Here is a 66,801-nt window from a genome sequence, read left to right on the forward strand (position 1 = left end):
GTTGTGTTTTGTCTTTTGCTTTTTCTGCAGCGAGCCTTTTTGCTTTTTCTGCTGTGAGCCTTTTTGCTGTGCTTTCCATTGTCTTTGTTTCATATTTGTTAGTTGTCTTTCCTGCTCCTTTCTTTGCATGACGTTGTTTTTTGCTGAAAGCATTCCTTTACTTTTCAGAGTGTGTTTCTTGGCTTTGCTTTGAGTTTCTCCTTTTGCTTTTCATTCTTTGCCTTGCCTTGCTTTGCCATCTTTGTTCCCATGCCCACGCCCTTCCTCTTCCCTTGCCTTCACTTACCTGATGCTCTCTTTCTCCCTTGTTTGTTGTGTTTTTTCCTTGCCAGGCTTCTGGAACTCCAGCCTGCCCTCTAGGCTTTCCTGCTGTGCTTGATGCATTTGCAGCTCCTTCTCGGTTTCCCAGGTGGGTCCACGCCTCGTGGGCATCCTTGCCTCCTCCCTTGTGGTGGACTGGCTGTTTTTCCTCTGCTGTCTGGCTAGATCCATGCCCGGTAGCTACCCTTACCTCGTCCTTGGCATGAGCGCAGGTGCTTTGCCTTCCTGCAGAGAGATGCTTTGTTCTACCCGGCAGCCGCAGACTCCTTCTGGGCTGGCGACCCTGAAGGCTCATCTCCGGTGGAGGTAGCAGCATGCCCAGCAGCTACCCCTTCCTCCTCCCAGGTACGGATGGGAAGATTTTGGCCTCCTGCAGGCTCGGTCGTCATCTCTGCTTTGCCATGACCGTGTATTCATTTCCTTTGCTTTTTTGTGTTGCTGCTGCTGCTTCTGGATGAGTTGATGTTGGTTTGCTCTGTTTGTTTTCCTGGTTGTTTTTCTGTTGTTTCTGCCTTGGTGTCCTGCTTCTTCTGCATTGCAGTGCATTGGTTTCTTTTCAGTTTTGTTGATTTTCATTCCCCCTCTGTTCCTGTTCTTTGAAATACTTTTTCTGTCCTAAGCGTATTCCCCTGTGTTTGTGAGGGTTTCAAGGGATTTAGCTTTGCTTTCCTTGGCTTCCCAGTCCTTCGTCTTTCTTTTATTTTTCCTGGTTTTGCTTGGCTTTGGTTTTGCTCTGTGGTTTTTTGTTCGTATCGTGGCCTTGCATTGCTTTTCAGTTTTCATTCTTTCTTTCCATTGCTAAGCACTGGTCAGCGTTTTTATCTGTTTCCATTGTTTGGATCCTTTGCTTTGCCATGATAGTATATTAAATTCATTTGCTTTCCTCTTGTATTTCTCAACCTTGTTTTGCTTTGGTTTGTTTTCCTTCTTTGTTGTGTTTTGTCTTTTGCTTTTTCTGCAGCGAGCCTTTTTGCTTTTTCTGCTGTGAGCCTTTTTGCTGTGCTTTCCATTGTCTTTGTTTCATATTTGTTAGTTGTCTTTCCTGCTCCTTTCTTTGCATGACGTTGTTTTTTGCTGAAAGCATTCCTTTACTTTTCAGAGTGTGTTTCTTGGCTTTGCTTTGAGTTTCTCCTTTTGCTTTTCATTCTTTGCCTTGCCTTGCTTTGCCATCTTTGTTCCCATGCCCACGCCCTTCCTCTTCCCTTGCCTTCACTTACCTGATGCTCTCTTTCTCCCTTGTTTGTTGTGTTTTTTCCTTGCCAGGCTTCTGGAACTCCAGCCTGCCCTCTAGGCTTTCCTGCTGTGCTTGATGCATTTGCAGCTCCTTCTCGGTTTCCCAGGTGGGTCCACGCCTCGTGGGCATCCTTGCCTCCTCCCTTGTGGTGGACTGGCTGTTTTTCCTCTGCTGTCTGGCTAGATCCATGCCCGGTAGCTACCCTTACCTCGTCCTTGGCATGAGCGCAGGTGCTTTGCCTTCCTGCAGAGAGATGCTTTGTTCTACCCGGCAGCCGCAGACTCCTTCTGGGCTGGCGACCCTGAAGGCTCATCTCCGGTGGAGGTAGCAGCATGCCCAGCAGCTACCCCTTCCTCCTCCCAGGCACGGATGGGAAGATTTTGGCCTCCTGCAGGCTCGGTCGTCATCTCTGCTTTGCCATGACCGTGTATTCATTTCCTTTGCTTTTTTGTGTTGCTGCTGCTGCTTCTGGATGGGTTGATGTTGGTTTGCTCTGTTTGTTTTCCTGGTTGTTTTTCTGTTGTTTCTGCCTTGGTGTCCTGCTTCTTCTGCATTGCAGTGCATTGGTTTCTTTTCAGTTTTGTTGATTTTCATTCCCCCTCTGTTCCTGTTCTTTGAAATACTTTTTCTGTCCTAAGCGTATTCCCCTGTGTTTGTGAGGGTTTCAAGGGATTTAGCTTTGCTTTCCTTGGCTTCCCAGTCCTTCGTCTTTCTTTTATTTTTCCTGGTTTTGCTTGGCTTTGGTTTTGCTCTGTGGTTTTTTGTTCGTATCGTGGCCTTGCATTGCTTTTCAGTTTTCATTCTTTCTTTCCATTGCTAAGCACTGGTCAGCGTTTTTATCTGTTTCCATTGTTTGGATCCTTTGCTTTGCCATGATAGTATATTAAATTCATTTGCTTTCCTCTTGTATTTCTCAACCTTGTTTTGCTTTGGTTTGTTTTCCTTCTTTGTTGTGTTTTGTCTTTTGCTTTTTCTGCAGCGAGCCTTTTTGCTTTTTCTGCTGTGAGCCTTTTTGCTGTGCTTTCCATTGTCTTTGTTTCATATTTGTTAGTTGTCTTTCCTGCTCCTTTCTTTGCATGACGTTGTTTTTTGCTGAAAGCATTCCTTTACTTTTCGGAGTGTGTTTCTTGGCTTTGCTTTGAGTTTCTCCTTTTGCTTTTCATTCTTTGCCTTGCCTTGCTTTGCCATCTTTGTTCCCATGCCCACGCCCTTCCTCTTCCCTTGCCTTCACTTACCTGATGCTCTCTTTCTCCCTTGTTTGTTGTGTTTTTTCCTTGCCAGGCTTCTGGAACTCCAGCCTGCCCTCTAGGCTTTCCTGCTGTGCTTGATGCATTTGCAGCTCCTTCTCGGTTTCCCAGGTGGGTCCACGCCTCGTGGGCATCCTTGCCTCCTCCCTTGTGGTGGACTGGCTGTTTTTCCTCTGCTGTCTGGCTAGATCCATGCCCGGTAGCTACCCTTACCTCGTCCTTGGCATGAGCGCAGGTGCTTTGCCTTCCTGCAGAGAGATGCTTTGTTCTACCCGGCAGCCGCAGACTCCTTCTGGGCTGGCGACCCTGAAGGCTCATCTCCGGTGGAGGTAGCAGCATGCCCAGCAGCTACCCCTTCCTCCTCCCAGGCACGGATGGGAAGATTTTGGCCTCCTGCAGGCTCGGTCGTCATCTCTGCTTTGCCATGACCGTGTATTCATTTCCTTTGCTTTTTTGTGTTGCTGCTGCTGCTTCTGGATGGGTTGATGTTGGTTTGCTCTGTTTGTTTTCCTGGTTGTTTTTCTGTTGTTTCTGCCTTGGTGTCCTGCTTCTTCTGCATTGCAGTGCATTGGTTTCTTTTCAGTTTTGTTGATTTTCATTCCCCCTCTGTTCCTGTTCTTTGAAATACTTTTTCTGTCCTAAGCGTATTCCCCTGTGTTTGTGAGGGTTTCAAGGGATTTAGCTTTGCTTTCCTTGGCTTCCCAGTCCTTCGTCTTTCTTTTATTTTTCCTGGTTTTGCTTGGCTTTGGTTTTGCTCTGTGGTTTTTTGTTCGTATCGTGGCCTTGCATTGCTTTTCAGTTTTCATTCTTTCTTTCCATTGCTAAGCACTGGTCAGCGTTTTTATCTGTTTCCATTGTTTGGATCCTTTGCTTTGCCATGATAGTATATTAAATTCATTTGCTTTCCTCTTGTATTTCTCAACCTTGTTTTGCTTTGGTTTGTTTTCCTTCTTTGTTGTGTTTTGTCTTTTGCTTTTTCTGCAGCGAGCCTTTTTGCTTTTTCTGCTGTGAGCCTTTTTGCTGTGCTTTCCATTGTCTTTGTTTCATATTTGTTAGTTGTCTTTCCTGCTCCTTTCTTTGCATGACGTTGTTTTTTGCTGAAAGCATTCCTTTACTTTTCGGAGTGTGTTTCTTGGCTTTGCTTTGAGTTTCTCCTTTTGCTTTTCATTCTTTGCCTTGCCTTGCTTTGCCATCTTTGTTCCCATGCCCATGCCCTTCCTCTTCCCTTGCCTTCACTTACCTGATGCTCTCTTTCTCCCTTGTTTGTTGTGTTTTTTCCTTGCCAGGCTTCTGGAACTCCAGCCTGCCCTCTAGGCTTTCCTGCTGTGCTTGATGCATTTGCAGCTCCTTCTCGGTTTCCCAGGTGGGTCCACGCCTCGTGGGCATCCTTGCCTCCTCCCTTGTGGTGGACTGGCTGTTTTTCCTCTGCTGTCTGGCTAGATCCATGCCCGGTAGCTACCCTTACCTCGTCCTTGGCATGAGCGCAGGTGCTTTGCCTTCCTGCAGAGAGATGCTTTGTTCTACCCGGCAGCCGCAGACTCCTTCTGGGCTGGCGACCCTGAAGGCTCATCTCCGGTGGAGGTAGCAGCATGCCCAGCAGCTACCCCTTCCTCCTCCCAGGCACGGATGGGAAGATTTTGGCCTCCTGCAGGCTCGGTCGTCATCTCTGCTTTGCCATGACCGTGTATTCATTTCCTTTGCTTTTTTGTGTTGCTGCTGCTGCTTCTGGATGGGTTGATGTTGGTTTGCTCTGTTTGTTTTCCTGGTTGTTTTTCTGTTGTTTCTGCCTTGGTGTCCTGCTTCTTCTGCATTGCAGTGCATTGGTTTCTTTTCAGTTTTGTTGATTTTCATTCCCCCTCTGTTCCTGTTCTTTGAAATACTTTTTCTGTCCTAAGCGTATTCCCCTGTGTTTGTGAGGGTTTCAAGGGATTTAGCTTTGCTTTCCTTGGCTTCCCAGTCCTTCGTCTTTCTTTTATTTTTCCTGGTTTTGCTTGGCTTTGGTTTTGCTCTGTGGTTTTTTGTTCGTATCGTGGCCTTGCATTGCTTTTCAGTTTTCATTCTTTCTTTCCATTGCTAAGCACTGGTCAGCGTTTTTATCTGTTTCCATTGTTTGGATCCTTTGCTTTGCCATGATAGTATATTAAATTCATTTGCTTTCCTCTTGTATTTCTCAACCTTGTTTTGCTTTGGTTTGTTTTCCTTCTTTGTTGTGTTTTGTCTTTTGCTTTTTCTGCAGCGAGCCTTTTTGCTTTTTCTGCTGTGAGCCTTTTTGCTGTGCTTTCCATTGTCTTTGTTTCATATTTGTTAGTTGTCTTTCCTGCTCCTTTCTTTGCATGACGTTGTTTTTTGCTGAAAGCATTCCTTTACTTTTCGGAGTGTGTTTCTTGGCTTTGCTTTGAGTTTCTCCTTTTGCTTTTCATTCTTTGCCTTGCCTTGCTTTGCCATCTTTGTTCCCATGCCCATGCCCTTCCTCTTCCCTTGCCTTCACTTACCTGATGCTCTCTTTCTCCCTTGTTTGTTGTGTTTTTTCCTTGCCAGGCTTCTGGAACTCCAGCCTGCCCTCTAGGCTTTCCTGCTGTGCTTGATGCATTTGCAGCTCCTTCTCGGTTTCCCAGGTGGGTCCACGCCTCGTGGGCATCCTTGCCTCCTCCCTTGTGGTGGACTGGCTGTTTTTCCTCTGCTGTCTGGCTAGATCCATGCCCGGTAGCTACCCTTACCTCGTCCTTGGCATGAGCGCAGGTGCTTTGCCTTCCTGCAGAGAGATGCTTTGTTCTACCCGGCAGCCGCAGACTCCTTCTGGGCTGGCGACCCTGAAGGCTCATCTCCGGTGGAGGTAGCAGCATGCCCAGCAGCTACCCCTTCCTCCTCCCAGGCACGGATGGGAAGATTTTGGCCTCCTGCAGGCTCGGTCGTCATCTCTGCTTTGCCATGACCGTGTATTCATTTCCTTTGCTTTTTTGTGTTGCTGCTGCTGCTTCTGGATGGGTTGATGTTGGTTTGCTCTGTTTGTTTTCCTGGTTGTTTTTCTGTTGTTTCTGCCTTGGTGTCCTGCTTCTTCTGCATTGCAGTGCATTGGTTTCTTTTCAGTTTTGTTGATTTTCATTCCCCCTCTGTTCCTGTTCTTTGAAATACTTTTTCTGTCCTAAGAGTATGCCCTTTGTTTTTTTTTCCTTTTTCACAAGAGGACGGCTTGCCTCTTAACCAAATGTTGAGCCCTTTGGTCTTAACACTATCCCCTATGTGAAGCTTTTAACCCCGAACCTAAAGAGGAGAGGTTTAACGTGTAATCATGTCTAATATTGTTAACACTTTGCCCTCGTGCTTAATGGGTTTTCTTTAAGCCTGCTAGGAAAATGTAACCCGTAACGAGCAAGTTAACTGTCCCCTCTTATGCCTAGCACTTACTCTGTTGTGTAACTCATATCACTAACTCAAACGCATAAACCTGAAATCTTCACTCTAAAGCAAACAGGTAATATGTAACCTTCACCAAATGGGGAGCACATAACCGTTTACTGTTAATGCAACTGGGAAAGCCTTGACCCTAATCAAAAAAGGTTAACCCTTAATACTAACAAAAGAGGGTAGCCCTTAAGCATACCCCCATGTGGGAATCCTTTAATCTAATCCAATATCGGAACCGTTAACTCTTACTACAAAGGGGAAGCCTTTCATCCTAATCTAATATGGTACCTCTTCATCCTAAACTCTAGCCCAAAACAGTCACCTTTAACCTAAAGGGTTTTCCTTAAACCTTAGCACTAAAAGAAATTGGTAACATTTCACCTTTAAACGTAATCCAAAATAGCGATCCTAAAACCTAATGCCGAAGGGTAACCCTTCACAATTAGCAGTAATGCTGAATAGTAGCACTTCAGCATAATCCAGAGCGGGATGAGGCTGAGTTTGTCTGCTTCCAGGGCTGCTGTGAGGCGCAGGGCTGGGGAGCGGCTGCGGGGCCCGTCGTCATCATGGAAACGCACTGTGACAGCACACAGGTTGCGGGAGCCCGGGTGATGGCTGCTGTGACATCCTGTGGCGGGCCTGGAGCTGCAGCCTCCAAGCTTTTTTGGCCTTGCGCCCTAAGGAGTTAAGCCTGCTGTCCTGCACATGGTCCCACTGCAGAAGCCCTTTGGACGTAGGAAGTTTCTGGCAAGAGGGTAGATGCCTGAAGGCATTATTTTCTTCTTTCCAGAGAGTTTTCTTTTTCTTTGTTCTTTCCAATTGGTTTTTCTTTGCTTTTCCTTTTGCTATTTAATATTTTTTTCTTTCTTTCATACTTCTCTGTTGCTTTGCAATGCTTTTTTTGCTTATTTTTTCTTTTCCTTTTTTCTTTTTCTTCCTTTCAGGCAGAGCCCAGGGGGCTGCTTGGTCAATGCCCTTACTGGGAGGAGGAGGCTGGGTTTTCCTTCTGAGGGCTTCATGCACAAATTGCGAGGAGAACTGGGACACAGGGCAGTCCTCAGGAAAAGCACTACTTTCCTGAGATGCTGTCTCAAGCTGCCTGTGCTCACCCTCCTCTCTTTTCTTGGAAGGTAACTCCCCTGCTTTTTCCATCTCTTCATCTGATTGCTTGCATTTTTGTACAGCTAGGGCTTAGGAGAAAGTTGGGAGATGTGTCCCAGGAAGGAACAAAAAGAAAACCTAGGTAGAAAGACAGTGCATCAAGTCCAGGTGGCTGTTGTGTATCTGTACCTCTTGTTGGTGCCTTCTAAAGTTTTGTCTTCTTCCCCTGCCCTTCCACATGGCTGAGCATCAAGGGAAGGCCACTTGCATCAGCTGCTGTCAGAAACAAAGCAGTACTTGAGGAGCACAAGCTTCATCTCTTCATCTCTTCAATCGTAGTCCCATACGTTTGCCATTCCACTTATACACGTTGTCCCGTTTCAGCCGACTCAGATCTGCAGTGCCTTCTCCTCTCTCCTACATCAAACACATCCTTTCATTCAAAATGTTGGTTCTCACCCACACAGGCTTTCCATTTCCCACTTTCTTAAAAAGATTGAATCGACGCCTAGGCTGCTTCCCTAAAACAAAGTGCAATTTTTCTATTTTGCTGAAACCAGTCACCAACAGAAGTTGTCCTCTCCTTTAATGCTGTCTTGAAACCGGCCTGAGTGCTCCTGCTGGCCGCCGTGCTGCCACAGCCAGCTTTGCCTAGCGCCGATGTTTGTGGCCTGGAACATCCTGGCAGCGCAGCAGCTTCCTCTTTGCGGCTGGGATGCTGCCAGCGTGCTGCTTGTGCCCTTTGCTCTTGTGTTTGGTGGTGGTGCAGGCGGGCATTGTTCACCTGGGTGGCTCGGTGCTGTCCCCGTGGTGCTTGTCTGCCAGCCGGCAGGAGATGCATCCGGGTGGCAGTGCGAGGCGCGTGAGAACCACGCGGGGCTGTTCCTGCTGCGCCTCTTCCAGGAGCCGTCCAGTTTGCGGCAAAGGAGGCACGGGGCGCTTGGCTGTCTCAGTGCCATCCCCCTGGTGTTTGGCCGCCACCCGGCAGGAGATGCATCCGGGGGGCAGTGCGAGGCGGGTGAGAATCACCCGGAGCTGCCTCCGCAGCACCTCTGCCACACTTTTGGAAATGCACTATCCAGCCTCAGTCTGCTCTGGCACAAATTGAGGCCATTCCCTCCAGTCCTATTGCTAGTTAACGATGTTAGTTAGCAATGAGAGAGCGTTAACAATGAAAGTGACTTATGTGTGTGGGGCATCCCTGACTTGGCTGACAGGAGTGGAACATTGTAGACGCCGTAGACGGCGGGAAGCTTGTTCCTGTGAAACGGTCCCTTGTGCTCCAGGAATCTCTCTGACTTTCTATCATGGCCTCTTCCTCCTGGTTTTCAGCGTGCTCAGAGGCATTGGTAATGAAGAGAGAACAGACGTCTTTGTAGGCCCTGGAATGGAAGGTGCTTGAGAAGCAAAGGCAGGCAGGTGTGTGCAAAGCAAAGGCTGGTGTGTGCTTGCAGAGCAAAGGGAAGCATGTGCACGCATCGAAAGCGAAGGCGGGCAGGTGCTTGTGAGGCAAAGGCAGGTATGGGTGTGCTTGCTTGCTTAGGAAAGGCACGCAGGTGCATGCTTGCATAGCAAAGGCAGGCAGGTGCGTATGATGGAACGGCAGGTAGATGGATGCATGCTTGCTTCGAAAAGGCAGGCAGGTGCATGGCTGTGAAGCAAAGGCAGGGAGACGTGTGCTTGCTTGCATAGCAAAGGCAGGCAGATGGGTTCTTGCAAAGCAGTGGCAGGCAGATGGGTTCTTGCAAAGCAGTGGCAGGCAGGCAGGTGATTGCTTGTGAAGCGAAGGCCGGGAGGTGGTTGCTTGGTTAGCAGTGGCAGGCAGGTGTGTGCTTGCAGAGCAGTCTCTAGCCAACTGAGGGGATGTTCTCAGGTTTTGTTGCTGTTTAATGACTCTTTTTTTTTCCCTTTTCTTCTTTACTGCCTTCAGTGTCCCCGTCTCTTCCAGAAGCTGCTCTTCTGGCAGCCGCCGCGTGGGCTCGTTAGATGCCCTGAGTGTTTGGAAGAGAGCAGTTTTGTTGAGGGCTGTTGGTGGAATTTCTGTTGCCAGGAGCGCACGGACAGAGAAAGAAGCGTTGTGCAGGCGGGGCAAAAGGAGTGCTGGGGGTCCTGGGAGCAGCAGCGAGGGAAGGTGTTTGAGCTAGTGCCGTTCCACTGGAACGTCCCTTTGGTTTTCTACTTCTGAGAGTATTGGAACTGGTTGCAAAAGATGTGACTTTAAGCGAGGGTGCAGAGCAGATTTAAGCTTTACAGGCGGCTGTGCCAGAGCGTGAAGCATCATCAGCAGGCATGGGTAGCACCAGCTTGAAACATCAGGGGAAGCAGTTAGCTTCCTCAGAGCCCCCAAATGGAGTGCCAAGGTGATGAGATGAAGCAGCACTGAGGGTGGTTTTCCAGGATCTGTGTCTTCTAGGGCTCGGGGCCAGAGCTGTCACTGGGGTTGCTTTCACTGGACACCCGCCACCCCTCCTCAGGACCCATGGTGAGCGTGTGGGTGACAAACGTGTCACTGAGTGAGAGCATCAGGGTGGGAATGCGTGGAACATAGCGCCCAGGGGAGAGACAGGCAGCACGGGGAGGGGGCGTGGGGGCGGAAGGTCAGCCCCAAGGAGAAAGTCTCCCCCGATGGAAAAAAGGGCTTGTTGAATGCCTTGGGTGAGATGTTGGAGAAGAGGAAATTAGTGAGGTTAGTTAAAATGTGCCACCTGGGTTCTGTTTGAGCCCCCTCCAACCCCACAAGTGCCGTCCAAAGCTCTCCGGTGCCGCCTGGTGCTCTTTGCAGTTCCCCAGTAAGGTCCCATTGCCTCTCGGCGTTGTCTGGACTCTCCTTGTGCAAACTCAGTGCCCCCCAGTGCTGCCTGGAGCCACCCCAGTGCTGTGTGCGGCCCTCACTAGCCTCCCAGTGCCCCGCAGTGGACCTCCCAGTGCCACCAGTACTGCCCAGTGCCCCCAGTTCAACACCCCCATTGCTCAGTACGTGACCATCTCCTTCCCCAGGAACAAAACAAGGCAACAGAGATGATGACAGCAGCGATTGTGCTAGAGATGTTCAGTGTGGAGGAGCTGCAGCTCTTGGCTCCCTGCGGCCACCCCAACATCCCCAGAGGTGGGCACGGAGGCCTGGGGGGGCTTTGGTGCTGCATGAACGACTGCAGGCAGAGCTGTAGCAAAGCGAATGCAAACCATTTAATAGTTAAACGTACAAAAGAGTAAATAAATGACAATATTCCCAACCATTTCCCACCCTAACAATAGTTTCTGATCCCACCCCCTAAAATTCCCACCCTCTAATCAGTTTCCCACCCCCCGATCAATTTCTCACCCCCCCGCTCCCTCCCACCAACAGTTTCCTCCCCCTCCAAAAAACTTCCCAGCCCCCCCAATTCCCACCCCAGTAATTCTTTCCTCCCACTTCCAACGATTTTGGAGTGTAACAATGTAGCAGAGTACAATTTCTCACTCAGAATTGCCACCCCACAAAATTCCCTCCCCCTCCCCACATCCCCAATGCCAGCAGTTACAGAGTACAAGAATTTTTGATGCCAGCCATCTCCCACCGCAGCCAGTTCTCACCCCAGTCATTTCCCACCCCAACAATATCACAGTACAGCCATTTCATTTGCCACTCCAAAAAGATCCCACCGCCCCAAGAATGCCCACCCCCAACCATTTCCCACCCCAAGAATTCCCACCCGCAATTCCCACCCCCATCCATTCCCTCCCCCCAGCCATTCCCACCCGCAATTCCCACCCGCAATCATCCCTCCCCCCCCCCCATTCCCACTCGCAATTCCCACCCCCAACCCTTCCCCACCCCCAGCCATTCCCACCCCCCAACCATTTCCCACCCCCCAAGCAACATTTCCCAGCCCAAAGCTTTGACAGTCCAACACTTTTGCGGTCCATCAGCTTCAGAGTCCCACATTGCCCCAGTCCAAGACGCCGCTTGTGGACAGCGCAGTTTTGGAAGGGTAGGGCTGGGGCCGGTGCTGGTGCTCCTGGAACGCTGCCGCTGCTCTCTGGGTGTCGTGGGGGCCAGCGAGGAGCCCAGGGCTACAGGGAGCCATATTCATCGGCTACGGCCACGTCTCCTGCTGCACCAAGTGGTGCCCATCACACCCCAACAGTGGCCGGAGCGGGAGTGTGCCAAGAAACCAGCCTGAGTGCTCCTGCTGGCCGCCGTGCTGCCACAGCCAGCTTTGCCTAGCGCCGATGTTTGTGGCCTGGAACATCCTGGCAGCGCGGCAGCTTCCTCTTTGCGGCTGGGATGCTGCCAGCGTGCTGCTTGTGCCCTTTGCTCTTGTGTTTGGTGGTGGTGCAGGCGGGCATTGTTCACCTGGGTGGCTCGGTGCTGTCCCCGTGGTGCTTGTCTGCCAGCCGGCAGGAGATGCATCCGGGTGGCAGTGCGAGGCGCGTGAGAACCACGCGGGGCTGTTCCTGCTGCGCCTCTTCCAGGAGCCGTCCAGTTTGCGGCAAAGGAGGCACGGGGCGCTTGGCTGTCTCAGTGCCATCCCCCTGGTGTTTGGCCGCCACCCGGCAGGAGATGCATCCGGGGGGCAGTGCGAGGCGGGTGAGAATCACCCGGGGCTGTTTCCGCTGCATCTCTGCCATCAGGTGTGCCATGCAGGGCGACGGTGGTGCTGGGGCAGCCCGTGGGTCTGGCAGTGCGAGGCGGGTGAGAATCACCCGGGGCTGCCTCCGCTGCACCTCTGCCATCAGGTGTGCAGTGCTGGGCGCCGGAGGTGCTGGGGCAGCCATGGGGGTCGGCACGGGCAGCTCCGGGGATGCTGTCTTCTGCCGGAGCGAGTTGGTGCGGAGCCCAGATTCAGCATCTGTCTCGTTGCTGAGCTCCCGGCTGGCCCTGGGGGAGTCAGGCAGCTCTGCGTTGGAAGAGCAGGAGTCGAAGCTGCTGGAGACATCTGAGCTCAGTTGCTCCGTGGCTGTGATGCACTGCATCAGCTCTTCACTTTTGCAGCTGTCCGGAGCACTCGCTGCTTCTGGAAAAGCAGAACATCCCCCAGAACAATGATGGCAGCCTTCCCACGCCAGCTCGGTGTGGACACGGACCCGCCATCTCTGCAGACCACAAACTCACCATCAATGCAGGTGAGCAAATGGTCAATTTCCACATCGTCGGCAAGACTGTTGTCCTGGGTCTCTCTTCTGGAAAAGGGAAGAAATCCCCAGTGGGGCAATGCCAGCTTTCCCACGGCCACTCAGCGCAGACAGGCCTCCATCAGCTGTGCTGCTCCCAAACTCACCGTTGTTGATCCACGTGAGCAGGTCATCCATGTCTGCGGTGTCGTCCAGGAGGCCTGTGTTGGCCGTCACTTCTGGAAAAGGAAGAAAATCCCCAGTGGGGCAAAGCCAGCTTTCCCGAACACCCCCCCGCCAGTTGTGCTGCCCCCAAACTCACCCTCGTTGATCCACGTGAGGAGCTCATCGATGTCGTCCGCGATGTCCTCCGGGGTGTCTGCGCTCGTTGTCACTGCTGGAAAAGCAAGAACATCCCCAGTGGAGCAATGCCAGCTTTCCCACAGCCAGCCGGTGCGGACAGCGTGCCGCCCGCTCCGCAGCCCCTCAACTCACCGCCTGGTTCCAGCGTGGCAGCGCTGCAGGTGAGCGGAGCCGTGGCGGGATGGGGGCACACGTCGGTGGGCGCAGGGTGCCCCCGGTCCTCTGAGAGCACCACGGCATCTTGGAAGGGCTCCATCGGCGGCTCCCAGGTGTCAGGCAGGGTGCAGGGCACGGGGAGCACCTGCTGCTGCAGGGAGGGTACCTGCAAAAGAACGGGGGGGGGGCCGGGGCGGGCGGGGGCCTGCGGCAGGCAGGTGCCTGCGGGCTGCGGGGGCTCCCCGTGGAGGAGCACGGCCCCAGGCCACAGCCCCATGGGCTGCTGGGGCAGCAGCGTCCCTGCCAGCAGGGGATGTCCCGAGCAGGGAGCAGGGGCGGTGGGGGGAGCCACAGCTGGGTGCAGCCCCCCAGGTAGGAGCAGCAGCACCGGTAAGTGCAGCCCCGCAGCTGGGGTCAGGCCCCCAGGTGGCAGCTGAGCCGGGGTTGGGGGCAGCCCCCCAGGTGGGAGCTGTGCTGCCTGTCCCCAGACACCTGGTCCCCCAGGCCAGACAGAGGCCTGAGGTGCCAGGTAGGTGGCAGTGGGGACAGGGGAGGGTTGGGGTGGTACCGGCATCGGTCCGCGGACGGTGGGCTGCATCCAGGCGGGGTCCGGTGGCGGCACAGTCGCATCAGCGAAAATGGCGTCGGGTGTCAGAGGCACCGTCAGCGCTCGTCGAGGGAATCTCTCTGTGGGGAAATGCCAGAAGGGGCGCTGGGCTGAGAGCCGGGGCACTGGGGTGAGATCCGGGTGAGAGGAGTGGGATCTGGTGTGCTGGGGTGCGATCTGGGGTCACGGGTGTGAGATCTGGGGCCCTGGGGTGAGATCTGGGGGCACAGGGGTGAGATCTGGGGCCCTGGAGTGCGATCTGGGGGCACAGGGGTGAGATCTGGGGTCAAAGGGGTGAGATCTGGGGCCCTGGGGTGAGATCTGGGGTCAAAGGGGTGAGATCTGGGGCCCTGGGGTGAGATCTGAGGTCAAAGGGGTGAGATCTGGGGCCCTGGGGTGAGATCTGGGGCATTGGGGTCAGATGGAGTGTCAGAGCAGGGGGAGCCTGCTGCCTTACCTGCCATGACAGCTGGAGAGTGGCAGTTGGGGGAGCCCCTCCCCCCAGGGGGGTTCCGTGACGGTTGGGGTCAGCCCCTTTCCCCCAGGCTTGCGATGGTTTGACTTTTCGTACCCAAACATCCTTCCCATGCCAGTTGTTTCCCATCCCGATGATCAGTGACCATCCCGATGGGCATTTGGCAGCCCAGTGCTCTTCCTTGCCAAGGGTCTGCCCGTCCCAGTGGGGATTTGCCATCCCTGCAGTGAGTTCTCACCCCAGGGATGGTTTCCCCTCCCGTCCAAGCGATTTCCAGTCGTCACCACCCAAGACTGTGTAAAGTGCCAGCATTAGTTACGAGTTCTTGAAAGTGGTAGCGGCCGTGGTAGGCCAGTTAGACCTATGGTAACAATGAAAAGGAGGGATTTCTGTGGGACAGCCCTGGTTTAGCTGAGAACAGTGCAGGAATGAGTCAGTGCCCGTGCAGCGTATGCCGAGCTTGTTACTGTGAACTGGTCCTTTGTGCCTCGAAGAACATCACTAACTTTAAACCGTGGACTTTTTCTCCTGGCTTTGGCTGTCTCTTGGGGCATTGCTAGTGAGGACAGAAGAGACAGCATCGTCTTTTCTGCTCTTCCCTCTTCCGTGCTTCCCCTTTCTGCTCTCTTCCTCATCTACTCTTCAGCTCTTCTCCCTGAGTGTTATGCTCTTTTTGCTGCTCATCTGCTGTTCTTTCTTCCTTGTGTCCTGACTCCTTTCCTGCATCTGTACTCCTCTTCTGCTTTTCTTTCTTACCCGTATCCTCTCTTCTCCTCTTGTTCTCCTCATCCGCTCTTCTGACTTAACTGTTTCCTCTTTGCACATCTTGCGCTCTACGGTTCTTCTGTTCTGGCCACTCTCTGCTCTTCTACTTTACTGCTCTTTTCCTTCTCTGTCTTCTGTGCTCTCTTCCTCCCTTCCGTTCTGTTTCATTTCTGCACTTCTCACTGACCCGTGTCCTCTCTTCCCATCTTCTGTACTTCTGCCATACCCGTATTCTGTCCTCTTCAGCTCCTCTCCCTTTCTGCTTTTCTGCCTTAGCTGTCTTGGCTCATCTCCCTTTCTGCTCTTCTCCTCGTCTGCTCGTCTTTCTTACCTTCATCCTCTCTTTTATTCTTCTGCTCTTCTCCTCTTCTGCTCATCTCCTCATTGCTTTGCTGTCTTGTATCCAATCTTTTTCTCTATTGCACTTTTCTTCTTCTGCACTTCTTTCTTCCCTCATCCTTTCTTCTTTTTCTTCTCTGCTGCTCTTCTTTATTTCAGTCTTGTCTGTTCGTGCTCTTCCCCTGTTCTGCTCTTCTAGTGCTCTTGTCAGCATCCAGTCTCTGCACTGCAACTCTGTGTTGGACTTTATCTTGGGGTGGAGGAAGGTCGTAGGGCCTAGATTTGTAGAAGAAAACCCAGAAGGTGATGAAGAAGAGCCCTGAGGAACCAGGAGCACAAAGGCAGCGTGTTTCTCCGAAGGCCACAGCGTGAGCACGTGTTCCCTTTGGCGGACTCCTTTGTACCTCTCCAGGAACTGCTTTGGAATGGAGAATTTTCTGGAGTTGTTTCCAGTTGTTGCTTGGATGAGCTGAGGCTTTTCTCCTTGTATCTTTGCAGGAAAGCAGAGCGGAGAGAACGTCTGTGGTGAGATGCTCAGGTGGAGTTGCCTTCCGTGCACCAACAGCCTGTTTGTGTCCACGTGATGCACGGTGAAGGGAAGGCTGCTGTTCTGTGAGTAAGCCTGGCAAATGGAATGATGGTTCTGGCCTTTTTGTCAAGTGTGTGAGGAGAGGTCTTTGGACAGGCTGTTCTTTTGTTGTTTTGTTGTTGTTGTTGTTGTTGTTGTTTTTCAGGGGAAATGCTATTTCAGTTGTTAGTTACAGTGGTTGGTTGGTGCTTGTTTGAAAAATGTTGTTCATCTAGAGAAGCAGTGTCTCGCACCAGAGAAGTGAGAAATCTCCTGTACATCCTGTCTTCTCCACGAGCCTTCCATGTAGAGACATTTAGTGCCTCTAAATGCCTGTAGAAATGGTGGGGGGATAAATGGGGAAGAGCTGAGGTGCAGTTTCTATGCGTGCTCTGTACACGGAGCAGGCGTCACCTAGTGAGAGCTAGGGGCCCTTTGCAGCGTGGTGGATTTGTTTTCCTTGCTTGTTGGAGCGTGATGCTTTTGTAGGTGCTGTGTGCATTGTAAGTAACTGTGAACTGTGCTGAGACAACAGGTGTCCTAGAGAGAGCCCCTCTGCAGGCTTTTTGTTTGGGCAGTTTTCTTCCCTCTGGGGATTAAAAGGGACTTGAAAAACTCACAAGTACACCTTGCTACTGCTCCAGCCCGTCAAGTGGAGATGATGCCTTTCCTCCCATTGGGGCAGGGAGGAAAGTAGCTGAGAAGTTTGTCTGCCAGCGTGAAGTAGCAGGTTCGGAAGATGGTAACAGGCACGGTAGGCCAGTTAGCAAGATGTTAGAATCCTAGAATCGCCAAGGTTGGAAGAGACCTATGAGATCATCAGTCCAACCATCCAACTATCATCAGTAGCTCTCACTAATCCATGTCCCTCAACACAACGTCTAACCGTTCCTTGAACACCTGCAGGGTGGGTGACTCCACCACCTCCCTGGGCAGCCCTTTGCAGTGCCCGACCACACTTTTGGAAATGCACTATTTCCTACCATCCAGCTTGAGTCTGCCCTGGCACAAATTGAGGCCATTCCCTCCAGTCCTATTGCTAGTTAACGATGTTAGTTAGCAATGAGAGAGCGTTAACAATGAAAGTGACTTATGTGTGTGGGGCAGCCCTGACTTGGCTGACAGGAGTGGAACATTGTAGACGCCGTAGACGGCGGGAAGCTTGTTCCTGTGAAACGGTCCCTTGTGCTCCAGGAATCTCTCTGACTTTCTATCATGGCCTCTTCCTCCTGGTTTTCAGCGTGCTCAGAGGCATTGGTAATGAAGAGAGAACAGACGTCTTTGTAGGCCCTGGAATGGAAGGTGCTTGAGAAGCAAAGGCAGGCAGGTGTGTGCAAAGCAAAGGCTGGTGTGTGCTTGCAGAGCAAAGGGAAGCATGTGCACGCATCGAAAGCGAAGGCGGGCAGGTGCTTGTGAGGCAAAGGCAGGTATGGGTGTGCTTGCTTGCTTAGGAAAGGCACGCAGGTGCATGCTTGCATAGCAAAGGCAGGCAGGTGCGTATGATGGAACGGCAGGTAGATGGATGCATGCTTGCTTCGAAAAGGCAGGCAGGTGCATGGCTGTGAAGCAAAGGCAGGGAGACGTGTGCTTGCTTGCATAGCAAAGGCAGGCAGATGGGTTCTTGCAAAGCAGTGGCAGGCAGATGGGTTCTTGCAAAGCAGTGGCAGGCAGGCAGGTGATTGCTTGTGAAGCGAAGGCCGGGAGGTGGTTGCTTGGTTAGCAGTGGCAGGCAGGTGTGTGCTTGCAGAGCAGTCTCTAGCCAACTGAGGGGATGTTCTCAGGTTTTGTTGCTGTTTAATGACTCTTTTTTTTTCCCTTTTCTTCTTTACTGCCTTCAGTGTCCCCGTCTCTTCCAGAAGCTGCTCTTCTGGCAGCCGCCGCGTGGGCTCGTTAGATGCCCTGAGTGTTTGGAAGAGAGCAGTTTTGTTGAGGGCTGTTGGTGGAATTTCTGTTGCCAGGAGCGCACGGACAGAGAAAGAAGCGTTGTGCAGGCGGGGCAAAAGGAGTGCTGGGGGTCCTGGGAGCAGCAGCGAGGGAAGGTGTTTGAGCTAGTGCCGTTCCACTGGAACGTCCCTTTGGTTTTCTACTTCTGAGAGTATTGGAACTGGTTGCAAAAGATGTGACTTTAAGCGAGGGTGCAGAGCAGATTTAAGCTTTACAGGCGGCTGTGCCAGAGCGTGAAGCATCATCAGCAGGCATGGGTAGCACCAGCTTGAAACATCAGGGGAAGCAGTTAGCTTCCTCAGAGCCCCCAAATGGAGTGCCAAGGTGATGAGATGAAGCAGCACTGAGGGTGGTTTTCCAGGATCTGTGTCTTCTAGGGCTCGGGGCCAGAGCTGTCACTGGGGTTGCTTTCACTGGACACCCGCCACCCCTCCTCAGGACCCATGGTGAGCGTGTGGGTGACAAACGTGTCACTGAGTGAGAGCATCAGGGTGGGAATGCGTGGAACATAGCGCCCAGGGGAGAGACAGGCAGCACGGGGAGGGGGCGTGGGGGCGGAAGGTCAGCCCCAAGGAGAAAGTCTCCCCCGATGGAAAAAAGGGCTTGTTGAATGCCTTGGGTGAGATGTTGGAGAAGAGGAAATTAGTGAGGTTAGTTAAAATGTGCCACCTGGGTTCTGTTTGAGCCCCCTCCAACCCCACAAGTGCCGTCCAAAGCTCTCCGGTGCCGCCTGGTGCTCTTTGCAGTTCCCCAGTAAGGTCCCATTGCCTCTCGGCGTTGTCTGGACTCTCCTTGTGCAAACTCAGTGCCCCCCAGTGCTGCCTGGAGCCACCCCAGTGCTGTGTGCGGCCCTCACTAGCCTCCCAGTGCCCCGCAGTGGACCTCCCAGTGCCACCAGTACTGCCCAGTGCCCCCAGTTCAACACCCCCATTGCTCAGTACGTGACCATCTCCTTCCCCAGGAACAAAACAAGGCAACAGAGATGATGACAGCAGCGATTGTGCTAGAGATGTTCAGTGTGGAGGAGCTGCAGCTCTTGGCTCCCTGCGGCCACCCCAACATCCCCAGAGGTGGGCACGGAGGCCTGGGGGGGGCTTTGGTGCTGCATGAACGACTGCAGGCAGAGCTGTAGCAAAGCGAATGCAAACCATTTAATAGTTAAACGTACAAAAGAGTAAATAAATGACAATATTCCCAACCATTTCCCACCCTAACAATAGTTTCTGATCCCACCCCCTAAAATTCCCACCCTCTAATCAGTTTCCCACCCCCCGATCAATTTCTCACCCCCCCGCTCCCTCCCACCAACAGTTTCCTCCCCCTCCAAAAAACTTCCCAGCCCCCCCAATTCCCACCCCAGTAATTCTTTCCTCCCACTTCCAACGATTTTGGAGTGTAACATTGTAGCAGAGTACAATTTCTCACTCAGAATTGCCACCCCACAAAATTCCCTCCCCCTCCCCACATCCCCAATGCCAGCAGTTACAGAGTACAAGAATTTTTGATGCCAGCCATCTCCCACCGCAGCCAGTTCTCACCCCAGTCATTTCCCACCCCAACAATATCACAGTACAGCCATTTCATTTGCCACTCCAAAAAGATCCCACCGCCCCAAGAATGCCCACCCCCAACCATTTCCCACCCCAAGAATTCCCACCCGCAATTCCCACCCCCATCCATTCCCTCCCCCCAGCCATTCCCACCCGCAATTCCCACCCGCAATCATCCCTCCCCCCCCCCATTCCCACTCGCAATTCCCACCCCCAACCCTTCCCCACCCCCAGCCATTCCCACCCCCCAACCATTTCCCACCCCCCAAGCAACATTTCCCAGCCCAAAGCTTTGACAGTCCAACACTTTTGCGGTCCATCAGCTTCAGAGTCCCACATTGCCCCAGTCCAAGACGCCGCTTGTGGACAGCGCAGTTTTGGAAGGGTAGGGCTGGGGCCGGTGCTGGTGCTCCTGGAACGCTGCCGCTGCTCTCTGGGTGTCGTGGGGGCCAGCGAGGAGCCCAGGGCTACAGGGAGCCATATTCATCGGCTACGGCCACGTCTCCTGCTGCACCAAGTGGTGCCCATCACACCCCAACAGTGGCCCGAGCGGGAGTGTGCCAAGAAACCAGCCTGAGTGCTCCTGCTGGCCGCCGTGCTGCCACAGCCAGCTTTGCCTAGCGCCGATGTTTGTGGCCTGGAACATCCTGGCAGCGCGGCAGCTTCCTCTTTGCGGCTGGGATGCTGCCAGCGTGCTGCTTGTGCCCTTTGCTCTTGTGTTTGGTGGTGGTGCAGGCGGGCATTGTTCACCTGGGTGGCTCGGTGCTGTCCCCGTGGTGCTTGTCTGCCAGCCGGCAGGAGATGCATCCGGGTGGCAGTGCGAGGCGCGTGAGAACCACGCGGGGCTGTTCCTGCTGCGCCTCTTCCAGGAGCCGTCCAGTTTGCGGCAAAGGAGGCACGGGGCGCTTGGCTGTCTCAGTGCCATCCCCCTGGTGTTTGGACGCCACCTGGCAGGAGATGCATCCGGGGGGCAGTGCGAGGCGGGTGAGAATCACCCGGGGCTGCCTCCGCTGCATCTCTGCCATCAGGTGTGCCATGCAGGGCGACGGTGGTGCTGGGGCAGCCCGTGGGTTTGGCAGTGCGAGGCGGGTGAGAATCACCCGGGGCTGCCTCCGCTGCACCTCTGCCATCAGGTGTGCAGTGCTGGGCGCCGGAGGTGCTGGGGCAGCCATGGGGGACGGCACGGGCAGCTCCGGGGATGCTGTCTTCTGCCGGAGCGAGTTGGTGCGGAGCCCAGATTCAGCATCTGTCTCGTTGCTGAGCTCCCGGCTGGCCCTGGGGGAGTCAGGCAGCTCTGCGTTGGAAGAGCAGGAGTCGAAGCTGCTGGAGACATCTGAGCTCAGTTGCTCCATGGCTGTGATGCACTGCATCAGCTCTTCACTTTTGCAGCTGTCCGGAGCACTCGCTGCTTCTGGAAAAGCAGAACATCCCCCAGAACAATGATGGCAGCCTTCCCACGCCAGCTCGGTGTGGACACGGACCCGCCATCTCTGCAGACCACAAACTCACCATCAATGCAGGTGAGCAAATGGTCAATTTCCACATCGTCGGCAAGACTGTTGGTCCTGGGTCTCTCTTCTGGAAAAGGGAAGAAATCCCCAGTGGGGCAATGCCAGCTTTCCCACGGCCACTCAGCGCAGACAGGCCTCCATCAGCTGTGCTGCTCCCAAACTCACCGTTGTTGATCCACGTGAGCAGGTCATCCATGTCTGCGGTGTCGTCCAGGAGGCCTGTGTTGGCCGTCACTTCTGGAAAAGGAAGAAAATCCCCAGTGGGGCAAAGCCAGCTTTCCCGAACACCCCCCCGCCAGTTGTGCTGCCCCCAAACTCACCCTCGTTGATCCACGTGAGGAGCTCATCGATGTCGTCCGCGATGTCCTCCGGGGTGTCTGCGCTCGTTGTCACTGCTGGAAAAGCAAGAACATCCCCAGTGGAGCAATGCCAGCTTTCCCACAGCCAGCCGGTGCGGACAGCGTGCCGCCCGCTCCGCAGCCCCTCAACTCACCGCCTGGTTCCAGCGTGGCAGCGCTGCAGGTGAGCGGAGCCGTGGCGGGATGGGGGCACACGTCGGTGGGCGCAGGGTGCCCCCGGTCCTCTGAGAGCACCACGGCATCTTGGAAGGGCTCCATCGGCGGCTCCCAGGTGTCAGGCAGGGTGCAGGGCACGGGGAGCACCTGCTGCTGCAGGGAGGGTACCTGCAAAAGAACGGGGGGGGGGCCGGGGCGGGCGGGGGCCTGCGGCAGGCAGGTGCCTGCGGGCTGCGGGGGCTCCCCGTGGAGGAGCACGGCCCCAGGCCACAGCCCCATGGGCTGCTGGGGCAGCAGCGTCCCTGCCAGCAGGGGATGTCCCGAGCAGGGAGCAGGGGCGGTGGGGGGAGCCACAGCTGGGTGCAGCCCCCCAGGTAGGAGCAGCAGCACCGGTAAGTGCAGCCCCGCAGCTGGGGTCAGGCCCCCAGGTGGCAGCTGAGCCGGGGTTGGGGGCAGCCCCCCAGGTGGGAGCTGTGCTGCCTGTCCCCAGACACCTGGTCCCCCAGGCCAGACAGAGGCCTGAGGTGCCAGGTAGGTGGCAGTGGGGACAGGGGAGGGTTGGGGTGGTACCGGCATCGGTCCGCGGACGGTGGGCTGCATCCAGGCGGGGTCCGGTGGCGGCACAGTCGCATCAGCGAAAATGGCGTCGGGTGTCAGAGGCACCGTCAGCGCTCGTCGAGGGAATCTCTCTGTGGGGAAATGCCAGAAGGGGCGCTGGGCTGAGAGCCGGGGCACTGGGGTGAGATCCGGGTGAGAGGAGTGGGATCTGGTGTGCTGGGGTGCGATCTGGGGTCACGGGTGTGAGATCTGGGGCCCTGGGGTGAGATCTGGGGGCACAGGGGTGAGATCTGGGGCCCTGGAGTGCGATCTGGGGGCACAGGGGTGAGATCTGGGGTCAAAGGGGTGAGTCCTGGGGCCCTGGGGTGAGATCTGGGGTCAAAGGGGTGAGATCTGGGGCCCTGGGGTGAGATCTGGGGCATTGGGGTCAGATGGAGTGTCAGAGCAGGGGGAGCCTGCTGCCTTACCTGCCATGACAGCTGGAGAGTGGCAGTTGGGGGAGCCCCTCCCCCCAGGGGGGTTCCGTGACGGTTGGGGTCAGCCCCTTTCCCCCAGGCTTGCGATGGTTTGACTTTTCGTACCCAAACATCCTTCCCATGCCAGTTGTTTCCCATCCCGATGATCAGTGACCATCCCGATGGGCATTTGGCAGCCCAGTGCTCTTCCTTGCCAAGGGTCTGCCCGTCCCAGTGGGGATTTGCCATCCCTGCAGTGAGTTCTCACCCCAGGGATGGTTTCCCCTCCCGTCCAAGCGATTTCCAGTCGTCACCACCCAAGACTGTGTAAAGTGCCAGCATTAGTTACGAGTTCTTGAAAGTGGTAGCGGCCGTGGTAGGCCAGTTAGACCTATGGTAACAATGAAAAGGAGGGATTTCTGTGGGACAGCCCTGGTTTAGCTGAGAACAGTGCAGGAATGAGTCAGTGCCCGTGCAGCGTATGCCGAGCTTGTTACTGTGAACTGGTCCTTTGTGCCTCGAAGAACATCACTAACTTTAAACCGTGGACTTTTTCTCCTGGTTTTGGCTGTCTCTTGGGGGCATTGCTAGTGAGGACAGCATCGTCTTTTCTGCTCTTCCCTCTTCCGTGCTTCCCCTTTCTGCTCTCTTCCTCATCTACTCTTCAGCTCTTCTCCCTGAGTGTTATGCTCTTTTTGCTGCTCATCTGCTGTTCTTTCTTCCTTGTGTCCTGACTCCTCTCCTGCATCTGTACTCCTCTTCTGCTTTTCTTTCTTACCCGTATCCTCTCTTCTCCTCTTGTTCTCCTCATCCGCTCTTCTGACTTAACTGTTTCCTCTTTGCACATCTTGCGCTCTACGGTTCTTCTGTTCTGGCCACTCTCTGCTCTTCTACTTTACTGCTCTTTTCCTTCTCTGTCTTCTGTGCTCTCTTCCTCCCTTCCGTTCTGTTTCATTTCTGCACTTCTCACTGACCCGTGTCCTCTCTTCCCATCTTCTGTACTTCTGCCATACCCGTATTCTGTCCTCTTCAGCTCCTCTCCCTTTCTGCTTTTCTGCCTTAGCTGTCTTGGCTCATCTCCCTTTCTGCTCTTCTCCTCGTCTGCACGTCTTTCTTACCTTCATCCTCTCTTTTATTCTTCTGCTCTTCTCCTCGTCTGCTCGTCTTTCTTACCTTCATCCTCTCTTTTATTCTTCTGCTCTTCTCCTCTTCTGCTCATCTCCTCATTGCTTTGCTGTCTTGTATCCAATCTTTTTCTCTATTGCACTTTTCTTCTTCTGCACTTCTTTCTTCCCTCATCCTTTCTTCTTTTTCTTCTCTGCTGCTCTTCTTTATTTCAGTCTTGTCTGTTCGTGCTCTTCCCCTGTTCTGCTCTTCTAGTGCTCTTGTCAGCATCCAGTCTCTGCACTGCAACTCTGTGTTGGACTTTATCTTGGGGTGGAGGAAGGTCGTAGGGCCTAGATTTGTAGAAGAAAACCCAGAAGGTGATGAAGAAGAGCCCTGAGGAACCAGGAGCACAAAGGCAGCGTGTTTCTCCGAAGGCCACAGCGTGAGCACGTGTTCCCTTTGGCGGACTCTTTTGTACCTCTCCAGGAACTGCTTTGGAATGGAGAATTTTCTGGAGTTGTTTCCAGTTGTTGCTTGGATGAGCTGAGGCTTTTCTCCTTGTATCTTTGCAGGAAAGCAGAGCGGAGAGAACGTCTGTGGTGAGATGCTCAGGTGGAGTTGCCTTCCGTGCACCAACAGCCTGTTTGTGTCCACGTGATGCACGGTGAAGGGAAGGCTGCTGTTCTGTGAGTAAGCCTGGCAAATGGAATGATGGTTCTGGCCTTTTTGTCAAGTGTGTGAGGAGAGGTCTTTGGACAGGCTGTTCTTTTGTTGTTTTGTTGTTGTTGTTGTTGTTGTTGTTTTTCAGGGGAAATGCTATTTCAGTTGTTAGTTACAGTGGTTGGTTGGTGCTTGTTTGAAAAATGTTGTTCATCTAGAGAAGCAGTGTCTCGCACCAGAGAAGTGAGAAATCTCCTGTACATCCTGTCTTCTCCACGAGCCTTCCATGTAGAGACATTTAGTGCCTCTAAATGCCTGTAGAAATGGTGGGGGGATAAATGGGGAAGAGCTGAGGTGCAGTTTCTGTGCGTGCTCTGTACACGGAGCAGGCGTCACCTAGTGAGAGCTAGGGGCCCTTTGCAGCGTGGTGGATTTGTTTTCCTTGCTTGTTGGAGCGTGATGCTTTTGTAGGTGCTGTGTGCATTGTAAGTAACTGTGAACTGTGCTGAGACAACAGGTGTCCTAGAGAGAGCCCCTCTGCAGGCTTTTTGTTTGGGCAGTTTTCTTCCCTCTGGGGATTAAAAGGGACTTGAAAAACTCACAAGTACACCTTGCTACTGCTCCAGCCCGTCAAGTGGAGATGATGCCTTTCCTCCCATTGGGGCAGGGAGGAAAGTAGCTGAGAAGTTTGTCTGCCAGCGTGAAGTAGCAGGTTCGGAAGATGGTAACAGGCACGGTAGGCCAGTTAGCAAGATGTTAGAATCCTAGAATCGCCAAGGTTGGAAGAGACCTATGAGATCATCAGTCCAACCATCCAACTATCATCAGTAGCTCTCACTAATCCATGTCCCTCAACACAACGTCTAACCGTTCCTTGAACACCTGCAGGGTGGGTGACTCCACCACCTCCCTGGGCAGCCCTTTGCAGTGCCCGACCACACTTTTGGAAATGCACTATTTCCTACCATCCAGCTTGAGTCTGCCCTGGCACAAATTGAGGCCATTCCCTCCAGTCCTATTGCTAGTTAACGATGTTAGTTAGCAATGAGAGAGCGTTAACAATGAAAGTGACTTATGTGTGTGGGGCAGCCCTGACTTGGCTGACAGGAGTGGAACATTGTAGACGCCGTAGACGGCGGGAAGCTTGTTCCTGTGAAACGGTCCCTTGTGCTCCAGGAATCTCTCTGACTTTCTATCATGGCCTCTTCCTCCTGGTTTTCAGCGTGCTCAGAGGCATTGGTAATGAAGAGAGAACAGACGTCTTTGTAGGCCCTGGAATGGAAGGTGCTTGAGAAGCAAAGGCAGGCAGGTGTGTGCAAAGCAAAGGCTGGTGTGTGCTTGCAGAGCAAAGAGAAGCATGTGCACGCATCGAAAGCGAAGGCGGGCAGGTGCTTGTGAGGCAAAGGCAGGTATGGGTGTGCTTGCTTGCTTAGGAAAGGCACGCAGGTGCATGCTTGCATAGCAAAGGCAGGCAGGTGCGTATGATGGAACGGCAGGTAGATGGATGCATGCTTGCTTCGAAAAGGCAGGCAGGTGCATGGCTGTGAAGCAAAGGCAGGGAGACGTGTGCTTGCTTGCATAGCAAAGGCAGGCAGATGGGTTCTTGCAAAGCAGTGGCAGGCAGATGGGTTCTTGCAAAGCAGTGGCAGGCAGGCAGGTGATTGCTTGTGAAGCGAAGGCCGGGAGGTGGTTGCTTGGTTAGCAGTGGCAGGCAGGTGTGTGCTTGCAGAGCAGTCTCTAGCCAACTGAGGGGATGTTCTCAGGTTTTGTCGCTGTTTAATGACTCTTTTTTTTTCCCTTTTCTTCTTTACTGCCTTCACTGTCCCCGTCTCTTCCAGAAGCTGCTCTTCTGGCAGCCGCCGCGTGGGCTCGTTAGATGCCCTGAGTGTTTGGAAGAGAGCAGTTTTGTTGAGGGCTGTTGGTGGAATTTCTGTTGCCAGGAGCGCACGGACAGAGAAAGAAGCGTTGTGCAGGCGGGGCAAAAGGAGTGCTGGGGGTCCTGGGAGCAGCAGCGAGGGAAGGTGTTTGAGCTAGTGCCGTTCCACTGGAACGTCCCTTTGGTTTTCTACTTCTGAGAGTATTGGAACTGGTTGCAAAAGATGTGACTTTAAGCGAGGGTGCAGAGCAGATTTAAGCTTTACAGGCGGCTGTGCCAGAGCGTGAAGCATCATCAGCAGGCATGGGTAGCACCAGCTTGAAACATCAGGGGAAGCAGTTAGCTTCCTCAGAGCCCCCAAATGGAGTGCCAAGGTGATGAGATGAAGCAGCACTGAGGGTGGTTTTCCAGGATCTGTGTCTTCTAGGGCTCGGGGCCAGAGCTGTCACTGGGGTTGCTTTCACTGGACACCCGCCACCCCTCCTCAGGACCCATGGTGAGCGTGTGGGTGACAAACGTGTCACTGAGTGAGAGCATCAGGGTGGGAATGCGTGGAACATAGCGCCCAGGGGAGAGACAGGCAGCACGGGGAGGGGGCGTGGGGGCGGAAGGTCAGCCCCAAGGAGAAAGTCTCCCCCGATGGAAAAAAGGGCTTGTTGAATGCCTTGGGTGAGATGTTGGAGAAGAGGAAATTAGTGAGGTTAGTTAAAATGTGCCACCTGGGTTCTGTTTGAGCCCCCTTCCAACCCCACAAGTGCCGTCCAAAGCTCTCCGGTGCCGCCTGGTGCTCTTTGCAGTTCCCCAGTAAGGTCCCATTGCCTCTCGGCGTTGTCTGGACTCTCCTTGTGCAAACTCAGTGCCCCCCAGTGCTGCCTGGAGCCACCCCAGTGCTGTGTGCGGCCCTCACTAGCCTCCCAGTGCCACCAGTACTGCCCAGTGCCCCCAGTTCAACACCCCCATTGCTCAGTACGTGACCATCTCCTTCCCCAGGAACAAAACAAGGCAACAGAGATGATGACAGCAGCGATTGTGCTAGAGATGTTCAGTGTGGAGGAGCTGCAGCTCTTGGCTCCCTGCGGCCACCCCAACATCCCCAGAGGTGGGCACGGAGGCCTGGGGGGGCTTTGGTGCTGCATGAACGACTGCAGGCAGAGCTGTAGCAAAGCGAATGCAAACCATTTAATAGTTAAACGTACAAAAGAGTAAATAAATGACAATATTCCCAACCATTTCCCACCCTAACAATAGTTTCTGATCCCACCCCCTAAAATTCCCACCCTCTAATCAGTTTCCCACCCCCCGATCAATTTCTCACCCCCCCGCTCCCTCCCACCAACAGTTTCCTCCCCCTCCAAAAAACTTCCCAGCCCCCCCAATTCCCACCCCAGTAATTCTTTCCTCCCACTTCCAACGATTTTGGAGTGTAACATTGTAGCAGAGTACAATTTCTCACTCAGAATTGCCACCCCACAAAATTCCCTCCCCCTCCCCACATCCCCAATGCCAGCAGTTACAGAGTACAAGAATTTTTGATGCCAGCCATCTCCCACCGCAGCCAGTTCTCACCCCAGTCATTTCCCACCCCAACAATATCACAGTACAGCCATTTCATTTGCCACTCCAAAAAGATCCCACCGCCCCAAGAATGCCCACCCCCAACCATTTCCCACCCCAAGAATTCCCACCCGCAATTCCCACCCCCATCCATTCCCTCCCCCCAGCCATTCCCACCCGCAATTCCCACCCGCAATCATCCCTCCCCCCCCCCCATTCCCACTCGCAATTCCCACCCCCAACCCTTCCCCACCCCCAGCCATTCCCACCCCCCAACCATTTCCCACCCCCCAAGCAACATTTCCCAGCCCAAAGCTTTGACAGTCCAACACTTTTGCGGTCCATCAGCTTCAGAGTCCCACATTGCCCCAGTCCAAGACGCCGCTTGTGGACAGCGCAGTTTTGGAAGGGTAGGGCTGGGGCCGGTGCTGGTGCTCCTGGAACGCTGCCGCTGCTCTCTGGGTGTCGTGGGGGCCAGCGAGGAGCCCAGGGCTACAGGGAGCCATATTCATCGGCTACGGCCACGTCTCCTGCTGCACCAAGTGGTGCCCATCACACCCCAACAGTGGCCGGAGCGGGAGTGTGCCAAGAAACCAGCCTGAGTGCTCCTGCTGGCCGCCGTGCTGCCACAGCCAGCTTTGCCTAGCGCCGATGTTTGTGGCCTGGAACATCCTGGCAGCGCGGCAGCTTCCTCTTTGCGGCTGGGATGCTGCCAGCGTGCTGCTTGTGCCCTTTGCTCTTGTGTTTGGTGGTGGTGCAGGCGGGCATTGTTCACCTGGGTGGCTCGGTGCTGTCCCCGTGGTGCTTGTCTGCCAGCCGGCAGGAGATGCATCCGGGTGGCAGTGCGAGGCGCGTGAGAACCACGCGGGGCTGTTCCTGCTGCGCCTCTTCCAGGAGCCGTCCAGTTTGCGGCAAAGGAGGCACGGGGCGCTTGGCTGTCTCAGTGCCATCCCCCTGGTGTTTGGCCGCCACCCGGCAGGAGATGCATCCGGGGGGCAGTGCGAGGCGGGTGAGAATCACCCGGGGCTGCCTCCGCTGCATCTCTGCCATCAGGTGTGCCGTGCAGGGCGACGGTGGTGCTGGGGCAGCCCGTGGGTTTGGCAGTGCGAGGCGGGTGAGAATCACCCGGGGCTGCCTCCGCTGCACCTCTGCCATCAGGTGTGCAGTGCTGGGCGCCGGAGGTGCTGGGGCAGCCATGGGGGTCGGCACGGGCAGCTCCGGGGATGCTGTCTTCTGCCGGAGCGAGTTGGTGCGGAGCCCAGATTCAGCATCTGTCTCGTTGCTGAGCTCCCGGCTGGCCCTGGGGGAGTCAGGCAGCTCTGCGTTGGAAGAGCAGGAGTCGAAGCTGCTGGAGACATCTGAGCTCAGTTGCTCCGTGGCTGTGATGCACTGCATCAGCTCTTCACTTTTGCAGCTGTCCGGAGCACTCGCTGCTTCTGGAAAAGCAGAACATCCCCCAGAACAATGATGGCAGCCTTCCCACGCCAGCTCGGTGTGGACACGGACCCGCCATCTCTGCAGACCACAAACTCACCATCAATGCAGGTGAGCAAATGGTCAATTTCCACATCGTCGGCAAGACTGTTGGTCCTGGGTCTCTCTTCTGGAAAAGGGAAGAAATCCCCAGTGGGGCAATGCCAGCTTTCCCACGGCCACTCAGCGCAGACAGGCCTCCATCAGCTGTGCTGCTCCCAAACTCACCGTTGTTGATCCACGTGAGCAGGTCATCCATGTCTGCGGTGTCGTCCAGGAGGCCTGTGTTGGCCGTCACTTCTGGAAAAGGAAGAAAATCCCCAGTGGGGCAAAGCCAGCTTTCCCGAACACCCCCCCGCCAGTTGTGCTGCCCCCAAACTCACCCTCGTTGATCCACGTGAGGAGCTCATCGATGTCGTCCGCGATGTCCTCCGGGGTGTCTGCGCTCGTTGTCACTGCTGGAAAAGCAAGAACATCCCCAGTGGAGCAATGCCAGCTTTCCCACAGCCAGCCGGTGCGGACAGCGTGCCGCCCGCTCCGCAGCCCCTGAACTCACCGCCTGGTTCCAGCGTGGCAGCGCTGCAGGTGAGCGGAGCCGTGGCGGGATGGGGGCACACGTCGGTGGGCGCAGGGTGCCCCCGGTCCTCTGAGAGCACCACGGCATCTTGGAAGGGCTCCATCGGCGGCTCCCAGGTGTCAGGCAGGGTGCAGGGCACGGGGAGCACCTGCTGCTGCAGGGAGGGTACCTGCAAAAGAACGGGGGGGGGGCCGGGGCGGGCGGGGGCCTGCGGCAGGCAGGTGCCTGCGGGCTGCGGGGGCTCCCCGTGGAGGAGCACGGCCCCAGGCCACAGCCCCATGGGCTGCTGGGGCAGCAGCGTCCCTGCCAGCAGGGGATGTCCCGAGCAGGGAGCAGGGGCGGTGGGGGGAGCCACAGCTGGGTGCAGCCCCCCAGGTAGGAGCAGCAGCACCGGTAAGTGCAGCCCCGCAGCTGGGGTCAGGCCCCCAGGTGGCAGCTGAGCCGGGGTTGGGGGCAGCCCCCCAGGTGGGAGCTGTGCTGCCTGTCCCCAGACACCTGGTCCCCCAGGCCAGACAGAGGCCTGAGGTGCCAGGTAGGTGGCAGTGGGGACAGGGGAGGGTTGGGGTGGTACCGGCATCGGTCCGCGGACGGTGGGCTGCATCCAGGCGGGGTCCGGTGGCGGCACAGTCGCATCAGCGAAAATGGCGTCGGGTGTCAGAGGCACCGTCAGCGCTCGTCGAGGGAATCTCTCTGTGGGGAAATGCCAGAAGGGGCGCTGGGCTGAGAGCCGGGGCACTGGGGTGAGATCCGGGTGAGAGGAGTGGGATCTGGTGTGCTGGGGTGCGATCTGGGGTCACGGGTGTGAGATCTGGGGCCCTGGGGTGAGATCTGGGGGCACAGGGGTGAGATCTGGGGCCCTGGAGTGCGATCTGGGGGCACAGGGGTGAGATCTGGGGTCAAAGGGGTGAGTCCTGGGGCCCTGGGGTGAGATCTGGGGTCAAAGGGGTGAGATCTGGGGCCCTGGGGTGAGATCTGGGGCATTGGGGTCAGATGGAGTGTCAGAGCAGGGGGAGCCTGCTGCCTTACCTGCCATGACAGCTGGAGAGTGGCAGTTGGGGGAGCCCCTCCCCCCAGGGGGGTTCCGTGACGGTTGGGGTCAGCCCCTTTCCCCCAGGCTTGCGATGGTTTGACTTTTCGTACCCAAACATCCTTCCCATGCCAGTTGTTTCCCATCCCGATGATCAGTGACCATCCCGATGGGCATTTGGCAGCCCAGTGCTCTTCCTTGCCAAGGGTCTGCCCGTCCCAGTGGGGATTTGCCATCCCTGCAGTGAGTTCTCACCCCAGGGATGGTTTCCCCTCCCGTCCAAGCGATTTCCAGTCGTCACCACCCAAGACTGTGTAAAGTGCCAGCATTAGTTACGAGTTCTTGAAAGTGGTAGCGGCCGTGGTAGGCCAGTTAGACCTATGGTAACAATGAAAAGGAGGGATTTCTGTGGGACAGCCCTGGTTTAGCTGAGAACAGTGCAGGAATGAGTCAGTGCCCGTGCAGCGTATGCCGAGCTTGTTACTGTGAACTGGTCCTTTGTGCCTCGAAGAACATCACTAACTTTAAACCGTGGACTTTTTCTCCTGGCTTTGGCTGTCTCTTGGGGCATTGCTAGTGAGGACAGAAGAGACAGCATCGTCTTTTCTGCTCTTCCCTCTTCCGTGCTTCCCCTTTCTGCTCTCTTCCTCATCTACTCTTCAGCTCTTCTCCCTGAGTGTTATGCTCTTTTTGCTGCTCATCTGCTGTTCTTTCTTCCTTGTGTCCTTACTCCTTTCCTGCATCTGTACTCCTCTTCTGCTTTTCTTTCTTACCCGTATCCTCTCTTCTCCTCTTGTTCTCCTCATCCGCTCTTCTGACTTAACTGTTTCCTCTTTGCACATCTTGCGCTCTACGGTTCTTCTGTTCTGGCCACTCTCTGCTCTTCTACTTTACTGCTCTTTTCCTTCTCTGTCTTCTGTGCTCTCTTCCTCCCTTCCGTTCTGTTTCATTTCTGCACTTCTCACTGACCCGTGTCCTCTCTTCCCATCTTCTGTACTTCTGCCATACCCGTATTCTGTCCTCTTCAGCTCCTCTCCCTTTCTGCTTTTCTGCCTTAGCTGTCTTGGCTCATCTCCCTTTCTGCTCTTCTCCTCGTCTGCACGTCTTTCTTACCTTCATCCTCTCTTTTATTCTTCTGCTCTTCTCCTCTTCTGCTCATCTCCTCATTGCTTTGCTGTCTTGTATCCAATCTTTTTCTCTATTGCACTTTTCTTCTTCTGCACTTCTTTCTTCCCTCATCCTTTCTTCTTTTTCTTCTCTGCTGCTCTTCTTTATTTCAGTCTTGTCTGTTCGTGCTCTTCCCCTGTTCTGCTCTTCTAGTGCTCTTGTCAGCATCCAGTCTCTGCACTGCAACTCTGTGTTGGACTTTATCTTGGGGTGGAGGAAGGTCGTAGGGCCTAGATTTGTAGAAGAAAACCCAGAAGGTGATGAAGAAGAGCCCTGAGGAACCAGGAGCACAAAGGCAGCGTGTTTCTCCGAAGGCCACAGCGTGAGCACGTGTTCCCTTTGGCGGACTCTTTTGTACCTCTCCAGGAACTGCTTTGGAATGGAGAATTTTCTGGAGTTGTTTCCAGTTGTTGCTTGGATGAGCTGAGGCTTTTCTCCTTGTATCTTTGCAGGAAAGCAGAGCGGAGAGAACGTCTGTGGTGAGATGCTCAGGTGGAGTTGCCTTCCGTGCACCAACAGCCTGTTTGTGTCCACGTGATGCACGGTGAAGGGAAGGCTGCTGTTCTGTGAGTAAGCCTGGCAAATGGAATGATGGTTCTGGCCTTTTTGTCAAGTGTGTGAGGAGAGGTCTTTGGACAGGCTGTTCTTTTGTTGTTTTGTTGTTGTTGTTGTTGTTGTTGTTTTTCAGGGGAAATGCTATTTCAGTTGTTAGTTACAGTGGTTGGTTGGTGCTTGTTTGAAAAATGTTGTTCATCTAGAGAAGCAGTGTCTCGCACCAGAGAAGTGAGAAATCTCCTGTACATCCTGTCTTCTCCACGAGCCTTCCATGTAGAGACATTTAGTGCCTCTAAATGCCTGTAGAAATGGTGGGGGGATAAATGGGGAAGAGCTGAGGTGCAGTTTCTGTGCGTGCTCTGTACACGGAGCAGGCGTCACCTAGTGAGAGCTAGGGGCCCTTTGCAGCGTGGTGGATTTGTTTTCCTTGCTTGTTGGAGCGTGATGCTTTTGTAGGTGCTGTGTGCATTGTAAGTAACTGTGAACTGTGCTGAGACTACAGGTGTCCTAGAGGGAGCCCCAAAGTCCTTAGTTGAGTGAGGGCCTTTTTTCTCTGTCTCTCAGTTTTTTTTTCTTCCTCTTTTCTTTCTGTTAGTGTGACATAGCTGGCCCATGAGATAATTCACTGGGAGTTGTGCCTTCTTGCAAAGCTGTGGCAGGTGGGTGCATGCACTTCACTGCTAGTATGACAAAGCTGAAGATGCCTGAGCTGTGTGAGAGCTTTGAGAATTGGATGGAGAGTTCTTGACCAAGGAAGAGCCCTGTGGTCCTAGCCCCCTGTGGAGAGGCTGGGATTACTGAAGGGAGAGAGGATTCTTTGAGTGATCTGAATGGTCTAAGAAGGGAGGTGACAGGTTTAGGGTTCCTTTGCAGTGCTCTGCCCAGGCTGTGACACTGCTGGGGTTTTATTTTGAGTCACTCTGAATACAAAAGGAGACAAATGGTATTTTGTGCAGCCTGAAACCCTGCAACTCTGCTGTAGGGGCTCCAGCCCAGAGTAGGTGCCCTGTCTCCATGACTGCTGACCACGCTCTTCCCTTCTCCACAGTGACCACGGCCAGCCCCTGAAGCCCCAGTCATGAAGACCCTGTACGTCATGCCCAGTGGCCATCTGTCTGTGCTGCCCATGTCTGTGATGGGTGATGGAAAGAGGTTGGGAAAATTGTCATTTTTCTTTTTCAATGCTTTCTACGTTAAATGATGAAATGTTTAGTGTTCACTTTGCTACACCTCTGCCTGCAGTCATTCATGCAGCACCAAAGCCCCTGTACAGTGCATTCCTTAAACCCAGAGTAGAAAATGTGTTATTTGTGGGCAAATTGTATGATGTACATTTTTTATTGCTAAATCTGTCTATGATGTACTTAAAAAATGATTATTTTTTTGATAGAATTAGCTTCAGGTTTTAATTTATTTTTCCAGTCGATCCTTTCTTTTGTGTCCTGACTTGATCTGTCTGGTAGCTGCTGTAATAGTCTTACCATTGCCCTTTGGACTAAGGGTCTGTGTCTGCTGTGGAATTGCCTAGCAGGGATAATGGTAACCTAGTTGCAACTGGAAGACTAGACCAAAGGTGTTTTTCAGTGGCACTCTTTGTTTGTTACTGGTGGTGTTCTTGTTACAGAGGTAGACAGGGGCAGAGCAAATGAAGTGCTGAGTAGGCAAGTGAATGAATGTGAACTTCTCAGTCAAAATTCCTTCTATCAGGCTTTGGGCAGGGGAGGATGTGTTGAAAAATCCTGGGTTGGGAAAAATACTGGGTTGAGAAAGCTGCCAGGCTGCTTCCTGGGAATGCTGCTGCTCTCTTGAAGGTTGAAGGTAAATTCCAGCTTCTCATGTCATCTAGTCATCTCAATATTTCCTTGGCTAGATTATTTTAGAATCAGGAATCTTAAATCAATTACACATTAATTTCTTTGCTGCCTGCTGTTTTTTTCTAGCTTGCATGAAAATTACAGCTCTGGGCTTTCACATGCATTTTAAGGTTTATCTGTTCAAAAATGTGGGGAAATTGTTAGTAATAATATCTAAGAAGTTGAGCTTAGATAGGCAATACCTGATGTGTCTCTTGTGACTAAACTCCTTTTTAGTTTTTTGAGTTTAAAAATGAAGTGTGTGGGAAGTGCTGTCATTCTCAACTACTGTGTAAATGCTTTCAGTTATACAGTGTCACTTTGGCACTTAGTTTTATGTAGCACAGCAGCAATGACATTGAGGTTCTTAGGGGCTTCTGTTGGTTTTCTTTTGTTTTACTTGGACTAGTGTATGGTCAATAAGTATACAGATGCTATGTAGTATATAGAAGAGTTAGGCTGGTAAGGTTATCACGTTGAGAAAGATAATCAGAAATAAATGAAAAAATGCTCATTGATATTGTAGGCTCGCAAGAAACTCCATGAGGAGCGATCTCCAGAGAGAGATCCTTCCTCAGTGGCAGTCAGCCCTTAAATGGGGTCTAGGAGAGGTGCAGCCGGGCTCCATCCCTTGTGGTCACACAACTGAATTGCCTTCACCTGCGCTCCCAGGGCTGACTCAGTGCTCACCTGAGGTGATCAATCAGAGGTTCAGACTGTGATTCAACAGTTCCCATACGGACTAGCTATTCTGTAACAAGGTGTGCTGTCACTGGATCAAACTGTCTGACAGTCTTAACTTAGCATCTACAAGAGGCACATTCTGAAGTTTTTTTCCCTGTTATCTTGTTTCTAAGATGTTGGAGTAATTTCATCAAGTCTGTAGTCTGTGTAGTGGAGGTGAGCAAACAGTGGTGATGTGGTTGTTGAAAAGACTGATGCAGAAAAAAATTAATTATGTTGCCTTCATGTTTAATAGGAGAAGTTACAAGAATATAAAGTTGAAGATGGCTGGAATGAGCTCTTTTATGTGACTCAAGCTGAATTCCATGCAAGACCTGATGACGTCTCTCTTAACATCAAACTTGGTTGCACTGTACCAGTCATGCAATAAATTACAAGATGCTGTGCTCCATGTTCAGGAGGCAGAGAAGAAAATACCTCTGGAGACGAGCTTGGAATGGTGCTCCTGTGTCGTAAAGACACTTGGGGTATTTAATCATCTTTTGATTCTGTCATAATCTTCCGTATCCTCAAAACTGGTCACAGTCTCTTAGTTTCGTTCCACTGACAGCTATTGCTCAAATAATGTAACTCCTCCAAATGAAAGTCTACTGAAGCCAATTGTTTAATGGGGATTTTCTTCCTAAAGTTAAACCTTGTATATTTTCTAACTTCAAGTCTAAGCTAGATATAGTAGCTTCATCAAGGAGAGAACTGTTTGAAGAGTTCCTGGAACTTCACTGCTGAAAGATACATTAATGCCTCACCTGTGAAAGTGGGTTAGGTAGCAGTGTGTCCTGGAGAAGTAATGTCCTTGCCTTCACAGAAAGATGGTGGTTCCTCATCCTCTGATGAACTTTATTCTTTAGGAATACCTTGAATCAGCCCAGGACTTGGAATCTAATACAAGGAATTGGAGAGCTATCAAAAGCGGTCATCTGCTGGCGCATTCTAGCTTTATTAAAATGAAATTTGCTTCGGGAGATGTCCGTCAGTGCAAATCCAGAACGGAATGCTTTTTTCTTAGTCAGAGAACATCTAGCAGGTATCAGTTTCCCTGAGTAACCAGTTTGTGGACAGGAGAGGAGTTTCTTTGTACTAAGGTTCTTAGTAGGCTTGAAGCCCAAGCTATGTATTTGTCCAAGCTACAAGCCTTGGAGAAGACTTGGTGATATCCTGGGTCAGTTATCTTCTGTCTCTTCAGTAAGAGAACGTTGTTCTATACTTCAGCAGCTAATTCAGATTTCACAGACATTTGTGGATCAGCTTTGTCCTGATCAACTTAACAGAACCTGCAGTGAGATAATGAAGAATTGTAGGTCTGTAGTATAAAAGAGAAGCAGAAGGCCACTTTCAGTAAGAACATTCTCCTTCAGAAAAAAACGGTAGGGCCAGGTAAACCAACTGACTTCAAGGTATATCATCTGAGGCACAGCTGGCATAGTGCAAAACAATGTCTGTAGGAAACTCCTTGGTGAAGTTCTGTGTTCCATTCTTCCCGTTATGTTTTCTTTCATACTGACTTCTACTGACTTCCGTTGATTTCACTTCCATAAGTGAAGGTCAGTGCTTTGGGAACTTGAGGCTGTTGTCCTGGTTTCTTGTGCAACTCAGGTTTAAACAACTGAGGTGGTGGCAGTTGAATCACCGAGTTGCTTGGTCCACAGTTAAATAACACTGACCCAAAGCATGCAATGGCTTTTACCAGGACTTTGTTGAAAATGAGTTTTTTCTGCCTTCTAGCTTTGATCGTCTCCTTCACTCTGTGAAACAGTATGTGAGAGAAGCTGAGGAGCTGTCTCACACCGTCCTGGAAATGAAAGGACAGCTATACATGCATGCTGGGACGTTTCTGCTCAAACTGGCCCAGATCAGTAAGGTGCAGTGGAGCGATGCGTGTCAACTGGCAGCACTGTGTTATTTGAAAAGTTTCAGCGTAAGTCACTTTTCACTTTCTGCCTGTAGTTAATGCAGTTCTTGACCACTCTTGCTGTACATGTGCGGAACACCCATATTCCAAAGATTAATTAGTGTTTGTAAGGCTCTCCCCTCACTAAGTCTTACTCTTCCACATGCCTTTAAAGGACGTGGACAGGAGCTAACTGAGTATCTCCCACATTCTTGTTCACAGACGGTCAGTAGAGCTTAGTCAGTCTTAATTCTTTGCCTTATGAAATACTACTAATTTTCCATTTTGTGCAACTGCTGGTGTTCGGAACTTTACTGTCTCTTGTGTGTGCTTACAGCTATTGGCAGTAGTTAAAATTACTCACTTTGTGTCTTCTTCATTGATATGTTGCAGAGTGCCTTCAGAATGAGTGTATATTTCTAAAGTTTTCTTATGCTAGAAATAAGAATATGTTTCCTAATGTTCAAGACTAAACTAAGTGATCTGCTTTTTGTTGTAAAGAAGCTGTGACAAATCCTCTCCTTTCTTCTCCAGGTTCTTAAACCAAAGTCAAAACTAATAAAAGGGGATCCTGCTGGAGAAGACAAGCTGGAAATGTTGGCTTGTGATCGAAAAAGCCAGTCTGGTAATAAGAATTCATCGTTAAGAAAGTTCCATAAATCTCTTTTAATCTTATGAATAGTTACTTGAAAAGTTAAGTGGCTCGATTCCCAACCTTAAGTAGCAAGAGCAGCCCACTGTTGGGGTTGTCCTTCAGTGTTTTTATGTGAAATCCCATTTTTGTTTTCTAGGTCATATGTTGCTGAACTTAAGCCATGGCAAGGAAAATTTCTTGAAAGAGATTGGAATGTTTTGCCAACACAAGGGGTTTACTGACGTTGTTTGAAAGCCTCTTTGGGAGGGGGGCTTCTCAAGAGAGTTCTTTCCTTGGCATAGATGAGACAAGCAGTGTCAGTACACAAGCACCAATGTAAGAAGAACTTAATAAATATGATAATGGTAAGAGGTGTTTCTTAAATTCAACTGAAGCACGACTGTTTCAGAGGAGCTTTTTTAACTCCTTCCTTTTGCAACGAAAGAGGTGGGGCTGTGACAGCTGTTCAGTGTATCAGTGCAAGAGGGTGATGTGCACGAAGCTTCCATTGATGCTTGTTGCTGAGAGGTGGTACTGTCACGCCTGTTTCTGAAGAATTTCTCATGCACTTCCTGCTTCCACAGTGCTGTCTTCTCGTCTGCTTTGATTCATTTTCACTTCAGCTGTCTGCTTAGCCTTTTGTGTCTGAACACTAGGAAGTGTTAATAGGAAGGCACATCTTGTAATGCAAGAATGCAGTTTCCAAGCATAAAAATGAAGTAACTCTAGGATGAATTGCTGAGACTTGATGATGAAGTCTGGCTTTGAAATTGAGTGAGAGAAGATTAGAATACTGGTAGTTTTCTACTTAGTTAGTTTTCAGAAATGTTTAGATTATTAAATCTAAAATGATCTAGCAGGATACAAAACAATAACTACAGCAACAACTATGGCCTTTTTTCTTGATAGACATAGCTAAAGAGAGATACGTGTAGGTATAAAGGAAAAAGTTTATAGTTTTACAGTCTCTCCTAAGGGGTTTGTTTCTTTATATTATTTTGTAATGTGTATTTAAAAGCAAACTAACAAAAACGAAAAAAAAAAAAAAAAAAAAAAAACAGCACTCAAAGGCTTGTGCTTATTATACATCAGATAAAGATTTCCCCTGTTAGAGGAAAAGCAGTGTAAGCATATTTGCAGGAGTAAAAAACAAAACTGAATTCAAAACAGAAATTAAGCATTCAGGTTGTTTTCTTTGCTGAAAATGGTAGATCTCTTGAGCTTTACAGACTTAGAAAAACGGGAAGGATGTCTGTATAATACATCAGCTTAACCTGATACCTCAAAATGGAGAGGTTAATGTTTAAATTTTTTATGTGCTTCCTTGGAGATGTTCTCACCATTTTTCGCCTTGACAGAAAGAGCAAATGTACCAATATGTTTGCCTTGTGCACTTCTGTGAAGTTGCTATTTCTCCTTTAAAAGTTACTTGTGTAATCAAAACAGATGGAGAAATCACTTGAAGAGTGTTACATCTGCTTTTCAAAAGGCTTAGTTCCAGCTTGTTAGACAAAGGCAAACAGGTGGGAAGAGGTTGCTAGGAAGCTCCTAGGATGGGAGAAATCTTCAGAGCTCCTTACTTCTCTTGGAATGAAACCCAGCTTTGATCAGACCCTAGCGTTCCTCCCTAGGACGTAGATACTAACTTACCACTGCTTTGTTTTTGCACAGGTGCTGTTCGAATGCACAACGGTAGTCTCCAGCACCTTGTGTGGCTTGGTTTGCAGTGGAACTCTGTGTCGGTGTTACCCCCAATGTGAAATTTTTAAAACAGCTTTTTCACTTGCCCCAAGAAACATCAAGACTTGAGACAGTTGCTCCTGAATCCATTTGCCTGTTGGACCTTGAAGTCAGTACACTTTCGTACATCTTAAATGCATTTAAGTGCTATTTTCTCTTTTCTTATTTCTTTTCTTCTCCTTTTTTTTCCTTTCTTTTATTTCTTTTGGTATCTAATTTTTTGGTTGTTGTTGTTTATTTATTTTCACAAAAACAGGTATTTCTACTCAGGATGGTATTCACTAGCAACTTAGAATTGCAAGAGAAATTTAATACTCGTAATGAAACACATCAGCCTCCTTTCTTACTGTTGCTGCTGTGCAAACAGTGCTATACTGAGAAGCAAACATCCTGGTGGGATGCTGTTCATATTCTTATGCAGAAAAAAACAACGTAAGAATTCTTCAGTTCGGAAATATTTGAAACAAGCCTTTAGACAGCTTCTGAATTGATTCCCATAGTTTGTGTAAAACTAGTTTGCTTTGTTGGGCTGTTTTGGACATGAATGTTTTGTTGCAGTAGGGGTTTGAGACCTACTGCATACAAGCTTTCTGTAAATGGGCTTAATGTTTCATGTACAGCATTTCTAAACTAGAGCTAGTTTAGAACCTACTAGCTATTTGTTTTCGTCAAACAAGTCACGTGAATAGAAGAAAAAGAGAAAATACTAACTGAGGACTGTTTCCTTTGATACTCAGACCAGAATGAGAGACAAAACTGAAGTTTCTTGCACAGCATGGATTAAGTTCTCTGCAAGCACTGCAAGCCTTCGGCCCGCCTTAATTATACACTGGGCAAGAAGCCTGCAAAATATAACAAGCTAAGATTATTTTTAAAGGTGTACAGTCCATTTTTTCTCTCCTTGTGTAAATTGAACACACAAAATAAACAAAATCAGATGAGAAGGTACTATTGAGAACTGCTGTTAACTTTGTCGGGTAAGTTAGTTTCTCTAGTCAACCTATCAGGTACACTCTCCCTCACTACCTCTTCACATTACAGTGAACTGTAGTGTTGTTTTCTGTCTTTATGTTACTTCAAATAACTCTAGAGAGAGACCTCCTGAAATTTATCACAAGTGTCAGAGAACAATTCTTGAATTTTTCAAGAAAACAACTACACCAGGAAAGAATAAGTGTTAGTAAGACTTGATTTGAATTTGTTGAGGTAGTTTCTATTTCTTTTCAACAGGGCACCAGCCTGAAAATTTTCTGTGATCAGAAGGAATACATTGGAAGAAGTGTCTACTACTGGAAGAAAATCCTGATTAGTTTGGAAACGATAAAAAGAACAAAAATATTCCTGAACCAACTGATCCTCTCTTCAAATGTTTCCATAATGTGGACATTCAGGTGCAGATTGACCAATCTAAGATTGGAGTAAGGTTATATGTCTTTATACAAGCTTATGGTTGTGGTTTAACCTGGAAGATGGCTAAGCATGATGTCATCCTGCACGGAACACCCCTTTGGCCAGTTTAAGTCAGCTGTCCTAATTCTGTTCCCTCCCAGCTGCTTGGATTATTTGCTGAGAATGGCTTGGTTCTGTACAACATGCTTAGCAGGAACTATAAGCATTGGTGTGTTCTCAACATTGCTTTTCTCCTAGAACCAAAACATCGCATCATACCAGACACGCTGAAGAAAACAGTTCCCAGCTGAAAATAAGACACATTTACATTGGGGTTTTTGTTTTATTTATTTATTTATTTATTGTAGTAGTAGTTGGATTTTTTTTTTTTTTTTTTTTTTTTTTGCATTGTGCTAACAGTGAGACTTGGTAGTATTAGAATGCATCTGATAAAGGGGGAAAAATATTTTCTGAGAACTTTTCTTAGATGTGAACCTGTATCTGCTTGGACAACACTGAACTCCCTTAGCACCAACTTTGTTGAAAAAGTATTTTCTTGTCTTAGAGGAAGATGAGTAATACCTGATTACTTCCTGGATGTTGGCATGCACTAGCTGTTCCAAGTATTCACGCATATGTTAGGTATGACTTGTCTTTGGCTTTGGTTGTAGGTCTTTCAGGTTGCAGCCTATGAAGAAGAGGCACGAATAGCATTTGCAGTGCTGGATGCGGTTGAAGGCAAAACTGATGATGCCTTCCTAGCATTTGAAGCTATCAAGAATGTGATTTCATACTGGAATCTTGCCAAGGTTGGTCCCTAACCTGCATTACCCCAAATGCTCTTTCGTTACTTGCATTCCAACTGATTCTTATTAATCCAAATGCTGTTGCTTAGCTTTGCCAAAGAAAGGCAGAGGAGATTGTGAATGGTGATGTTTTGCCAGAAGAACAAGGAGAACACAAAACCTATCTTCTTAAAAGAAAGCACTACCTAACGAAGATCATTGATGAGTTCTCCTCAGATCTGTCAGTAGCTGACAAAGTAAGTAATTCTTGCCCAACATCTTGTTTGGAGAGATGCAGTGGTGTCGCTTACAGTTTCAAATTGAAACCATTTGCAGCCTTTGCTTTAAGGCAAGTGAAAACTTACTTGTTCCCCCAGACAAATAACTTGCCTTACTCCAGTGGGTTGATATATTCTGGGAAACTTCTCTAACAACACGAGAACATGCAATGTTTTGACTCCTGCAAATGGCAATTTTTATGTAAACAAACAGCTTTTTCCCACTATCTTCTCAGTGTGGTTGATAGTTTCCAAGTAGAATTCAGGCTTGTGTGAATTGTCCACTTACATTAATTTTAACAGAGGTTGGGCTTTGCTGGGAAGGAAAAAAAAAAAAAAAAAAAAAAAAAGCAAGGAACAAAACTTAACGACATTTCTGTCTTTTTGTAATGAAAGCCTTGTGAGCTGTTCTACCAGAGTTCAGAATGTAGCCTCTTGCTCTGAGGAAGGATTGCAATCATGACTTGCATTTCAATTAATTTTCTAGCTGCCAGTGTCTATTGAAACTCTAACAGAAATGCTGAATGCAGTGATCCAGGAGCTTGGAGAATTTGAAGAGAAGGAAGAGGGGGATCTTTCCTCCAGAAAGATCTCTCAAGCTGCAGGTTCAGGAGTAAAACATTCCATTTCCTAAGAAGTTATTGTTCTCACCAACTGACAGCTACAAGGTACATGAGCCATATGATTTCAGGGAAGTGTTACGTTTGAATAACAACTCAAAGTTCAGTACATTCTTTTTTTTTTTCCAGTTTTCTCCTAAAACTCTCCCTCAGTGGGCAGAAGATGCCCAGTCTTTACTTCAGATGCTCTGTCAGCAAGTGGAGGCTTTAAAGGTAAATAACTTTGTCACTATATTCAATGCAGAACAGTTGATTTTTTTTTTTATGGTAGGTACTTGGTGATCCAAGCATTGGACAGACATTCTTTCTGGACTAGTGCACGACTCATGAAAACATCTGCTCTGAACATCTGCTGAAATTGAGTGCGAGAGTAAAACTTGTTGCCTATAAACTCTGACTGGGGACTCAGAGATGCGGAGGGAGCCTTTCTAAGGACTGTGTGAACAAGAAAGAGTCCTGCTTTCATCAGCTTGGCTATCGTCCTCTTGGTTCTGGGCTTTTTCTAGCTTTGGAGAACAGTCTCAGAGTTCTGTACAGGACGGGCAGATCTTGAATTATTCCAGCAGTTAACTCTCTATTTTTTTCTCAGACCTTAAACATGCTTTTAAACAGCAAGAGAGTAGGGATCATTCCTTAGGTTTTCTTCAAATACCTATGGAATACCTTTACATTCTCTTAATTGAAACACTGTCTTTAACAGAATGACATTCAGGAAATGAAATGTAATAACTCCGGTGTGAGTGTATCATCTCATTGGTGGTCTGCTAAAAGCTATGGAACAGATGCTATGTCAGATAGTTCTCAGAGAGCACAAAATCTTCATGAAGCTCCCTTAACAGGTAAGTTGTTGCTCTTCCAAACAACTGCAAAGAATTATGTTTCATGCCAGAGCCCAAATCCAGCTATGTGGGAAACACGTGGCTCCCCATTCACTGAATGTACTGCAAGTTTCAAAGCCAAACATAATACTGCACGAGGGAAATTTGGATCTGGCTTTGCTAAAAAGGAAGGTCAGTGGGACTGTAACATCTGTTCGGTGAGAAACGAACCCACTGCCTCCTAGCATGTTGCCTTTCAGAATCCAAGCAAAACTAATACAAAAGCATCTCTTCAACGATTTTCCTTTAAACTTGAAGAAGCGGATGCTCCAAGCATCAGAATTACTTGAGAACTGCTTTTTCTTTAGCTGTTCTGTATGCCAAAACGAAGGAAGTGATGAAAACTGTTGTTCCTGTAAGAATCCTAACTCGCAAAGTCAACCTAGTGTGCTACTATCTGTTGTTCAGGATTATTATATACATAATAAATATATAATATTTATAATATTTATAATATTTATATAATTGTCTGTTAAATTTCAAAGACTGAGAGCAGTATTCCGGTGATCTCAGGAGCATGGAACTAAAAGATGACTTCTTGAGCAGAAGTTGTTTCAGTAACAGCTACCATGGTAATAGGTTGAGATTAGTTAGTAAAAAGCACAGATCTCCCATGAGTGATTTGAAACAAGTCCTCTTCAGTTGCTATTCAACGTCTTCTGTAATTTCAAACACTCAAAGTTATTCAGTAGTACGCGTTGCTGCAAACAGCTTTTTTTTTTCTCAGTCCTGCCTGAATTTTACTTCTCCGCTTCTGTAGACGACACCTCTTTGGCTCTTCTCCGTAATCCTGTATTGTTTGATGTGAGGATATAACTGACCCTTGTGACAGTATGAAGATGCAGGCTTGTTCCTGATCTGAGCCTTGAATTTCAAAGGCAGTAGTATAAGACGTAATTATGCGTGGAGATTGGAGCTTGTTACATTACAGCCTATAATTTCTGCCCCGCCATTCTGTAACTGGGACTATTTTTTTTTCTGTGGGCAAGGAGAAAGTGCGTAGACTCCGAATCTGTTTCTAACTACCTGGGAATTAATTAGCTCAGTAATAAGGGCATTGTGGGGTTAATGTTGCTGTTGTTCTCGAGTAATTCAGTCTTCATGTTTTGCTCAATTTCTGTCCAAAGCTGTGATGATGACTGCGCCATCAGACGATCCACCATCTGATGATGTTATTATTGCTGATGAGCTACCAGCTACCCCAGAGCCTTTCTGGGCCTTCCAGAGGGCTTTCTGTAGGTAGGCCCCAGGTTTACTTCTGTAAGCAGGCCCCCTCTCAGAGATTGGTCTTTGCTTGCTGCTTTGCTGTGCCTACCTGCCTGCTCCCTGTGCTTGCTGCATCTGATACCAGTGGTTGTGGAGCAGGCTCCCCAGGGCTGTGGGCCTGGTCCTGAGCTGCTGCAGCTTAAAGACCGTTTGTGTTTGGGTGGTCCTTCCTGGAGCACGAGGTTGGACTTGATGATCCTTGTGGATGCCGTACAACTTGGGACATTCTGTGATTCTATGATCTTGGTGTTTGCCTGGAAAATACCAGATGATTTTTTTTTTTCCCTCATTTTTTCATGGCATTTAAAGTTGTAGTTTCACTTCTAAATGTGAGAGTGGAGTTGGATAAGGGGAGGGTAAGTTGCTTCTTTATTTTCTATTCTCCCAGGTGGGTCTGTATATTTTCTGCCCAAGTTGTGGTAGCTCTGTAACTGGGAATGTTCCTAATGGTCATAAGAAGAGTCTGCTGCCAGCACAAAATTTGGTCACAGGACTGCCTGCTGGATTCAATTCTCTAGATTGATTATATGCTATTTGAGATGGTGTGTTCTGTTTATTTTTTCCAAGACAATCAGGTTTTGAGGTCACTGAGATGCATTGATTAATCAGTCACTTGCAGTTTGTTTGAGCTCATCCCACACAGAATTGTTAAATAAAACCTTACAATCACTTTGAAATTGTAGCTCTGCGCTACTCTATGCCACTGGTGTGAATGTCTGTGCTACAGATGGCATCCTTCCTCATCCTCAACCTCCCACTGTGCTCCTCATTGGCAAAAGCTGTCTACTTCACACAATGGTTTCTATCTGAGCAGAGATTTGGTCACTTTCCAGTTTCTCTGTGGCACCCCCCTGTGCTGTTAGTTCTTTTTTTTTCTGTATTGGTGTCCTGTCTTGTCTTCAGTTTGCCCCAGGATGCCAGGTCAGTTGAAAAGAATTTTCAAATTATATCCGTCCTGATTTTTTTAATGTATTATCTTTTTTCTTTATGAGGAACACCCTAGTGTCTTCAGAAGAAATCACCATTTCAGGTGTGCGTATTGTTTATCTGCGTAACCAACTAGTCCTCTCAAGGCTCTTGTTGTCTAATGTGTTTGGTTCAGGATCAGTCCATGTTCTTTGTCCTCCCTGCTTTGCTGTTCTCTATGGATTTACCTGAGGTTTTTCTTCAGCCTGCTTTGCTTTCAGTGCTGACAGTCATGAGGAACTCTTAGTTGTATGCTGCTGTGTTCATTTTCCTCAGCACGTTCCTTCTTGATGTATAGCAGGTACTGGTGATAGCAGAGCCCCTGTTCTCTGTGAGTGACTTGTGCCAAGCCAATGTTTATTGAGCTCTGATCTGCAAGATTAAACATAGCTTCAAGCTACCTGTGTGGAATTGTGGTATGCGCTGCTTTGAATTTAGTCCTGCTGGCCAGAGATGGACAAGGCAGGGATGTTGGGATACTGAGGAAAGTGTTGGCGCTTGATATTCTCGCTGGATTTTATTTTTTAAGCAAGCATTGGGAACCACTGAAGTTTAGCAAAGGAGCCTTAGTGGTGTGGTCGTATCAGGTGTACCTGATTTCATGATGATATGTGGTCTTTTAGAAGAGTTTAGGCTCTGACCCCTCAAAGCAGTGAATGGAATGAGTTCCGGGTGATACCAAGGCTAATACAATAACGTTCCAATGAAGCTGTCACAGAAGAGTTACCTATCTTTACCAGCCTGGCTGGTGTGTGATGTATGTTACTGAGACGCTCCTTCCTCTGTGTTTGATGAAGTAGATGCTGTTACATAAGGGCATTAAGGCATTGGATCTTAGCTTCAAAGCACAGTGAAGGCAGTTGGAAGGCAGGAAGGTGACAAGTTGGAATCATATTGTGAGCCCAAATTCAGCAAGCCATTACTGCTAAACAGGGGCCTCAGGCGTACGTTTTAAGTTGTTCTGATTCCTATAAGACTTAAACGTCTGTTTATAGGTTTGCAGTGTAGATGCCTAGGAGCCATGTTTTTCCTAGGGAGAACGGTGTGCTTGCGTATCTTGTGTGCTCTTCAGCAAGGACATGGTAAAAACCAGTCCTGGATGTTTGGTGAGGGAGCAGAGTGAGAGAGGCAAGCCCAGTTAGTGATGGGAGTCCTGATCCAACGGGTTTCTGTGCCTCTCTCTAGAGCAAAGACATTTGGAAATTTTCAGATTAGCTTTGGATAAGCCTCTGAGCTTCTGGATGCTTTTCATGACCAGTTCAGACCTCTCAAAAGCTTGAGGTTTGTCCTTTACTAATTTTCAAGGAATTGCATGGAAAAAAAAATGCATATTCCTTATTTTAAAAATAGAAGCAATAATGAATAAGCTAGTAGTGTCACTGTCATGGAGGAACACAAAGTAGTAGCCAAGCAATAGGAGAAATAAGGAAGAATGTCCTTTGGTTTTTTTCTCTAGGATCTCCAAGAACTGTTGATAAATGTGAAAATATGTAATGTGCACATAAAAAAAGATAGTTCCAACAGTTGGAAAAAAATAATGTGAGGTACCCAAGTTTTACCCCTGGTCAAAAAGCTTTGGAACTCTCCCAGAGTAGAGAACAATTTCCCTGATTTTTCATTTTGCTGAGCAGTTGAAAGCATCCAAGAGGACTTGCTAGGATCTGGATGAAGAAAGAGTGTTGAGAGGAAAGGAAACCAAGTTGTTAAGATCTGTGAAGAAGGAAGGAATTAATTATTGTTTGAATTGGTAGATGCATAGAATTATAGAATCACAAGGTTGGAAATGACCTACAAGGTCATCTAGTCCAACCATCCTCCCATCACCATTGTCACCACAAGCACTAAATCTCATCTTGTAGCTCCTCATGCAGATGCCCCTTGAACACTGCCAGGGACAGCAACTCCACCACCTCCCTGGGCAGCCATTCCAGTGCCTGACCACTCTGAGAAAAACCTCAGAGAGGTCTAACCTAAACCTCCTCCAGTACAACTTGTGGCTGTTTCCTTGGGTCCTGTTTGTCACCTGGGAGAAGAGGCCAAACCCCTCCTCATCATCACAACCTCCCTTCAGGAAATTGTAGAGTGCAGTAAGGTCTCCTCTGAGCCGCCTCTTCTCCGGACTAAACAATCCCAGCTCCCTGAGCCACTCCTCATAAGATTTGTGCTTCAGACCCCTCATCAGTTCTGTTGCCCTTCTTTGGACATTGAGGCCTCAGTGCCTTTTTTGTAGTGAAGAGCCCAAAACTGGACACAGTACTTGAGGTGTGGCCAGAGCTGAGTACAGGGGGATGATTCCCTCCCTGCTGCTGCTGGCCACACTATTTCTAATGCAGGCCAGGATGCTGTTAGCCCTCTTGACCACCTGGGCACACTGTTGGCTCCTGTTCAGCCGGACATCAACCAGTACTCCCAGGTCCCTTCCTCTTCACAGTCATCCAGCTGCTCAGCCCCAAGCCTATAGCACTGCATGGGGTTGTTGTGGCCAAAGTGCAGGACCTGGCACTTGGCCTTGTTGAACCTCAGCCCAGCGATCCAGCTTATCTAGATCCCTGTGAAGTGCCTCTCTGCCTTCAGGCAGGTCAGCACCACCTCCCAACTTGGAGTCATCTGCAAACATACTGAGAGTACACTCAATCCCTTCATCTAGGTCATCAGTAAAGATATCAAACAAGATGGGCCCCAGTACCGACCCCTGGGGTTGCCAGCTGGATTTAGCTCCATTAACCACTACCCGTTGGGTGCAGCCCTCTAGCAGTTCCTTAGCCAAAGAAGGTTATACCTGTCCAGGCCATGGGCAGCCAGCTTCCCCAGGAGAATACTGTGGGAGACCATGGAAAAGGCTTTGCTGAAGTCTAGGCAGACTACATCAATAAATAGCCTTTCCCTCATCTACCAGGCTGGTCACCCAGTCATAGAAGGAGATGAGGTTTGACAAGGACGACCTGCCTTTCATGAACCTGTGCTGGTTGGGCCTGATCCCCTGGATGCCACACACATACCATGTGATCTCACCCAAGATGATTTGCTCCATAACTTTCCCGTGACTGGGGACTGGCTTGTAGTTCCCCAGATCCTCCTTACAGCCCTTCTTGTAGATGGGAATCACAAGAAGTACTGGTACCTCTCCAGTTAACCAGGTGCACTGGTAGATAGTGGAGAGTGGCTCAGCAATCACCCTCACCAGCTCCCTCAGCGCCCTAGGACGGAGTCCATCCGGTCCCATGGGCTTGTGACAGTCCAGATGGAGGAGGAGCTCTCTGACTGTCTCCACCTGAATCACCAGGGGTGTATTCTGCGTAGCATCCCAGACTTCGGGATTGGGGCACAGAGTGCCCTGATGATAACTGATCTGCCTTTTAAAGGCAGGTGTAAAGAAGGCGTTGAGGACCTCAGACTTCTGCTTATCCTCAGTGGTCACATTCCCCGCTGCATCAAGTAAAGGATGGAAATTCTCCTTGGTCCTTCTCTTACCATTGATATATTTATAAGAGGATTTCTTACTCTCTTACTGTGGTGGCCAGTGTGAGTTCAAGTTGGACTTTTGCCGTCCTAACTTCCTCCCTGCATACCTTAGCAACTTCCTTGCAATCTCCCCAAGTAGCCTGTCCCTTCAACTTTGTCACCTTACTGCCCTTCTTGTCTCCCTAGAGCCCATCTGACAGAAAAACATTATTTGAAGACTCATTTCAACAGGTATTGTACTAAAACATATTAGTAGTGGGCATGAGAAGTTGAATTGAAGAAATCTGTTACCTGTATGTCATTCTTAATGCCCTGACACCTTAATAATGTTATTTGAACAGAGACTAACAAAAACTAACAGTTAGCATACAGCCATGCTTGTTTATCTAAAGATCATGCAAAAATGTGAAATTCTGTCTCCAAGTGTCACTATGTCCATGAAATAAATATAAATATAAATATATATATATATATATATGTTTGGGGTTTTTTTTGCACAAAGATGAGAACTGTGTTGGAAACTTCAAAAAAAAATTCCGTAGAAATAATTTTAAACAGCATTTAGTTTTAAAGCATTGTAGTTCGGTACTAATTTTGTAAGAGCAAGCTTCCAGGGTTGTTATGCACCAGTTGTTCTAATAACAAGTGGTGTTTTTTGTTTTTTTTTCCTGACACTTAAAAGCAGGAACTGGGGACTGAGGAATAGAAGGGATAAATAGTCAGTTAAAACTTCTACTGCTATAATGATAAATAATAATTCTTTAAAAATCTGAAAACTTAGGCTGGTTTAAGTGTCTAGAGAGGTAAAACGTATTTCACTCAAGAATGATGAAGCGTTTTTTAAAAAGCTTAGGAGATGAATGCATTTTTAAAAAGCAGAAATGTGAAAGACGAAAAGTAGTGCATCTCTGGTGATGAATCTTGGGATTGTTATTGTAAGCAAGGAAGAAAGGGTGAAAGAGCTTTTGAGATATTTACAAGTTGAAATAGGACTTTTGGATCAGTTTTGAAAAGGTAGCATGTTCTGAGCTGGGTAATGTGCTGCTAGAAGGTGCAGTAAGAGAACATTTCATTAGGAAACTTCAGTAGTGGGCATTTGAGTAAAGATGCCATGAAATTGAGACCTGAAAGGGAAAAAAAGATCGAAGGCTTGATTCTTGAGATTAAAGAATCTCAAGTAGGTGTGTATTTTTTTCTTTATCCTTGTTATCCTGTGACTTACTGGATTTTAGAAATCAAGCAAATACAACAGTGAGAGAAAGCTACAGGAAAGAAATTTACACTAATTGGTCTTTAATCGAGGGGCAAAGAACTTGTGAATAAATTCTAATAAGTACCATCTGTAACAAAATTTACCTTAAGAACAATGTCACTCCATTAACGTTCTGTGGAGAGTCTAAGAGTGAAAGAGCAGTATAACCTTTTGTAAACATAGTCACCTCTTTGCATTTGTCTGTGTAGTAAAGGTGAGCTGGACACTTGCTCAGCACTATCATTTGCACATTTCAAAACAGTGTTTTGGTTTTTTTTAAATAACATCTGATAACCTGAAGGTCTTTTGGTGCAGAAGTGTGTTGTTTTTATTCTCTGTATAGTTCTTTTGATGCATGTGTTACTATAATGGATCAAAAGAGAGCACAGAGCCTTCTGAATACCAGTACTAAGCTGCTTGTCAATGGCATGGAAGAGAACTTGTAGACATTACAGATTACTTTTTCCTCCTCCTCACCTTTACTTCAAAGTGTGCAGCATTGCCAGACAGCATTCAGGTGATAGTTTGTGAGCTTTCCAAGTACAAAAAGTTTGAGTAGGTTTCCAAGTAGGACCAGCAGTCCTACCAGGAGAAGCTTACATAGGAAGTAGGGAAATAAAAAACTCAGAACTTGTCAAAAACAACTTTTGCATTTCACTCTAAGTGTTAGTTTCAAATTTATCCACTCTGCTGGCTACCTATGCTTTTATTAATTTACACTTAGTATTTTGAGGGGGTTTCTTTTTGGCTAGTTTGGCTGTTCGAATTTTTTTTTTTTAATTTCTAGCTTATTGCCTCAGAAAAAAAAGCAATGAGGAAACTTAGGGCTGTAGCAAGAACTTTTCTGAAAGCTGTCTCTAGAGAAAATACAAACTACATGTCAATTACAGTATATGTACTGATACAGAAGTCTTCTAATCTGGAGTCCATGAAAGGCTTTGCCCCTTTTGAGTAAACACGGAAGTACCTGAGCATTTCAGAGAAGAACCTTCAGACCTCTAAGCAGTGTGCACTGAGCTCTAAATGCAGAGGTCAGTAGCTGGACCTGCTTACCAGCACTGCTGAAGGAAATCACTGTAAATGTGCGGTAAAAAAATCACACCTGGCAGGGAGGATACCTTTTTATTAATCACCAAAAAAGCAAATGATGCAAATTCCCAGGAAGCTTTGCAATAATGTTGAATCACTTTCTGGTCCCACTTTTTGAGAAAATCTGCAGAATTACTTTGTTTGGAAAGACCTTAAGAGTTCATCTAGTGAGGCCCCTCTGCTCAAGCTGAGTCAGTTAGAGCAGGTGTCTCATTTGAAAGGAAGAAGTAACTTTATTTTGCCATCCATCAGCTCTCCTGAGGTTTTGTATTGTATTTTGGAGAGATCAAATTGAGAAGCACTGTTGCATCACAGCACTAAATACATCACGGTGATGTTTTCAGTAATGATGTTTCTATGTTTATAGTTAAGGGCATTTGCATTTTATGTTGGGGAAATGTTCATCAAGTGGTGGTTTCACAGCAGCTGTCAACAGAACACCACCACACCATTCTGTTACTGCCCCTCAAAGGAAGACGGGGGAGAGAAAATGTGGTTGGAAAATATATGAACGAAATGCTCATAGGTTGAGATAAGGACAATTTAAAGGAAAAGGAGGAAAAAGAAAAACACCAAACAAAGGCCATACAAGGAGAGAAAACAATTATCCTCTGCTCATCATAGAATGGCCTGGGTTGGAAGGGACCTCAGAGTCCACCTGGTTCCAGCTCCACTGCTGCCAGCAGGGTTGCCAGCCACTAGATCAGCTTGCCCAGGGTGCCATCCAGCCTGGCCTTGGAGACCCCCAGGGATGGCAAATCCACAGCTTCTCTCAGTAGTAAGCAGTGTTTGGCCACCCCTTGGAAAGCAAGGCCTCAGTACATGTTGTGGCCCTTCCCCAGCTCCTCATGCTGTGTGTGGCATCGTATGGTATGCAATATCCCTTCAATCAGTTTAGATCAGTGCCCTGCTGTTGTCCTTCCCCCTCCTCTTGCCCACGCCCAGCCTGCTGGCTCAGGGGCTGCAGAGTTGATGCTGTGCCAGCACTCTTGGCAGGAGCCAAAACATGGCTGTGATACCAGTGCTGCTCTGGCAGCAAGTGCAAAGCACAGCACCGTGTGGCTGCCGTGGGAACAGCAACCTTGTCCCTGCCTGCCCCAGTACAGCACCCCTGCATATGTGCATCACTGCTATAGAGAAGCACATACCAACATAGAAATTGCAATGTTGCACCTGTTATTCTGGCTATTAAACCATATAGAGAGAACAGAAATCTGAGCAGTGTTTGTTGAATGAAGGTTCTTCTTATTTTGAAGTTTCTAATGAGAAAATTCCTCTTTCTCAGGAACGTATTATTTTGTTAACTTAGGAGCTTGGAATATTTTGATTTACAAGATAGTCCCATAAATATACTGGAGTTGAAGATAATTCATTAAGCATTCTGAGTCTTTTCCTTCTTATCTGCTATTACTTCACAAGGCAGCAGGTAATGAAACATACAACAATGTCATTACTTCAAAGGTTTTTGTATTCTATAGGCATTCCACTTAGAGGCGGTGGGTAATTTGTCAGCCCAGTGACAGATGAATTTAAGGATACAACTGTACCTAGTGCACAGTTTGCTTATGCACATCAGTGAGGTGTAGTCTGTAAATCTTACAAAACCACAGTTATTGTGTAACATTTCCTTAACTTGATTCGTGAGCTCTAAACAGATAAGAAAAGTCCTTATATTCTTCGTACCCATCTCTTCTACTGCGTGCACAGTCTGGACCTGGTTATTAATAATTACATTTTCATCCTTGCAGAGAGAATGATATTGAAGAATGTGGCTTGGAAATGTTTTTCTCAGTTGCTAAAGAAATTCTAGGTGAAATCCAAAGCTGTGATTTGAAGCCAAATGGTAGCAACATTCTTGTGACGGAAGAAAACAAAGAAGAATATATTAAATAAGATTAAATGAAGATTTTAAAATACTCTTATCTGTCCCATTTCTTTTAGCTCAATCAAGAAAATACTGTCACACTATGTAATCTGAAGCATTATTGAAATTCTGCCTATGAATAAGTACTGATGGCAAAATGTGGCAAAATGTGGCAATTGTTCAGATTCCATATTTGAAAAGAAAATATTGATGGAAACATTTAAAATAGATAGATATTACATTTCCAAAAAGTAATACATATATTACTTTTCCCAAAAGATTCAGTTTAGTAGAAGCTCCACTTGTTGTGTTTTTTTCCCAGAGATAATTAAGTTTAGCAGAACATCGTGACAACAAATGTGAACGTCAGGTACTTCACCGTACCATTGCACACATTTATTATTCACATTTTGGCTTTGTAGACTGCTGATATTCTATCCAGCCATTTATGGTGTTGCTTGTTTTTAACCAAAGAACAGTTTTGGATGCTTTTGTGGTAAACTTGAGTTTTTAAAAATGCATAGTTTTGATACTAGTTTCCATGTGAACTGCCCTGATAGAGCTGTTATGTCTAGGCATTTGTAACAAGGCAGCATTACGAACAATGTAATGTGTTGTACTGTTGTAAATGAGGAATTATGATATAGCAGTAGCAGATCGTTTTAAAGCAAGGATAGGAGCCTATGAGTGATTACAGAAGAAAAACATGAGCAATGAGGTGTTTTGTCTCAAAATATCCCCTTCTTGTCTTGTAATATCCCCAGCGAGCAGCAGTATATAAGCTCTGCTTTAAGGTGTGAACTTCAACATCATCTTACATAGAGGATTTGCTCAGAACAAAAAGAAACAAATAAGAAACCACTACACACGTGGCAGGCATGAGGTAAATTGAATGAGTAGAATTTTCCTCTTATGATATGTTCTATGAAGGCTTTTTTGTGGGAAAGGTTTGAGGGATGAGGGAGTAGGAATTGCTTTCATCATGAGTCGTCCAAAAACATTTCACAGAAATTGTAACGTTTGCAGAAGGAACATATTGGCATTTTGCAGTTGTGCAAGATATTAATTGGGATGAAGAGTAAGGAGTATCTGCAGAAGACCATTCTCCTCTAGTTTTGAGGAGCCCAGGCAGAGCTCAGATTGCAGCCTAAGTAATATTCTTTTGCCATAATAGGTCCTGTGTTATGCTCCCCAGAGTTTCATCTCTTCTTTAGATTCCAGTTCTCCTGACAGCTTAGGCTTGAATTCAGCATATCTGCTTCTCCCTGGGTTCAGGTTCTTTGGGTCTTCTGCCTGCTTTTCACCTTTTTGCAGAGCAAGGTTTCATGATTAACTGTCTTTTCCTACAAAGGACTCACTCAGATGGCCTTGAAAGCTCTGAAGATGCTGCTTCAAATAAAAACAAGACTGTTAATGGCAGTGATTCCCCACTACTCACCAATGGAAGCTGCAAACCTTCTCGACCTCGCAGGCCTTTCTGACCACCTCCACCCACACCCCGCAGACCCACATCAGTAGCTGGTGCGTATTCTAGGGCCAGACATCCACTTCAAAGCTGTGGATTCTCTGTACAGTCTTAAAATGAACGTAACGTTTTCCGATGCGTGTTTTTAACTACAGTTTTTTTCAGGGTAAATTCTTGGATATATAACTTCTATTTTAACAGCTTGCATTCAATATTGTTGTTCCTCTTATAAGTAATTTCTGTTTCCACGACAGGTAAGTGATGATTGCAGCGATACTGCTAAATATGTTGGAGCTGGTGCCAAAAGAACATGAGTGAGTGCTACTGTTGCATTCAGTTAACTTTAATGAGACCCGTGAACAAATCTGCTGAAGGACTTACAGAACTCCCTCAAGTAGATAATACTGGAGCTTGAAAGACTAGTGATTTGTTTCTACAGTCCTGGTTAAATTATTTGAAACAGCAGCACTTCAAACACTGATTGCGTGAAAATAAATATGTTTTTTAGTCCATCTTATAATTCAGAATCTACAAAGCTTTAAGACAGTGATAGGTGTTGCATACACTACCATGTGTTTTGGTGATCTTATTGTCACAATTGATAAATACTGAGGCTGGACGGAAAACTAGGCTGCAGTAATTATTTTAAAAGATAAAGGCAGTGTAGTTTAGTAATAAGACTTGTGTATAGTTCTTAATACTGCCTACCAAATGGCCTGCATGGGAAAAAAAATCTGAAAGCGTTTAAAGAATGCATGTATTCTCCCTTCCACAGCCTTAATTTTTCCACGTTGTGTCAAATCCCTTCTTGAAAATGTTATGCATGCTGCCTCTTAAATTGTTGCAAATATTAAATGGGAAATCCATCAATGCAAGCAAGTAGCTTTTTCTTTATAATCATGTAATGTTTAGAAAATGCAGACAAGTTGCTTTGGTGAATAACTTTTCTTTGTCATATCAAAGCTGTGCAGCTGATAGCTGATAGTTCTTGGGTTGAAGCATTTTTACAGAGTGCAGCTAAAGTTGCCTTTTGTGTGTGTCTGTGTGTGTGTGTGAAATAGAAAATGTGGCTATATGTGCGCACTACTTCAAACCACCACCTTTTGCACGTCTACTTTTGTGACTTACAAATTCTGAAATAGGTTACCAATAAGGAGAGAAATACCAATTAAAGATTTATTTTTTTTCTTCTGACATGTCTGGCATCGTAGGAAGTGTAAATGGTTCTCCATCCACGTCCACAGAGAATGATGGGGCCAGTGCAGGTTCACTGGCAGGTGCAGCTGCAAATACATCTTCAGAACCGAGCCCTGAGGGGGGGAACAGCAGCAACAACAGCTCCTGCAACTGCTGCACTCACCACACCTCCAGTATCAAGACAAGTACAGCAAGTAAGTCCTCCAACTCAGGCACTAATTGCAGACTGTCAAGGTCCTCTTCCACCTGGGTATGAGTTTAGTGAATTTTTCTGCTGCCTTTTCTGTTTTCTTATTTTAAGCATACCAAAATACACGTAACATCTGTCTTTTGCTGCATAACAAAAATTCCCAAAAGCTTTTAAAGTGAAGGTTTTCTAAACTATTTGGCCTAGTAGACCTTCAGGTGTGTGTATGTGTGTGTGTGTGTGTGTGTGGTTTAATCAAGAAAGGAATTAATTTTTAAGTAGTTTTGATGCTTGTTGCGAGTTGCTAAGTCAGTGAAACAGAGGTTTTAAATAGTGAGACAACTTGCTGTCTTCAAATTAGAAAGAAGTCAAGTAGTAAGAAACTGGTATAAATAAGTAGAAGGAAAGTTACTGTTGGACATAATCTGCTATATGGCTTTAAATTTCATAGTTCATACATTGCACCTCCTGAGAGCAATGTGGGCGCAGTGAGATACTTCATACCCATGTGGAATTTGTCAGATGATTGGTCTCTTGCCTCAGAGATATTATTTAGATTCTTAACTTTTTCTTAAAAAAATAGAAATGTTTCTGTACTCTGAGTAAGAAAGGGAAAGCAAAAGCTTCTTAATGCAAGTGGTATAATAGTTGAATTGAACCTGCTTTACTGTGCCTGCAGTTAAAGCAGTAGGTGGTCGAGGCTTGGATTACCATGCTTACAGGATAACCGTGAAAGCAATTTTGAAAACATCAGTTGTTGCTTTACCATTTTTATTTCATTAGAAATGGCAAATTATTGTGCATTTCTCTCCATGTTACATTTGATACAAATACAGGAGTAAGTCAGCGTCCCAAATGCTGCATATTCAGAAAATACAACTTCAGTGCCCTTGTGATGAACTGCTTCTATGTGATGTGTGGAGAGGGTGAAAGAGGCCGAGGGCCCTTTTCTCGGGTTCGGCTCCCCTGTGCCCTCTTGCTCGCCGGAGAGAAGGGCTGCCCGCTGGGCACAGGGAGCGCCTTCTAGCTCCCGTCCCGTGCCCCGTCCTCCAGCCCCCTCCTTGTCCTATGCAGAACGCCACTCCCAGCAGCAGCACAGGTGCCACTGCAGAACCTTCCCCATGTCACAGCTGTCACCTTGGTCGCTGCCGCCCCACCCGGCGCACTCGTCTCCGAGAGTGCTGGGCAGGTGGCAGCCATGTCCAGCACGAAGAGAGCGAGAGAAGAGGATAGCGTGGTTTTAAACGGGAAGAGGGAGCTGGGGGCCCCAGAACCGAAGAGGAGGAGGGGGCCCGCCGTGACCATCAAGTGGAGGAGGGAGAGGAGGAAGAGAGCTCGGTTCCATCACGCCCAGACCACCGCTGTGACCGACCATGGGGAGCCCATGGAGGTGGATCCGCCTCCAGAGGAGCCCATGGAGGTGGATCCGCCTGCGGCACAGCTGGCCTGGCACCACACCACCGTGCCAGGCCCCGCATCGGCGCGGTCACAGCTCCGCCATCGCTGGTCCGGGCGCTGGGCTCCTTACCCGCCGCGCGGCCCCACCCCCAGCATTAGCTGGGTGGCATTGTTTAACATCTGCTCCTCCTCCACCTTGTTGCTCCTCTGCGGTTCTGCAGGCCTCCAGTTCCATCTTCCCCTTTTAGGAGTTAGGTCCCCCTTCTGGGTTTTGTTGTTGATGTTGGTGTTAGCATAGTTTTAGTGTTAAGTTTAGTTTTAGCGTTAGGCATAGGTTACTGTTAGTAGTTTAGAGTTAGGCATAGATTGCTGCTAGCAATTGGCAGTACATGCCGCTCACTCAGTAAGCACTCCCCTGATTTACCATGCAGAGAAATGAGTGCGAGTGCACTGAGACGGGAGGTTTGATGACATATGCGATGAATTGAATTTCCGTCTTGTGACTTTTCTGTTGCAGAACATCGAGGAAGAGAGTATGAGTGGCTGAGAAATGGAGTTGGGACTCAGGGGAGCAATAGGTGCCTGTGTGGCCCTTGGAAGGTAGGTGTGCCTTACTGTAAGTGTGCGCTAAGGTGGTGCTGTTCAAACACAGCTTGTGGCACTGTCTGCAACAGATCTGCTTTCTGTTAAGCTTTTCCCTTATTTCATGTCCACCTATCCTCTTCAGCTCCTGCTCCCCTCACCTGCAAGTGGAGCAATGCTCAAGTTGGAGGAATCTTTTCCTCGGCAGGTGGTAAAAGACGATGCAGCTGCGTTTCATGCCCTTCTTTGTTATTGGGTCAGTAGACCAAGGATATCTTCAGAACAGCTAAGTCAGCCTGTAACACCAATGTGCATGTGAGAATGATGACTCTTTTTACCCTCTTGTAGAAAGCAGCCTCCTTGAGAGTGGGAGAGCAGCAGGCTCCTGAAGGGCATTTCTCCCCAGCTGAGATCCCTGAGCCCACGCTGGTGGAGAATGTGCTGCACCACGATCTCTTCTGCGGAGCCACTTTGCAGCTTCTCTGTGCGTCAGTTGTAATCATGCCAATTTCCAGGTGCCATAAGCCAGTAAGTCATGCTCTCTGAGGCTGATAGAAAGGCACAGACAATAGGCAGGGAGGGAACAATTTGTAGCTGTTGCCTACGGTAGTGTGTCCCGGCACTGCTGAAAGTGGTATAGTTCTGTCCCTCCTTCGGTGTGCGTGCTGTACCTGATGCACGCAAGAAGCCTTGAGGTGCAAGCTCATCTTATCCTGCTGCTGCTGCTGTGCTCTGTGCACTGCCAGGCAGTGTCCAACCCCTGTGCAGGTGCTGCCTTGCAGAAGATGGCTTTGGATTCTAGTTTGTGTGGGTCTTTTGGGATTGAGATAGAAGTGGAGTTTCTAGTGTGCCCTAATGTCAGGAAGGCGGTTTCCAGTACTGGCAGCCAAAGCTGCCCAGGAGGGTGACTTGAGCTCCCAAAGCGAGCTGTCAGCCAGTTGTTAGCTGTGAAGGTTCCCTGACCGTTTCTGAATTGATTCTTGTAGGACTCACACGGTCTTGGGACTAAGACTTGGGAGACAGTGAAAAAACCCAAGGCAAGTGCTGCTCAGCTGAGGAAGAAAGCCAAGAAGGAAAGCAAAAAGAACCGATAAGGGCTTGACCGAGGACACTAGAATCATCTGGAATGGTTCCTCAGAGGTGGCACCAAAAGCAGCTGACTGAGTCGTCTGGTTTTCTGGCATGGCCGTGCTCTCCCTGTCACGGACAGTGCAGAGGAACTAAGGCAACTGGGAGGGAAGGGCTTGTGCTGCGTTCCAAGCAAAGAGGACTTGCCAGAGGCAGGACTTCATCTATGGCAAGAGATGGAGACGCTGTGTTCTTTCAGGATGCATCTCTTTAGGGCCAGAGCCGGTCTAGTATGAGATTGAAATACAGCTAGCCGGGCCTGGAGAGAGAAGAGGTGATGTCAGGCTTCTCCTTGTGTCTGACTGGAGGCTGAATGACTCACTGCTAAGCAGAAATCCTGGACACTGGGGTTTCATTTTGGGCTGTGTTGAGAAATACAACCCAAATCCTTTTGTATTGAATAAAAACGAAATCAACTTTTTAAAAATTGTGCTGCCTGTTTCCGTAGCTGGTCAAAAGGTCCCTTGCTTGGGCTGGCAATTGCGGGGCGATGAACCGGTTGGCTCTCCCCTGAAATTCTGCTGGTTTTCCCCCATTTCCTTGTTGGTCTTCCCAACGGGTGGCTTTTCAGCCCAACTGTAACTGCTAGCAATAGGCTGTGAGCATCCCCTTGTTCTCCAAGGACTGCTAGCAAAAGCACAAAGGAGGAGAAGCAGCCCGGGAGGAAGAAAGGTGTCCCTGCACTCAGCCCCTTGAGCTCGCCTCTTTCCTGATGGCTTTTTCAGCCTTGGGCTGTACTGAGGGTTGCTGTTTGCCCTGGGAAGCCCAGCTGCACGCAGGCAGCCATGGCCTGCACATCAGCCTCCCGTTTAGGCACGAAGAGTTGAGGTGTGGGTGGGATGGTGTGAAGAGCAGAGCTGGGAGTGGAGAGGAGGAGAGGGCAGCAGAAGAACGTGCCTCGGGCCCAGAGCTCAGCCCCGAGGAAAGGAGATGGTTGTAAAGAGAAAACCAGCTTCCACTATTTTTAAGTGGTCATTGCATCTTAGGTCTGGGTCTGGATCCAGCAGGGGGGCCCACGTGCAGCCGTTCGGGAGGAAAGTCCGAGAGCAATTCCACAGCAAAGAAGAGGCAGTTTCGGTGCTAAGGCCTGTCTTCCAGCTGGACATCGGGGTGCTGTGGCTGCAGGACCTCCAGTCCCCCAAAGACATCATCCCTGGTGAGAAGGCAGCAGCCACCTTCCCCTTTCCACCACATGTCCGGCCGGGTGTGTTATCCCTGCTCTTTGGAAACGGCAGAGAGCAGCGGAGAATTGTCTGCAAAGCTCAGGGTACAGCGTGAGTTCCTCCAGGAGGAATGAGGAAGAGCTGTTTCTCTGAAGGACCTTTTCTATGGGATTTGGTCACGATCATGTTGCATGGGAATGTGGCTTGCTGTGGCAGTGAGGCTGTGCCTTCTCCTGGCAGACGATGTCAAGACTGAGTCGCTGAACTACCATCAGCTCTCGCGAGCCTCCGGCATCCTACTGCACATGGTACAGCGCTGCATGCAAGAGTGCATGCTCCTGTACTGTCATCTCCCGAGGAACAACGAACCCGTCTCAGCGTTATGACGTGCCAAGATGACTTCCTCCTCACGAGGTTCTTCTAAAGCTGCATTGCAGCACTGGAGGGCAATACCAGAGTCATTGCACTGTCCCACACTAAGTTGAGGTTTTGAGGGTGTGCAATCAAATCACCACTGGCCAGCCTGGATGTGGCAGGCTAGCCAAATGTCTTTCCCCGTGCTTGCCTCCCGGAGTGATGGGGAGCCGAATGCTGATCCCTATTCATGGCAGAAATTCTTCTCTTCACCCTTCAGGAGTCTCTCCACACTGCACCGGAGCCCGTCATTACATCTGTGGGAGCACAGGGGGAGACCGAGGTGCACGGGGTCCTGCAGACTCCACGTGTCTGTTTGCAGCACGCTCCCAGCATGAGCAGGCAGCTCCCGCAGGACGAAGAAAGCGGGACAGAAGCAAGCACCTACTTCTGCTCAGACCAGCACAGCACTCCATGCAACAGAGGAACGTGAGTGCTGCAGGTAACGGCGCCGCACGGTGCGACAGCAGAGGCTCGATCAAAGCTGCCAGTCGTTCCGCGGCTCAGAGTCCCGTGCGGAGGAAGTCGTCTTGGCCCGGTGGTTCCGCCGCAGGCGCCGGCTCTCGCCGCGGCTCGCTCTCCCTCGCCTTCTCCCACGCGACAGCGGAGGCTCGCTCAGAGCTGCTCGCTCTCCACGCCGCTGCGGAGCGGCCGAGCCGCTCGGAGCCGGACAGACCGTGCGCAGTACGGCCGCTGCCACGGCGCGACCGTGTGGGTCGGTGCCCGCCGGGGCCGGGCCGTCCTTCCGTCCTACCCGAGCCGCCGCCGCCGCCGTGGAGCGACCGAGTCGGTCGGTGCTGGGCGGACCCGGCCCGTTCCGGGCGTACTCGGGCTGCGTGGCTCGGCGGCAGGTGCGGCTGACTGCCCCCGCTGTGAGGGGTGTCCGGCCTCTGTGGGTGCCTGTGCCAGTGCTGCAGCACTTACAGTGCGGGAGTGTTCCTGATGTTTGGTGGCAACCTCTGGTCCTGGCACTGGGCTCCACTGGATGCAGCCTGGCTCCGTCCTCTCTGCCCCTCCCTGCAGGGATTGATGGCCATGGGTGGGATCCCCCTGAGCTGCCCTTCTCCAGGCTGGGCAGCCCCCTCTCTCTCAGCCTCTTGTCATAGAAGAGGTGTTCCAGTCCCTTCACCGTCCTGGTAGCCCTCCATTGGACTCTTTCCAGCATGCCCATCTGTCTCTTGTACTGGGAGCCCAGACCTGGACACTGTTCTCCAGGTGCAGCCTCACCAGTGCCGAGCAGAGCAAAGGTAATGGTGCAGAATAATGGTCCTTACTGCTACAAGTCAGGACTAGGGCTATGATGGGAGCACGCTGCTTTATGATTGACATGGAGAACTGCTAGGAAGAAGGCCTGGTGGGCCTGAACACAGGTGCCAGGTGGCCCAGCTTTTATTTCACTGGAAACCAGGTACTCCATGGGCAGCAATGTGGAGATATGTTCTCCATGTAGTTGTGCCCCTGTGGCTTCTTTCTGATATGCTTGGGAAGTCCCACTAGAGCAGACTGCTGCGTGAGACAGAAGCCTGATACAACATCACTTGTGTGGGTGGAGTTTTACTATCTGTGTTCACCTCTTTTATGTTTGTTTGTTTCTTTGTTTGTTTGTTTTCAGTTCAACTCTTATGTGTGCAAGTCTGCCTTTACTAAATCCTTTCCTTGTGACCTCAGGCAACAATCAAGCGGGCCTCAGTTTTCAGCGCTGAGCAAGAAGCGCAGGCGCTCAGGAAGGTCATGAAGAGCTTTGGTAAGTTGATCTCCCTCCACAGGTCAACTTTTATTTTTTCCCCAGTGCTGGGAATGGCTGCTCTGGTGATCTGTTAGAGGGAAGCATAGCTGCTTGCATTGCTCCACTGTCCTAAATACATTGCACAACTGTCCTAAAAATCATTGAAAAGTGGAAACAGAACTGCCCTTCATGTCCCAAAATGCAACTGCTCTGGTGGTGTGGGTCCTGGCAGCTTTGTGCGCATAGCTGTAGTCCTGGGGCTGTTGAGAACCGTCTGTGTAGGGTACTGGAGGTGGCACAAGAGCAGAGGGCTCTTCTGATTCTTGTGCAAGCAGCCTGACTGGCTTCCATTTGTTGGTTTCAGGCACAGATGAAGATGCCATCATTGGTGTCTTGACCAAACTAAACGTTTCCCAGTGTCAGCAAGTTCTGAGCACTATTGGCAGGGTAGGTGGTCTTCAGAGATGTGTGAACGTGGTTGTGTCACTTAGGTGAAAAGTGAGAAATGACCTAATCTCCGTAACAGAAAGGTCAGCAGAGACTTTACCTGACCAGGGTTGTTTTGTTCTTGTTCAGTTCAGAGCAGTTGTTGATGCAAGGAAGGTTGGAGCCTGAAGAGAAGTAGTGAACAGCTCAGTTCCTTCTGTCCTCTTGGCCTTCTAGGGTTTGATTGATGACTTGAAGTCAGAGCTGAGTGGGAATTTTGAGAGGGTGATCATTGGGATGACTCCCACCACCATGTATGATGTGCACGAACTAAGGAGTGCTGTGAGGGTTTGGAAATCTTCCTTCTGTATTGCTTAAGTTCTGTCCAAGGATTTATTGCTTTGTTATGTATGTTTTCTTATTTATTACTAACTCTTAAAGAAACCTGGTTGCACGTCACAAGCAGTTGCTGGTATCTTAAATCTTGCCATGGCAATTCCCTAGGGAGCAGGAAAGATGAAGGTTGCCTGATTGAAATTCTGGCTTCTTGCACCAATGAAGAGATTCGTCACATTAATGAGAACTACAAGCTTCATAAGTAGTGTGAAAGGCCAGGCCTTGTCCTGCTAATGATGACGGCTGGAGTGCTGCAGTGATGCTGAGAGCCGTGGGCATGGTTCTGTACTTAGCTATGTTATGGCTAGAAAATGTGGGCAGCACCCAGGTGGTGGCCCTGCTCCTAACGGATGCTGTGTGTGTGTTCTTGCTAGAATCTGGCTGCTCCCTTGAGGATGGCATCTGACACATCTTCCATGTTTCAAAGGGTCCTTGTGTCCCTGACAGAGTGAAGTGTGACTGCCACTGGGGCAGGGGGGAGAGGAGCTAAGAAATTTGATTGGCAGCACAAAGTAGCAGGTCTTGAAAATGGTAATAGCTGTGGTAGGCCAATTAGAAGACTGCTAGCAATGAAAATGAAATATTTCTGAGGGATAGTCTGGATTTAGCTGAGAGTGCTGCAGGAATGATAGAACGTTTGTGCAGTATATAAGGAGCTTGTTGTTGCAAAGCGTTCTTTTGAATCTGTCATGGTTTTATGTTTTTTGGTTTTCAGTATTCTGCATCGAAACATCATGTAGTGTGCTGGAATTAAAGTGTTAATGCTCCAATTCCAGGTACCTGTCCCTATACATTACGGAAGTCATGGATCTGACCCTTCTGGGTGGGGCGGGCTCTTACTGCCTGGCAGTGGGTGCTGGAGGTGCTTTCCCAGCCGTTCCAAGCTTTCCAGGTTTGACTCGGTCTCAGGAACTCTCTCTCCTATCTTATTTGATTTATTAGTCTCAATTTCAATTAGATTGTGTTATATTGTGTTATCTTGCATTCCGATATCATAGTAAAATAAGTTTTCCTCCTTGCCGCTGTTTTTTTCAATCTCCCTTCCTTCCTTCCCATTTTGTAGGGCCGGGGGCTGTGGGGGGCAGGGGCCTACTGCCCCCTGTCACAGGCATAGATTGATCTAGTAAACTCCGTGTTAACTCTCTGACTTTCTGCCATGGACTCTTCCCCTTAGTTTTTGATGGTAGTGAGGCATTGCTGACAAGGACGTAACAGACAGCATTAAATCTGAGGTGTCAGGAGACCTGGAACATGCATTGCTGGCTGTGCGTGAGTGCTCTGCTTTAAAACGTTGTCTACAAAGTGATGTAATGATGAGAGGTGCTGTGTCTTTCCTCGAGTGGCTGTTAACATGGCAGACATGGTTTGTCTTTGTTTATGGGCACAAAGCCAGGCTAGGTGGGACTTGGAGCACCCTGGTGTAGAGGGAGGTGTCCCTGCCTATTACAGGGGGTTGGAATTAGATGATCTTAGGGGTCCCCTCCAACCCAAACCATTGTATGATTCTATGCTTTACAGACCCAGTCAGGTGAGAAAGCTATCTTGTGCTTTATGGTACAGTGTGCTTGGTCATAGGGTGCTTTGGCAGCAGAGGTTTGCTCCCAGGAGGCATGAAAGCCTTCGTGCAAATACTGCTGTGCACCAGGCACAGAGACGTCAGCTCACAGCACATCACTGACTGGATGCCTGCACTGCAGCTGCTGTTTGTTAACCTGGAGGTGCATCTTGACAGAAGAAACACCTGCACCAAGAAAGTGCTGCAGCTTTGTGGAAAACCTCCTGCTTTTACTGACTGTAATTCTCTTGTTCTTGTCTCTCCTTAGAGTAAAATGCATGCGAAAAAAGCCTGCGTGCTTTGCTGAAATACTGTGTGATTCCATGAAGGTAAACATGGAGTAAGATTGCTTGCTTCCTTCTTGCATTTTCATGCTCGAGTCAGCAGCATCATGGCAATCGTGAGATGGAAGCTGCAGCCAGTCAGGAAACTGGCTTTTCTAGGAAACATCAGGCTTTTCTGCACATCAGGGTAGTAGTCATACTCAGGAGCAAGCTGCTGCTAATGGATCGCTCCATTAATGCAAAATTGCTGTAATTAAGAGCAGCTCCTGCACAAGACTGGGCACTGACACCTTTGTGTCTGTGGGTGATTCTCCAGCACATTCTGTGTTAGCTGCACGGGGCTGCTTTCCTTTCTAGGGCCTGGGAACAGACGACAGCACTCTGATCAGAGTGATGGTGTCCTGCTCCGAAAAAGGATCTTTTTAGATCTGCTCTTCTTACCTGTATCCTCTCTTCTGTTCTGCCCTCTTTCTTCTCCCCTCTTGTTCATCACTCTTCTCCCCCTTACAAGCTCCTCTCTTCCCTTTTTCCTTTGTTCTGCTCAATCTTTTCTCTCCTCTCCTTCTCTCCTCTCCTCTCCTCTTTGTTGGCAAGAGGGCTTCGAGCTCCCTTGCTGGTGCGGAGAGAGAGGCTCAGACTCCCTTGCTGGTGCAGAAGGAAGGATGAAGGACCTTTACTGAAGATGCTTACAACCTTTTATACCCGTGCAACAGCAACTTACATGTAGGAAGCAGGAGCCTCGTGTGTGTTTACGTCTGGCTCAAGTTACTGCTAAGTTTCTTTACTCATTAGCAAGATAATGACTTTCTTTATCCCACATCTCCCCCTTCGCTATTAAGAGAAAAAGAAGCACGGTTCAAAAACAATCCTAAAAGTAGCTAAACTAAAATTAATACACTGAACAAGGATGGGTTCTGTAGAGTACAAACAGCAGTCCATATTAACCAGTTCCAACGATTCCAATTCTTATGATTCCTTGGTGACACAGTTGACAAAGTGCGTCTTGTCGCTGTGAGTCCAAACCACTGATGAAAGTGCTGTGGTCATGTTACGGCAGATGATGAGACGGATGGCCAGACCCCCCAGATTCGCATGAGCACCCACTGGACACCCCAGGACTCCTCTGGGACATCCCCAGACCCTTCTGGATGACTCCAGGACCACTCAGACCCACATGAGAACTCCCTGGATCCTACCAGACCCTGCTGGGCCATTTCCAGATCAGCCCAGGGACTCCTCAGAGCTCTTGGGCCCACAGTGGGAACTTCTAGATCCTTCCATGGTGCCACAGGACCAACCCGGGGACTCCCTGGACATCCCAAGGTCACAGAATCACAGAATTGTAGGGGTTGGAAGGGACCTCCAGAGATCATCGAGTCCAAGCCCCCTGCCAAAGCAGGATCCCTACACCAGGTCCCTCTGGGATATCTCCAGACTCTTCTGGTTGAGTCCAGAAGATCCCCCTGGAGCCCCCAAACCTCTCTAGGATGTCTCATGCAGATCCTTCTGCATGATTCCAAGGGGGGATAAGAGGGGATAAAGGAGGGTGTGGGTGGGGTGAGAAAGGGGTCAGTGGGACTTTTTTGGGCTGGAAAGGGGGGTTGTGTGGAATCTAGGGGGGGAAGGTGTGAGTGAGTGGGACTGCTGTGGGGTGGAAAGGGGTTCTGGTGATGGAGGGAGGGATGGAAGGGAAAAACTGGGGAGTTGTGGGGAGCTTCTATAGGGTGTAAAAGAAATAATAAAAAAAAATGAAATATTAAAAAAAAAAAAATAGGAGGACCCTGGGAACTACAGGCCAGTGAATTCTCACCTCTGTGCCTGGGAAGATCATGGAACAGATCATCCTGGATGACATGCTTGATCACATGAGGAAAGGGCGTGTGATCCGTGACAGCCAGCACGGCTTCACCAGAGGAAGGTCATGCTTGACCAATCTGGTGGCCTTTTTTGATGGAGTGACGGCATCGG

The 66,801-nt window shown here is 49.1% G+C and overlaps 4 protein-coding genes and 1 long non-coding RNA gene across 26 annotated transcripts; 2 read left to right on the top strand and 3 right to left on the bottom strand.

The window, feature by feature from the left end:
- The first annotated feature begins 6,897 nt into the window (after positions 1 to 6,897).
- Positions 6,898 to 7,338, top strand: LOC149913404 (uncharacterized). Its single transcript, XR_016461244.1, has 2 exons — positions 6,898 to 6,962; positions 7,152 to 7,338. It is a non-coding gene; the product is annotated as an uncharacterized LOC149913404 (long non-coding RNA).
- Positions 7,339 to 12,238: 4,900 nt separating this feature from the next.
- Positions 12,239 to 13,810, bottom strand: LOC149913405 (uncharacterized). The gene is made up of 4 exons (XM_090129640.1): positions 12,898 to 13,810; positions 12,725 to 12,799; positions 12,404 to 12,641; positions 12,239 to 12,305 (listed from the first exon to the last, which is right to left on the bottom strand). Exons 1-3 carry the CDS (start codon positions 13,517 to 13,519, stop codon positions 12,427 to 12,429), a joined length of 912 nt encoding a protein of 303 aa, XP_089985766.1. The 5' UTR covers positions 13,520 to 13,810; the 3' UTR covers positions 12,239 to 12,305; positions 12,404 to 12,426.
- A 1,097-nt stretch (positions 13,811 to 14,907) lies between these two features.
- LOC149913406 (uncharacterized) lies at positions 14,908 to 60,042 on the top strand. 20 transcript variants are annotated; one of them, XM_090129654.1, is made up of 22 exons: positions 14,908 to 15,719; positions 23,888 to 24,001; positions 32,102 to 32,215; positions 32,800 to 32,863; positions 33,253 to 33,356; positions 35,037 to 35,825; positions 36,524 to 36,716; positions 37,224 to 37,314; positions 37,481 to 37,688; positions 38,995 to 39,172; positions 39,320 to 39,495; positions 40,294 to 40,481; positions 41,124 to 41,261; positions 41,348 to 41,494; positions 42,003 to 42,183; positions 42,265 to 42,348; positions 42,836 to 42,974; positions 55,589 to 55,768; positions 57,677 to 57,759; positions 57,887 to 57,997; positions 58,090 to 58,269; positions 58,728 to 60,042. In XM_090129654.1, the coding sequence occupies exons 16-22, from the start codon at positions 42,319 to 42,321 to the stop codon at positions 58,833 to 58,835; spliced, it is 831 nt and encodes a 276-aa protein (XP_089985780.1). In that variant the 5' UTR covers positions 14,908 to 15,719; positions 23,888 to 24,001; positions 32,102 to 32,215; positions 32,800 to 32,863; positions 33,253 to 33,356; positions 35,037 to 35,825; positions 36,524 to 36,716; positions 37,224 to 37,314; positions 37,481 to 37,688; positions 38,995 to 39,172; positions 39,320 to 39,495; positions 40,294 to 40,481; positions 41,124 to 41,261; positions 41,348 to 41,494; positions 42,003 to 42,183; positions 42,265 to 42,318; the 3' UTR covers positions 58,836 to 60,042. The 20 variants fall into 20 exon arrangements, with proteins under 20 accessions (XP_089985780.1, XP_089985778.1, XP_089985785.1 ...); XM_090129652.1 differs by lacking the exon at positions 32,800 to 32,863 and having other exon boundaries at positions 35,037 to 35,268; positions 35,650 to 35,825; XM_090129659.1 differs by lacking the exon at positions 32,800 to 32,863 and having other exon boundaries at positions 14,908 to 15,475; positions 15,606 to 15,719.
- Positions 19,375 to 23,256, bottom strand: LOC149913407 (uncharacterized). Of its 2 annotated transcripts, XM_090129639.1 has the most exons (4): positions 21,174 to 23,256; positions 21,001 to 21,075; positions 20,679 to 20,917; positions 19,375 to 20,580 (listed from the first exon to the last, which is right to left on the bottom strand). In XM_090129639.1, the coding sequence occupies exons 1-4, from the start codon at positions 21,793 to 21,795 to the stop codon at positions 20,539 to 20,541; spliced, it is 978 nt and encodes a 325-aa protein (XP_089985765.1). In that variant the 5' UTR covers positions 21,796 to 23,256; the 3' UTR covers positions 19,375 to 20,538. The 2 variants fall into 2 exon arrangements, with proteins under 2 accessions (XP_089985765.1, XP_089985764.1); XM_090129638.1 differs by having other exon boundaries at positions 19,375 to 20,917.
- LOC149913408 (uncharacterized) lies at positions 27,658 to 31,499 on the bottom strand. Of its 2 annotated transcripts, XM_090129637.1 has the most exons (4): positions 29,435 to 31,499; positions 29,262 to 29,336; positions 28,940 to 29,178; positions 27,658 to 28,841 (listed from the first exon to the last, which is right to left on the bottom strand). In XM_090129637.1, exons 1-4 carry the CDS (start codon positions 30,054 to 30,056, stop codon positions 28,800 to 28,802), a joined length of 978 nt encoding a protein of 325 aa, XP_089985763.1. In that variant the 5' UTR covers positions 30,057 to 31,499; the 3' UTR covers positions 27,658 to 28,799. The 2 variants fall into 2 exon arrangements, with proteins under 2 accessions (XP_089985763.1, XP_089985762.1); XM_090129636.1 differs by having other exon boundaries at positions 27,658 to 29,178.
- Positions 60,043 to 66,801: the final 6,759 nt, after the last annotated feature.

This window comes from Phasianus colchicus, chromosome 37 (assembly GCF_987193195.1).
Source record: "Phasianus colchicus chromosome 37, bPhaCol1.hap1.1, whole genome shotgun sequence".
Taxonomy (NCBI): domain Eukaryota; kingdom Metazoa; phylum Chordata; class Aves; order Galliformes; family Phasianidae; genus Phasianus; species Phasianus colchicus.

Bases quoted from the DNA above. Each gene is read 5' to 3' on its own strand.
- LOC149913407 (XM_090129638.1), bottom strand. From the start codon at position 21,795: ATGCAGCCCACCGTCCGCGGACCGATGCCGGTACCACCCCAACCCTCC. The intron at 21,076-21,173 runs GTGAGTTGAGGG...TTGCTTTTCCAG, and splicing joins TGCCACGCTGGAACCAGGCG to CAGTGACAACGAGCGCAGAC. The intron at 20,918-21,000 runs GTGAGTTTGGGG...TTCCTTTTCCAG, and splicing joins CCTCACGTGGATCAACGAGG to AAGTGACGGCCAACACAGGC.
- LOC149913408 (XM_090129636.1), bottom strand. From the start codon at position 30,056: ATGCAGCCCACCGTCCGCGGACCGATGCCGGTACCACCCCAACCCTCC. The intron at 29,337-29,434 runs GTGAGTTCAGGG...TTGCTTTTCCAG, and splicing joins TGCCACGCTGGAACCAGGCG to CAGTGACAACGAGCGCAGAC. The intron at 29,179-29,261 runs GTGAGTTTGGGG...TTCCTTTTCCAG, and splicing joins CCTCACGTGGATCAACGAGG to AAGTGACGGCCAACACAGGC.
- LOC149913405 (XM_090129640.1), bottom strand. From the start codon at position 13,519: ATGCAGCCCACCGTCCGCGGACCGATGCCGGTACCACCCCAACCCTCC. The intron at 12,800-12,897 runs GTGAGTTGAGGG...TTGCTTTTCCAG, and splicing joins TGCCACGCTGGAACCAGGCG to CAGTGACAACGAGCGCAGAC. The intron at 12,642-12,724 runs GTGAGTTTGGGG...TTCCTTTTCCAG, and splicing joins CCTCACGTGGATCAACGAGG to AAGTGACGGCCAACACAGGC.
- LOC149913406 (XM_090129654.1), top strand. From the start codon at position 42,319: ATGCTCTGTCAGCAAGTGGAGGCTTTAAAG. The intron at 55,769-57,676 runs GTAAGTCCTCCA...TTTCTGTTGCAG, and splicing joins TATCAAGACAAGTACAGCAA to AACATCGAGGAAGAGAGTAT. The intron at 57,998-58,089 runs GTCAGTAGACCA...ACCCTCTTGTAG, and splicing joins ATGCCCTTCTTTGTTATTGG to AAAGCAGCCTCCTTGAGAGT.